The following is a 72,089-nucleotide window of genomic DNA, read 5'->3' on the forward strand; positions in this document are numbered from 1 at the left end:
TTGATGAGTTTATCCAAGTGCCAATTTTCAGGACCACAGTTCATCCCAAGTTTAGGGGGGCCATGTCACCCACTTCGGATACTTCAGTCTCGATCATTCTTGCTTAGTTGCATTGGTATACTCTTTCTTTTATTCTCTTGCATATTGAGGACATTGTGCCATTTAAGTTTGGAGGGAATGGTGCTTTGCAGTGTTAGTTTTAAATTCAAGATTTTGAGCATGACTTGTGTATTTGAGGGATATTTCTATGATTGATCCATATCTAGCTATGATTTTGATCTTTTGAGGACTATATTGCTTAAAATTTAAAAATTACTTGACTTGAGAGTCCAATACTCCTTGTACGCTTTGTGGAAGCCATTTAGGAGTAAATTTTTCGAAAGATTGATATCTTACTTGCACTGATGGTCCACATCATCTTGATTTTGTGATTGTTTTGAGATTCATTCTTGGATTCTACACTAGCACAGGCGTACACTAGCATTCATTTTTGGGGTACATGCTTTGTTGATTATTGAATTGGTTATATCCCAATTGGGCTAGTAGTGCATTGAAAACTTTCATTCTTGATAAAGGTGGATAACAATCCCTTTTTACTAAGTAGCCGGGATTCTAGCCTCATCAAGCACTGAACTTCTCGCGCCGAAAGGTGGAGGGCCCAAACTCTAAGTTAATAATTGAACTTGTTTAAAAAAAAAAAAAAAAAAAAAAAAAAAAAGGTGAGGACTTCTCCCAAAAAGTGAGAAGTGGGAAATGATTAGATGGTTGTTATCTTGATTTGTAGCCTAGTTGATTTGAGCTCTTAAGTCCGTAGGGGTATTTGAATGCCTAATGCCCTAAAGCCGTCTGGTTTAGGAGTCATTGACCTAACGCTTGACCTCATGAATCACTAGAAAGCTTAATAGATCAACACATTGCACTATGCTTCCATCTTTGATCCTAAAAAAAAAAAAATTCGAGTGAAAAGAATAAGCGCACCTAGAATAATAAAGCTTTAATAAAAAGGTCTACTTTTTGTCTTGATGATCGGGACTAGATTTGCGTGCTAGTTTGAGGGTAAGGATGTGATCATTTCTCTAGTTGGCTAAGATAGCAACATATTTGATGCCGGTCCACTCGAAAGGATTCTAGAGTAGTTTTGATTTGCATGATCATTTTCTTGATGTGTAGAGGACCATACTTGCTTGTTTGAGGTTGAAATTTTGAGAGATTGCTCGAAATGGTTGAAAATTTTCATACCTGAGGTAGTTTTCTCCCAATGTTTGTTTGCAATATTGGTACCTCTTTTAAAAGAATGAGCTTAATGTTTATGGGTATCATTTCTGGAAACCCTCACGAGACTTCACTCGTCCACTATGGGTAACCTAGGGGTTTAAAAGGCTTGTTGCATGTGCTAAGTGCAATCGTGTTCCCTACGAAAGTGGCGTTATCCGTTTATTGTTTTCTAGATTCATACTTGTATAGTTGTTCATTTCATTCCTTTACTTTCTAGTTCATTGCTAGGGACTAGCAATATTTAAGTTTGAGGGTGTGATGAGTGCTGAAAAGTGCATATTTAAACCCCTTAAGCTTAGGCATTCTAGTACCTTTATTTATCTTACTCTACCATTTTAGATTGATTTCATAATATTTCCATTTTCAGGCACTTATCCCAAAAATAAGCTAACTCAGCCAAATAAGAGCTTAATTGAAGCAATTCTGGGATTAAACAAAGAAAGGAGCAAAGTGGAGAAAGAAAGAAGCAAATAAAGCCAAAGGTGGGAAGTAACAAAGTTCGATTGATCCAACTTCAAGGTTCGATCGATCGAACACTGATCGATCTCAGTACTTCAAGATAGATCCAAACCTTAACCCAAAACAGAAAGTCCAAGTTCGATCGATCCAACACCATCTTTCGATCGATCGAACACTTTTGTCCTTATTCAAATGATTGATCTTATCCACAGCTGTACCACCCACTAACCACTTTTATCCTTTTTGCAAAAATATCTCCCAAAATATCTCGGATTTGTCTTTTCCCAAAAAGCTAAACCAGTTGGATTGATCCAGCCTCAGTTTGATAGATCTCAGCCAAGTTCGATCGATCCAAGTCTAAGGTTCGATCGATCGATCGAACTTCCTCCAGTGCGAAAAAATTAAAAAGCCAGCTTATTCAAGCCGTCCTCTATCCAATCATTAAAGAATATTCTTTGCACGACCCTAGCTCATTTTGTGTGTCACTTGACCTACCTATAAAAGGAATATGATGCACTTTTTGAGAGATATACAATTCTAGGGATTATTCTAAAAGGAGGCAAGCTTTAGGGGAGAAGAAAAGAGGAGGAGGTTAGAGACACCATTTAGAGTTCTTCATCAACAAGGAGCAGATTTCTTCCATGGAGTTAGCCCTTGAGGGTTGGAGCAACATCACCATGAGTGGCTAGACATCCTCTTGGGGCTAGAGTTAGCCCCAAGCATGCTTTCTTTATCTTAATCTTGTGTATTATTGAGGGATTAATGTTGTAATTAATGTTTTGACACTTTGATGTATATAGATCTTGATTGTTCAATGATTTATGTGGTTAAATGCTTTCAATTGATCATTTCATTCTATCCATATGTCTATGTATGTTAGAATAGATGTCTTGTCTCTAGATTTTGTGTTATTGATGCATGTCTATGTGTATTGATGCTATAGATTTAGAGATTGTCAAAACATAGTGCTTAATGGAATGCTCTTGTGATTTTCTTGATGTTTCATGCCTATTCCTTGATGGATTGTGCATCTCCCCAAGTTTATTTTCATGCTAGTAGTGTAGTGTTAAATGAGAGGACAATCCATGCTTTTTGTTTGATGATCTATGCTTTTGAATGCAAGTAGCATATGTCTCTAACCTTATGTTGTATTTGGATTGTGAGCTTAATGAAAGGATTAATGACTTGTTTTGATCTATTGTGCCTTTCACATGTTGTTTAGACAATATATACTTCATTGCTTATATATATTGTGCCTTTCACATGATGTTTAGACAATACATACTTGACTAGCCATCCTTGCTTGTTGAATCAACCAAACACACACACACACACCAATATTGCAACACACCATTTGCCCTCATTAGTCACTTGTCAATGGTATGGAAATGTATTGCTTGGTGGTGATCTCTAAACCTCAAGACTCTTCTCTCTCTTATTTATTCTTAGTTGCATTCTTTTGTTATCACTTAGTTTAATTTAGTTGCTCTCTAGTCTAATCAACCAACCAATCAATTGTTTGATCACTTGACCTACTAGCCCTAATAACGATTCCACAACCTTGTTCGACCCTCACAATCCCTTGGGATGATCCCTACTCGCCCTAGCTATATTTATAGTGAAAAGTAGTAATGGCTTTTATAAATGTAAAACTCTTAGCCCTCGCCTAAAATTCACACTCTCAAACTTGATGGTAGTGTGATAGACCGATCATTAACAACCGTCATCGTCATCGATTAGCAATAGATTCAGATGAGGATATGGGAACTCATGACTAGGATAGCAACTGGAAGCATGTTAGTGACAAGTTGAGACTTGCTCCTGTACAGGAATGCATTGCTACCTCTCTTGTTAATGATCCATTTTTTGAAGGGGTACCCAGCAGTTCATAGCCTATACAGGTATTCTATTCATGTTTTTTTTTTTTAAAAAATTATTATTATTATATATTTTTTTTCGCGAGTTATCACCCCCTTTTTTTTTAATAGACAAAAGGCAACGAGGGATTTCTTAGGGAAGATGTCATCATTGTTGCTAACCCGACATGTAGCGAAGAATCTATTTATAGATCATCTGGTTTAGCGTTAGCAACTGCGATAGGAAAATGTATAGAGATTCCACTATAAGGAAGTAGAGCCATTCAACACTCGGATGCTTTGGGGGTTGCTGAAGTGACTGGTTAGGTTATTGAGGCGGTTGAAAATAATGGTATAGATAGTATGGCCATCCCTGACTTACCTGTAAGAGAACAGGGTCCACCCTTGCACCGTGTTGCCCCCTCAGAAATGTCAATTTTCATGCAGAAGAGATTGTTCTTGATGTTCATCGCTAGGCTGCTTTATCCTTTATTGGTTTCATACAGAGTATTATACGTGATACTCCTGCTGAAAAAATGTTGTCTCGAGCCTCTAAGCTTTAAACACTTTATGAGGGACTCACAAAACTCCCTGGAGATTATTCGAGTTTGAAGAAGCGAATTGACTCGTATACGAATAATGCGGCCAATTATGTTGCTACATCTTCTTCCAATGCTTGTATGATGACTTTAGACTCTCAATCACAACGAGTAGCCACTATTGATACACAGCTTACCAACGCTAGGGCTATAGAGGACGTTGGTGCTAGGCGTATTCAATCACTTCGGTCTAGTTTGGGTGAAGCCGATGTCAAAGAGGCTAGGTTAGTGAAAGAGCTGTAACAAGCAAAGGAAGAAACTCAGGGACTTAAGGTCCTCGTAACAACAGCGGATGCACAATTATCTCAGAAGAAGGAAGCCGTCACTAAACTTTGGGAAGATCAAAAATCAGTGGAAGAAGCTAACGTCATCTCTAATCGTGATCTTGAAGTAGTGAAGTAACTAGAAGATAGATATTACGACAAGAACGTAATGAAATCGTAGCTATGGAATTTTAATGTTGATCATCATCCTTTTTTTTTTTTTTTGAAGTAGCCCCAAAAGTTGTAACTTTGAATCCCAGCAATAAAAAATGATTTATTATCTTCCCTATTTTTTTAATAGAGATGTTGTCATTATTTATCTGTTTAGCCGTTTATAGTTTAAACTAATGCGGGCCAGGGGTTGAACAATTTTTTTTTTTTTTTTAGGGATGACTGAACTTGGAACAAACCTCCAAGCTGCCTACGTACCCTTAATAGGGATCAAGTCAAATACGTAGTTCGAGAGAAAACAACTACATTTTTAAATTTTTTTTTTTAAGGGGGCCGTACACAGTTTTAGCTTATGCGGGCTAGGAGCATGCATCTTTCTTATGGATAATATCGCTTCAAGAACTTGGCGTTGATTGGATCAACCCTTATGCCATCTTCATCGATGATTTTGTAAGCACTATTAGTGTAAACTTCTTGCATCACGTATGGTCCATCCCACTTAGAGTTGAATTTCTTACCCACTCGACGGGGCATGATTATGGGTCTTCGTACGGTGAGTACTAGGTCACTAACTTGAAAAGATCAAGGACTAACCCTCTTGTTGAAGGCACTTGAGAGCCAAGCTTGACACTCTAATCTTTGTTGAGCTTTAAGTCTTTCTATCATCTAATGTCTCCAACTCTTGAAGACGAAGTTGTGCATTCTCTTCATTTGTCAGTCCTTCTTGGATGGCAATTCTTAGTGAAGGGATTTGTTGCTCGAGTGGTAGGACCGCTTCGACACCATATACAAGCGAATAAGGCGTTGTTTGAGTGGGGGTATGATATGTTATTCGGTATGCCCAAAGAGCTTCCCCAATTCTTTCATGCCAGTCCTTTTTAGACTTGGAAACTACTTTCTTCAACAGATTGCAAAGAGTCTTGTTGAAATCTTTCGCTAGGCCATTTGCTGGCGCGTTATACATAGAAGACTTGTGCTATTTAAAACCAAACTTTTCACATAAGTCACTCATCAACTTGTTTTTGAAAGGTAACCCATTATCAGTAATGCTATGACGGGGCACGCAATATCGAAAGATGATATTGGTTTTAATGAAGTCCACCACAGTTTCTTTATTTTGTTGCTTGATCGGGATTGCTTCGGCTGAGAAGTAATCTGTCATAGCGAGGATATATATGTGACCCTTGGAAGATTTCAAGAAGGGTCCGACCACGTATAATCCCCATGCATCAAATGGCCAAGACGCAACCGTAGAATGTAAAAGTTCAGGTGGTTGGTGGATGAAATTGGCATGGAATTGACAAGCCTGACACCTTTTTGCATAATCCATGCAGTCTTTAACCATAGTTGGCCAGTAGTATCCCATTCTTTTTACTCAGAAGTGGAGCTTAGGACCTGACTGATGAACCCTGCAGACCCCCGAGTGTGCTTCAACCATTGCTTGAGTTGCTTCATTTTCTCTAAGACAACGAAGAAAAAGACCTTCATATGAGCGTCGAAACAATGTATCTTTGTAAAAGATAAATCAATGTGCTCTTTGGCGTACCTCGGTTCTATGTCGAGGACCTACAAGAAGCTTCACGTGTTCCAAGTAGTCTATAATGGGTCGTCTCCAGTCTTCAGTTTCCATGATCCGAACAGAGATTACATTTGTTTCTTCCAACTAGCCCTCGAGCAACTGCAGCAATACCCACTGTTGGCATATTGGGATGGTAATTGCCTCGGCTTCTCCCAATGCCATTGTTATGGCCAAGTTAGCCAAAGCATCTACTAAGCGATTTTCTTCCCTTGGGATATGTTCTAAGACAATGTTGTCAAATCTACTAAGTAGATTGGAAGCGTACTGAAAATATGGAATCAAGTTATCTTTCTTGACTTCATATTCCCTAAGAAGTTGGTTGATGACTTACCATAAACTTCAATGCTTGAAATCTTCATTTCATTTGCCATTTGGAGACAAATTATCAAGGCTTGATACTCGGCCATATTATTTGAGCAATTTTCAGGAAACAAAAAAGCATATGGCAAAATTTATCTTTGTAGAGAAACGAACACCAAGCCTGCCCCTGCTCCATCAGACCGCGCCGCACCATCAAAGAACATCATCCATGGCAAAAGGACATCAACAAAGAAAACCTCCTCATCAGGAAAGTCTTCAGAAATTTCCTAATCGGCTGGTATTGGATGATCAGCCAAGAAGTCAGCAAGGGCTTATCCTTTGACTGTTTTTCTCGGGACATACAAGATTTCAAATTCGTTGAACAAAATCGACCACCTTGCTAGTCACCCAGAGAGAACAGGTCTTGACATGACATACTTAAGAGGGTCAACTTTTGCAATCACATGTATAGTATGAGCCAAAAAATAGTGTCTCAATTTCTGGGAAGCAAATACTAACGCGAGACAAGTCTTCTCAATTGAAGGATATTTGAGCTCTGTTGCAGTTAGCCTCTGATTCAAATAGTATAAAGCTTTTTCCTTATTCTCTTCATTATTTTATGCGAAGAGAGCCCCAAGCCATTTCTTTTGAGCAGCAATGTATAGTATAAGCGGTTTTCCAAGCGTGGGAGCTCCTAACACCGGGGCATTAAGCAGGTATCTCTTAATGTTGTCTAAAGCATTCTGACAAGCTTGGTCCCATATAAAAGGGGCATCTTTCTTCATAAGTTGGCTAAATGGCTGGCACCGCCCGGCCAAATTCGAAATGAACCGACAAATGAAAGCGAGTTGTCCTTGGAGGCTTCGCAGTTCATGCAAGTTTTGGGGTGGTGGCATTTTCTAAATGGCCTCAATCTTGGATGGGTCGACTTCAATGCCACGATGTCGGACAATATACCCAAGGAACTTTCCCGATGTGACGCCAAATGTGCATTTGAGAGGATTGATTTTAAGTTGGAACTTCTTTAATCGATTGAAAACTGTGCAAAGATCTTGAAAATGAGTTCTTCTTTCTTTACTTTTGCCAACTAAGTCGTCCACATAGTATTCTATATTTTTATGCAACATATCATCAAAGATCTTTTGCATGGCTCGTTAATAGGTAGCACCAGCATTATTAAGTTCGAATGGCATCACTTTATAGCAATATATCCCATTTGGAGTACAGAAAACAGTTAACTCTTCGTCTTTGGAAGACATTCTTATCTGGTTATATCCGGAGAAACAATCCATAAAAGAAAGAGCCTCATGTCCCGTTGTCACGTCTACCGTGAGTTCAGCAACAGGTAGAGGGAAGTCGTCTTTTGGACATGCAGAATTCAAGTCACGAAAGTCCACACATACTCGTATTTGCCCATTTTTCTTTTTAACTGGGACAATACTTGAAATCCTCGGGTATTTAACCTCTCGAATGAAGCCTGCATCAATAAGTTTGTTGACTTCTTCCTCAATCTTTGGGATAAGCTCTGGCCTGAAAAAGCGTTGGGATTGCTTAATTGGACGTGCACCATGCTTAACTGCCAGGCTGTGGACTGCGACCCTAGGTTCGAGACCTGGCATTTCTTTGTATGTCCAGGAAAATATATCTCTATACTCGGATAAACAACTCAACATAACCTTTCTCCTCTAGAGGGCTTAAGAGTGCGCTGATGAAAACTGGTTTAGGTTCATCAACTGATCCTAAGTTAATCTCCTTAAGTTAGTCAATAGTAGCTTGCCCCCCATCTTCAAGTGTTGGAGGTGCTTGATTGAAGTCTTCTTCTTGAGAGTCTGATTCTGAGTCATCTTCCTCCACTGTGATATGGTAAGAAGTAGCATAAGTCATTTTTTCTTCACCATCTTTTATACCAGTGTAATTGTCTGGATCTTCTAGAACTAGGATTTTTTCATCAGTTTGTTTAATCGGCTCATCAACTTCAGTGATGGACATTGTGTAAATAGCTTGAACTTGATCATTATTGAAATATCCAGTGGGGAAGAAATCTTCTAATGTGACAGGCTTGCGAGGGCCATTGTTGGAGCACTTATCTGGTTGATTTCTTCCATAATTACCTGTTTTTCTTTAGTCATTCTTGTTGGGTGACGTTGGAGCGTTTTCTTTCCCTGCCCTCTGTTGAAGTAGGTTTGTTGCTCCAAGGTGTTCCTTTGTTTGTGTGGCTTCTTTCTCGTCACAAGAGTCCATCATTCTTTTACTTGTTCAGGCAACTCTGTCTGAGGCATTTAGATAATCGCAGGCTCCAATAAACCAAAGTGAATGATTTGAGGGCATTCTAACTGCATAACTGGGGTCATTTGCCCAGAAAGTCTGGAATAAGTTGGATTGGGACATTTGGATGTGGTGGTGGTATGATTTGTCTCAGCCACTTCATCACCTTTTAAAAGAATTGTTCTTTATTTAGCCAAAGTCATTACTAGCTCCTTGAATATAAAGCACTTCTCAATCAGATGGCTAACAATACGGTGGTACTTGCAGTATTTTGGGTCATTCACTCGCCCCATCTCTTCAGGGCATTTGCATTCTGGGAGTTCAATCATTTTCTTTTTGAGTAGAAATTCTAGTATTCCTAGCACATCAGAGTCCGGAAATGGGTACTCTTTCTTCTCTAACTCCTTGAGTGTCAAGCACGGCTTCTCCGGCCAGGGCTTATCCTTTTCTTGGAATTTGTTTTGCTTATCACTTCCTTTGTTCTTCTCCTTCGTGGAGATTTTCAATGGTACTGCCGTGATGGTCAGTCTCTTTGTTGCCTTTCTTTGTCGACGTCTCGTCTTTCCTTACTTCCTTCTTATCCTTGCGCTGCTCCAAGGTAGAAGGATTGTTTCCCCCATGAGTATTGATGCTGATCTCCATGTCATGAGCACGTGTGGCTAACTCTTCAAAGGTACGTGGTTTGATGCCTTGAAGAATATAGAGAAGTCCTCAATGCATACCTTGAATGCACATCTCAACAGCAGAAATTTCTGAGAGTCGGTCCTTGCAGTCCAGGCTGAGTGCACTCCACCTGTTGATGTAGTTTATAACAGGTTCGTCCTTCCATTGCCTGGTGTTGGTAAGTTCTATCATGCTCACGGTACGACGGGTACTGTAAAAGCGATTTAAAAATTCAGGCTCCATCTGGTCCCAACCATCTATCGACTCAGCCTCTAAGTCAGTGTACTAATCAAAAGCATTTCCCTGAAGAGAACGAATGAATTGTTTCACCAAAAGATCACCATCAGTTCCGGCGCTGTTACAAGTTTCAACAAAATGAGTGATGTGCTGCTTAGGATTGCCCTTTCCATCAAATTGTTATAACTTGGGAGGTTGGTATCTGACTGGCATTCTCATGTTGTCGATTCGCTTTGTGTAAGGTTTCGAATACATGAGAGAACTGTGAGTTACCCCGCTATATTGTGACCTGCTCGTGTTACTAATCATGTCTTGAAGTTGTTGGACAGACAACGAAGCGATGGAGGGGGTAAAATTGGTTTGGTTTGCCCCCTGTTCGGATGTGGTTGCATGGTGAGTCTTGTTCGCCATGGTTACTTGTGGCATGAAACAAGGAGGGTGCGTGGGTCTTTGACTTGACTCGGCAGGCTTTTCTACTTCAAGCTTATTCATTAATAAAGCAATCTGCAAGTTTTTGTCTTCCACAGTCTTGGTGAGTTTCTCAATAGCACGGGCTATAGTCACCAGTTGTTCTTCTATTGATGCAGTGTCGGCCATCATGACTTGTATGTAAGTCGAATGTGAAGGATTCAAAGAATCAGCATACCTTGGTAAAGTCACACCTCTTGGAGATACCGGGGATGAGGCTGATTGTGAGCCCGTGCTTGAACTGGAACCCGGAATGGATCGAGATAAATGCGGCGACATACTTCTCGGAGAGAAGCCTTCGATACCAGCAAGGTCTTCCTCAGGGCTTATGGTATTGATCTTCATGGCTCTCAATGATTCAAGGGTGATGAACGGCTGAGCCTTTGTATTCGCAGGCTTAGTGGAGTTGACACGTATTGTGCTTGGCTTCTGCACCAAAGAAGTGGCTGCCATTACTTTGTTGCGGGTCGTTGGTCCCGTAGAGGTGCTGCTATCACTTGATGGAGCGGCAGTGTTCTTGGTGGCCTTCGAGGTAAGAGCCTTGTTGGTCGTTGCAACCGCAACATTCTTACCAGCATTCTTCGAGCCATGAGTGATTTGAATCTTCTTGGAGGCCATTGATGCAAGTAAAAGAAGGTGTTAATGAAGTGATTAAGGAGATAGAGATGAGAGGCACAGCTGTCCCACCGGGTGTGCCAAAAATTTGTACACACAAATTTTGATTCCGGAAATTCAGGAACGAAAATAAATGCGATGAACAATAATTTTATCAAATAATATCAGAAAATAAATTAGTACAGTCCTCTGTTTGACGATTCTATTATAGTATAGAATCTCCCTCTGATTGAATCTCCTTGGAACGTCGGCGCGAAGGCTTCAGAAGCTTGATCTTGGGCTGGTTGTTGAACTGTATTTGAGTTCTTCAAAATTGAAGAAAACTCAAATGGATTTCTGAACGAGGGTAGGTGAGGCTTGATCTCGAATGGTGGATTTGAAAGTCTTTGAAGGAAAATGGCACTTGTGTGCTTATTGTTCTTCAGAATCTTTGAATGTTAAAGGGTTTTAATGAAGAACGGCATAGGTGTGGCATGCTTGTTCTTCTTCTTCTTTAGAAACTTTGGAGTTTTTTGTTGAGTCAAAGCTTCGGCAAAGCTTTAATGTTCTGTTTGTCTCTTTCTCTGTGTGTTCTGTGTCTCTGTAGGTGTCTTTTTCTCTTGTAAAGTGGCTTTGTATTTATAGGCCAAGGAATGGGTCGTTAAATTTAGAAACTCCCCAATATCGTGCGATTTTTTCATAAATAAGGGATTTGTTTCCTTTTATATGGAAATCAATTCAAATTCAAATTCAAATTCAAACTAATTTGAATTTTACTGCATTTTTCTTTAAAGGTTTGAACCTTTAAGATTTTGACACGTGTCCATTTATGGGACCCGTAATAATGGAATTTAATTAATCAAGAATATTTGACTTCTTGACTAATCCGACGGTGATTAAACCATTGCAAATTTTATGCGCCTACAGCTGTTTTTCAAAAAAAACATTATGGGAGCAAGTCATTGCTTGCGGTCTGCTCTTGATTTAAGTCCAGGAGTTGAACACTAAGTCGGCTTAGTTGCTATGTTTCTAAAATATCGAAGTAATAGCTCTTGGTCACCATAAGTCGACTTAGTTTGTGAGCAAGTCAGCTCAATTACAGAACAAGTAACTTAATTAATGATTGAGTCAACTTAGTAGCTGTTTTTCAAAAAAAACATTATGGGAGCAAGTCATTGCTTGCGATCTGCTCTTGATTTGAGGCTAGAACATCTGCAAACCTTATTTTCATTTAAATAATTGTCTTTTACTTTTTATATATCCATTTATTTTAAGTTTACAATGTAAATAAGGAAGTACCCCCTACTTGGATTCAATAAAAAATACAAGAAAATTTAATTCCCACTAAATCAAAATGTAAAAATCCAATTCTAGTGCAAAGTAGGAAGCCCGACAGTTTTGGTAAAATTGATTTTTCATGTAAGCCAATGTTTAATGGATAATAAAATCCCATAAAATCACATTAGGCTATTTAAAGTGTAAGAAGTAATTACCGAGAAAATTTATCTTGAAAATATGTTTTTTTCAAAAATCCATTTTTCATACTTAGCAAAAAAAAAAAAAAAAAAAACAGTTTATCATGAGATGTATAAAAAGGGTCCTAATGACTTTTACCAAGTCATGGCAATGAATGCTTTATAGATGAGCTGTGACGACCCTGAATTTTACAAACCCAGTGTGTCTTGTAATGACCCGAAACGGATCCAAAATGCGGAAGCAAAACATAAACAAGTCTTTAGAGATGTACGTCATCCCTAAGACACAAGAACAACCTTCCGAGGAGTCCCGTGACTCAGCGAAAGCATGACCTGAGTTAGGATTTCAAAACCCTCCAAGGAATGGACCAAGGGTAAAATGGTCATTTCAAACCGAAGTGGGTGCCACCGTGCACACCATTGGAAAAAAAACAAAAAATTAACAAAGATGAACTCAATAATCACTTGATTCGCAGTCCGGACAACTAAGATATCAAGTCATGAAGTCGAAGAAAGGGAAACCACATCCCAGTTCGAACTAAATCCTGACACTAGCTTACTAAAACTTGAATATCTTGAGCTACAAGTGGATTACGATATTGTAATTGGTACCATTGGAAAGATTATTTCGACACGGTCAATTTAGACTTAAGAACGGACCAATTCGGAGTTAAAACAAAGGAGATACGACAATTTGAAGTTGGAGGTGCAGTGCTGAAACAAGACACACACACACACATACACACACAGACAGACGAGGGCTCGTCCAAGGGCGACGAATGCTCGTGGTTGAGCATGCCAGGGCAGTGCCCACTGCCCTAACTATGAGCGGGGTATATTACAATCTGGAGTTGGCTTGTGGTCTAAGTATGAATCGCTGTGGGAAATACAGGTTTTCTATGCTCTCTTTCTCTTCCTTTTTTTTTAATTTGTTTTTTTTTAGTCTTCTATTTTTTTTTTTTTTTTTTTTTTTTTTTTTTTTACTTCAATTGTTGATTATCAAGCAGAATTGTGCATGCCAGCCTTGTTTCAATTGTTGCCCTTTTGCTTCAGCTGTTACAGCTCCCATATAATGTTGGCTCTCATGAGTTAGGGGGAGCAACTTCTGTTTTAGGTGTGTATATTTTGCACATTTCTTGAACTGCAAAGTATTTGATTTACAAACTTTTCAGCAATAAGTGCACAACATGAACATTCCTGCATTTGCATATCAGCATGTTCATCCAACTAAACTAGAGAAAGAAAATGTACTGGTAGGTATAAAAAATTAAACTAGGTATATGCATATACATATGTGTAAGAATTAAACTTTCTCCAATTAAATTAGTCAAAATATATTTTACCTTAAAAAAATAATAATAAATAGAAAAACAATAAAAGACAGATACATTATGTACATCTTTTAAATAATATTTCAAACATTTTCAAAGAGAAGATATATGCAATACCTGCCAATATTATAATATCACACTACTTTAAAATTTTCGAACAGCAATTCAAAAAATCAAACTTCTATAACTTATAGATTATACAAGAAAGTTACTTTTGCTTGCTTTATTCTTCCTTTATCATTTCCTCCATAACTTCAATTCAGTTTGCCACATTTGCAGTCCAAAACCTAAATATTTCTTTTTGTTGTATGTGGGTTTCATGTGAGTAAGAGGCAAAGTGTGAAACAATTACCTACTCCCTACCGGCAATGAAGTATGTGTGTATATATATATGTGCATTACACTTCATGCTCTTGTATTTTTGTGAAAATAATGAGGTGTTTGGACTACTTAGGTGAGGTAGAGAACGCTTCTTAATCTGAGTTCAGATCCTTTGAGAACTTCAAAACATCCCTCCTTCAATGGGTTTGTCAACCCTGTAGACTGGCAACAACACAAGACCATGTATGGTGGTAGGTGACCAGTAATATTTCTACACGATGCAGCTGAAAAAATGTGACCAGAAATGAATCTTAACTTTAGTATTATTTTGCACAAATGATTGTTATGTTATGGTACCCAAAGTGAGAGACAAAACATAAACATATAATTAAGCTGCAAAAGAACAATAGCAAACATAAAGCACAAGGTAAACTGAATATCTTCTCTTTAATTTTTGTTTAAGGAAATATATGCCCAACTGAATGAGCATATATGACAGTGAACTTCACTTATAATAAGAAAGATTACAAAAGCAGAACATTAAATCCAAAACCCAAGGGATGCAAAACATGAAGAATTGAAATACTGATCCACGGCTTAAAAATACCGCTGATGCAAAATTTGACCTATCCAAACCCCAATGCATGAAAAATGCCCTTCAAAGACAAAAATTGCAAGAACCATACTTTAATACAATCAAAAGACCGTTTGGCCCTTGGTCACACTTCATGCATAGTATATGAGTGCTAGTGGATGTGCTCGTGCACACTATACGCCACCTGATTTGAAAATAAACCCTTAAAGGCTCGGATTTTCCTATTTTAGGCCAAAAATGCAATATATAAACTAAAATGTAAAACCTAAAACAAAATGGTGTTTGGCCCTTGGCCACACCTCATACATGGTAAATAAGTGCCAAATAATGAATTTCTAACACAATGCACACTTTGGTGCAAAAATGACATATTAAACCATAATTTTTCATATTAATCTCATTAAAGGCAAAATTCTACATTTTTCAATATACATGGATTTCAAATGAAGTTTGGCCATTGACCACGTATCATATACATGAAATAAGTGTCAAAAAGTGTGCTTAGGCACACATTACAAGTTTCAAGGAAAAAAATGACATTTTTGACCTAACTATGTATTACTACTTTAAAAATAAAAATCAAACATGCTAACACTTACATGTGAACAAGAATGCACTTAAAAGAACTTTAATCCATCGAAATGACCTAAGGATGTTGTGCATCCAAAACCAAGGCATCCATACCTGAAAACAACTCAATAACTTTGGGGTGAGTAAACAAGTTACTCGTAAGGAATGAGCATGCATAGACCTAACTTTTACAAGATTTTCACATTAACATGAAACAATTCAAAAGGATCATGCTACCTAACGTCTATGTCATAAGTAAGACTCAGGGATCATCCTAAGATACTTTAAAGCATTTCTAGCATAAACTACAATATTTATGCAATTAAACAATATAGAAGCATACTATACAACGTAACAAGATATAGATTTTTAAAATTATTAACTTGAAATTTAAGATACGAAATCAACTAAAGTGGTTCATGCCACCTAGCGTCTATGTTCCAAATGAGTCTAAGGAATCGTCCTAGATTACATTAAAACAATAAAAGACAAACCACAATATCGATGTAATTCAACCAAAATTGGAACTTCCAATACAACGCATAAAGCATGATTTCTCAAAGTTAACATCTTGAAACTTAAAATGGGAAATCAAATGAGGAACAACAAATTATGACATCATCTAGTTATCAACTTGAAATAAAATGCAAAATCAAACAAGGTGGATACTCGGACATCACGCCAGATTAGACCGACAACGTGGTTACTTTAGGGTTACTACCCCACGGGTAACCTCTTTATGTGCGCACTAGACTATAGGGAGACAATCCCACATACTAAAACCATGCCCTAGCCGTAGTCATACAACAACGTCCTAAGTTTTCAAAATCAACAAATTGTGCAACAACATATATAACATCATGTATATACAAGGTAATCAACTATCTACCATGCACAATCGAATTTGAAAACACTTATAATACGTGCTCTAAGTCCACAACTACTATGGCATGACAAATGTCGAATCTTCAGTGTGCGATTCGTTACACGCTATAGCAATATCACTCAATATTGAAAACATAAACTTATGAATCTAATACAAGTCCAAAATCATGATTTAAACATACAACCAACGTCAAATACATGGTTAATTCATTAATGCAATAGAAATGAAAATTAATTAAATAAACTAATTAATTTCTCTAGGTTTCAAATCTCAACCAAATAATATCTAATTAAATATGTGAAACAACATAGCATGATTATTACATATATCAAATCAAAAGTGCAAAATGAGTAAGATATCGTCATGTAGAATTTAATTAATTTAAATTAATTAAATCTCTAAATTTCAAAAGTTATTCAAATGATCCCAAATTAATATATAACAAGGATTAAGTCATAACCATGTCATATATCAAGTCTAAAATGGAATACAAGCAAGTACAATTAAGTAGAATTTTAATCAAATTAAATTAATTAAATCTCTATCATCCCAAATTAATATATAACAAAGATCAAGTCATGGCCATGCCATATATCAAGTCTAAAGTGAATTATATGCAAGCTACAATTAATTATTAATTTCTCAAATTAATATAAGACATGTATACAACTTATATTTCACTACAAAAGCAAGTAAATCCCTTATATAATAAACTTAGAACACCTCCTACCTCACTAGAGAAGTGTTTCTCTAGAATCCAAGGCAAGCAAGCTCAAAATGGTAAACTCTTCTAGGGTTATGTAAAAGAAGGTGAGGCAAAACTTTTGTGTTCCAGTCTTTATGGTCAAAGGTGAGTGGAAGGGGACTAAAATGAAGCTTTAAGCTCTAAGCCAAGCTTTGATTCAATGGTGGTTAGGTTAGGGTTTGAGAGGAAAGAGATAAAATAAAATTAAAACGAAAACCCTAAACTAATTTTGGTGGAATCCTCTACTCACTATATGCTCTTACACTACCTCTCACACATACTAATACAAGACTAAATTTGGAGCCTACACTTGTCATTCATCTAAGCATCCATTGTAAGCTTAATCCTAAGCCTACATTTGTCAAACATCCAAGCTAACAAGTACACCTATCCTAGGTCAACAAGTAGGTAAATCTCCACCCTCCACATGTCATCATCCAAGGCATCAAAGTGTCTCAACACAAATGTCAACAAGTGGACTAATGATAGTGTGACACTTGTCACACTTTTTGAAAATTACAAAAAGGTCCTTTTTAAAAATATTTTCCAAATTAAATTGCAAAATGGTCCCTAAGATGAAAAATAATTAATTTATTTAATTACACTAAAATCTCAAAAATCAAGAATGTTTTCGAAGAAACTATGCATCAATGCCCTTTATGTAAAAGTAAGCAACTAGCATGCTTTTCTACAAAAGTAAAAATACACATAGCATGGAATTTAAATATCGTGGATGCATACAAAACTGGAATCAAATCCGAACACGAAAAGTGAGGTTGTGCCAACAAAGTGATAAACGGGAAAAAGACGAAAAATGAATAGTGTCCAAAAATGAAAATGTGAAAATGACTCGATCCTTAAAGGAAGTTGTCAATCCAAAGGGAAAGAGTTCCGAAAACCATTTTCGAGCACTCAAAATGACACCAAAAGACGAGAAATCAAACTCAGAAAGGAATAGATCAACGAAAAAAAAAATTTATCCGTAAAATTTGAGGAAAAATGAAAGGAAGGAAAATGACCAGGTCATTACATGAGCAATTTAAGTTCTAAGCCTTAACCTTTACTTTCTAGAGACCAAAGTGAATTATGTGATTGATGTGCATGGTCCTAGTATTCTAGCCTAGTGTTGAGTTATTTCAAAACTTCCGTAAACTTGAACTAACTCATTCTTTAACAAAGACTTCATATGTCAATTATATATGAATGAAGATCATAGTCTATGCTAATGTATATAGGAACATATGAATGATGTAATGATATGCATGATTCTATAGAGATGAGCTTCAAATACTTTGAGAATGAATTATAAACACTCACCAACCTATCTACCCATTTCTTCATGCTTTGTCCATGATCGTGTAGGCATTGAGGTAATCTTGCTTTTTTCTTTTCTTAGAGTTGCTTTCTTGCAGTTCAAGCTATTTTTCCTTGCAACTTCAAGTCTTCTTTGTATCCATTTATTTCCTTAATGTGATCTTGAATAATGGAATAATTGGAATGATCTTTAGTGCTTCATTGAGGTCATTATTTGAATGTGCATAATTTATATAACGTTCAATGTAAACACTAGCCTTTAAAAACCATTAATGGTTTGTGATCATCAAAACACCTAGATTGTCTTTGGATGGAATCGTTAAGGTCAACAATTAGTTACATTTATATATGAAAATTCAAGATCCGACAATATAACGCATGGTCAGTAGCAATACCAAAAGTGGAATAGGTGATATAACAAATATTTAAAACTTTAATTACTCAAAAAAGTTACTAATCAATTATTTGAAAAAGTGAATTTATTTTGATAATTTTTATACGCCATCCAAGTGAGGAGAGAGAAGAAATAATTAAAAGGACATTTTTGTCTTATAAATTTAATTTAAAATGTCCCATAATGGTGGGAGATATTTAATTAAGGGAAAATGATATTTGGGTCGATAATTTTGGTAGATTTGTTAGATCGAAGAATACGTGGCCAACCATGTCATGACCATCTCCCACGCGGCGATCAAAATCATTGTCGGTTTGAAGTTAAAGAAGATCCTTACTCTTTAGCCGCTGTCGTGGAACTCTCGCAGTGAGCTTTTTCGACGACGTCATGGTGATGGGAACATATTCAATCTCTGTCATGGATGATCCGAAGAGGATCGATGCACTTATAGCGTTACTGGACTGACATGTAGAAAGGTTCGTCGCCGGACTGACTTGCAGTGGTGGCGGCCACTGAATCGTAGGAGCTGGAACTGAAAGTGAGGTAAGTTAGTCACCGAGTCAACTTGGACTCGGCGTAAGTGAACTTCTTCCCCACAACCATCCTGATAAGAAGGGTCCAGATATGACGTTGTCGGCAACTAATGAGAAGGGTCCAGATCTGACGCTAGAGTTGCTGGAGATTGAACCGACGAATCAGTTGGTGTTGGACTTGTCGGAGAAAGAATTGGCGAAGATGACGGTGGAGAGAGATGACCGATCCTCTGGTCTGTTGCTTGCATCGAAAGGGAGGTATTGGGCGAGGAAGACGAATAGGATAACCATAAGACCAGGCATTAGCCTTAGCGCCGTTGTAGCCTTTTTGGGTGAAAACCTTCGGCGCGGTGTACACTGGAATTCCGCAAGCTGTGTGGAAGAGCCCAATTTTGAGCTAATTTGGCAGGGCGGAGATGCTGAAGTCGGAGATCTCGATGGTGGTGAGATGGTGAGTTAACGGGAGCAAACGAGTCGAGCGCGTGGTGGGCATGTGCGCACGCGATCCAAAGGAAGAAGACGCGTTGAGGCGCGTGTGTTTACACGTGTTGCAAATGGTACCGATAAGTACGGGTTATGTAAGATCTTGTGAATGAAGATGGATGGGTTTTGGCAAAGGAATTGATGGGAGGTACACGCGTGATCGGTCGGCGGCGAAGAGGACTCGAGCTTCGACGTGACAACAAATTGGGTGTCACGGTCGGAGAGTTCACCTTCGATTGGGTCTGTTCTGAAGCTCGCCGGAAATGTGTGTACGGAGTTCATGCGGCGGCAGATGTCTCATTCCTTAAAGATAATGTCCGGTCGCTACCAACTTTGATGTCTTAACCACCTCAGGAGGCTTAGAGAGCTTGTCACCTCTTCATCTCTCTCTCTTTTTCTCTCTACTCTCTCTTCCAAACTTGACAAACAGATTGCCACATAACAAGCCACCACGTAGATTGTCTAAGAAATAGGCCTAAGTTGTCTGCTTGAGTATCACGACCCTTAATTAAGTAGCGTGAAATTCTGGGAAGGAAAAATTTTAAATCTCGCTACTTAATTTTGCATATTTTAAAAAATGCTAACTTCTTAAATTATTAGGTTTGACTACCAACTTTCTAAAACTAATTGCAAAAGTATACAAAAACAGTTTTTATATTTTATTATGGTCCAAAATGCCCCTTTCTACATTACACTTTCTCTCCTCTATTTCTCTCTCCCACCTACAGAACCATTTTATATTTACTGTTATATATAAATGTTTTGTGGGGCCCATAATATTTAAGTCATCCATGATAACATACTTGGCGTAAGGAGGAAACTCAATTTTTGTTTACAGTGAAAGCCTTATTATGGCTTGTTTGGGAAGCTACAATTTTGAGCTTATAAATAGGCCATGAGTATATACTGCTTGGTGCGACACACTTAAATGAAAAGCTTTCCATTTTCTCTTTTTTTCATTCTCTCTCTCTCTCTCTCTGAAAGTTTTACTTTTCATTTCTCACATAATATTACTCTATATATATATATATATACACACACACACACACATATATATATTATACGTTATCAGCACGAGCTCTATTAATTTCAGATTTGAAGAAGAAACTCTCTCTCCCTCTTTCTATCTCAACTATATATCTCTTTTATGATATTAGTTTTAATAGATTGTTGAGTTTATTTGCTTTATCGAAGAAAATTGTATATCTGACTCCAAAGGATAAGAAAATTTTAATTATTGATTATTGTTCATAAAATAAATTTGTTCACTTAAATGATATATGTGCTCACGCTATGGTCGGTTCTACCACCTTTATTATTTAATGATCTACTATTTATGGTCGGTTTTACCACCTTTATTATTTAATGATTTATGGCCGGTTTTACGCCTTTATTGTTTAATAATTTATTCAATACGGTTGATTTTACCGCCTTTGTTGTTTAATTATACTGGAATTATAATACTTCATATTATGTTATATAAAGCGAAGGCCATGATTTTCTTTCGGTATCATATTAGTGGGGAGCTAAAAACTAAATACCTCACTGAAAGAGATCCACTGTGTTTGTGAAAAAAAAAAAAAAAAAAAAAAAAAAAAAAATTGAAAGAAAGATATGATCATTTGTTTTCCTTCCAAAAGCTCGTGCTGATTAACAGCAACTGTGGTTGCAAGATTTTAAAAATTATGGCTGAATATAACTCTGCCCTATTTAAAATCAGCTCTACACTAAAATTGTGTGGTAATACCATCACTTATGAATTTTTGTTGAAAAAAAAAAAAAAAAACCTTCACTACATTTCACGCCTTGAATGTACTTTTATATCGAGAGCGTAGATTTGAAAAATATTCAGAGATGATATCATTTTTACTTGTGGCAGAGCAAAATAACGAGCTTTTGTTAAGAAACCACTAGTTCTGTCCAACTGGATCGACATCGATCCCTGAAATATATGTTGTTTCATCACGTGGACATGGACATAATAATAGGCACAATCGTGGTGGTAGAAATCGCTGCAATAATGAATATGGTTGTGGTAAAAATCATTCTTATTACCGTGAAGGATATCAATCCTCAAATTTTCGAAATTAGAGATCCACACCATATTCCCAAAGGAAATCGAGATGATACTGAAATGAAACAAGTAAAAGGAAAGGATGTGACTCAACCTTCCATGGCACATGATAATACTTGTTATCGAATGACAGGGCATTGACAAAACATTTGTCATACACCTAAGCATCTAGCTTGACTTTACTAAGCATTAATTTCATTGATAATTATGAGCCAGTTGACATCACAAATCTGGATGTATCAAATTTTTTTGAGAACCGTGATAGAAAGATAAACTACCTTATTGGTGATAGAAATGTCCCCACTAATTAATCTTTTTTTTTTTATTTCATATTCTTTCTACTAAGTTATCTTCAGTATATTTTTATTTTCCTGTTATAACAAAAGAAACAGATTTTTTTGAGAACCGTGATAGAAAGATAAACTACCTTATTGGTGATAGAAATGTCCCCACTAATTAATTTTTTTTTTTTATTTCATATTCTTTCTACTAAGTTATCTTCAGCATATTTTTATTTTCCTGTTATAACAAAAGAAACAGTTATAACAAAAGATAAAATTTGCTGATTCTCATGATGTAAATTTGCATCTCTTTTGAATTTCTTTGTATTTTGTGATTAAGGGATTAAATTTTTTTCATTAAAATATTCCATTAAATATAGAACACGTCAACTATCATGTGATATTACAATACGACGAGGTGAAATTGTATCCTGTGCACGGTGGCGGAGAATACGGATATTTCAAACTTCACCGATTTCAATGCCATGTGGCACCAGTCCAAAGGACAGTTACAGTCATTATTTTTCAATTAATAATATTTTTGTTTAATTAGAATAATCAAGGATTAAATTAGGTTACACAAGATGTTTAATACAAGGGTAGTTTCAAGAAATTGAGCTGGCGTGGCCTATTATTTTATTGTACCAAGAGTATGCATGTTGATCCTTCGTTTTGTGCTGGTGCACACTGTAAGATATAATTTAGTTGCTTAAGTAATATAAAATTATTGTATAAATGATATGAAATTTTATTGTTGCGTAGCTAAGCATAGAATGCGACACATGATAAGATGACACACGAAAGATAATCCGAATTCGTGATCTTCACAATTAAGTAGTATTAGATGAAAATTTCATTTTATCTTTTCTGGTTTTCTTTGTATTCTTTTCTAAGAAACAAATAGAAAATGACATGTTAATTGATTTAAACTCCAAAAATGATGTTAAGTTTCAAAGGCAATTTAACAAACCCTTTTGCTAGCTGATTTTTTTTTTTTTTTTGGAAGGTAAGTTAGTAGTATATATTAAATAAATATTACAAACCATTTGCCAAGGAGGCCCACGATTGCGTACTAGCCAGCAAAAGCAGTAAGGAGTTACAACCCAAGAATGAACAAAATGTAGAAAACAACAGGCCCAGGCCCAACAATATAGCACAAGCCATTCTTAGTCTAGGAGAACCCTAGACCAGTAGACCATACATGTATCAGCCATGTCAACCATCTGGTGAGAAAATATATGATCTGATGATGTATGGAGCAGTTGACTTAGAGGATAATAAACACACAACCTTATAAGCATCAACACCGATGATATATTTCTAGCCTTCATCAAAGCTAGTAATTCTGACCTTTCTCTGTTGCTATAGTCTTAGCAATATTAAAATCATTTTCTTATATATATATTATTCACTTGACAACAAAATCAAATCGATCCGGTTTCATTTTGCTATTGTTTTTACACACCTACCGCCTACCATTCTGTCATTAATACCTTTGAGATACCATCAGTCAGCTCAATGTTTTTACACACCTACCGCCTACCATTCTGTCAAATTAGCAATTGAATTAGTCAGCTCAATGTTTGGAAAGCCCGTCCCTCCATTGATTTTTGGCCCACACACCCACCTCCCAAGCAACTTTAAAAATGTATTAGTCAGCTCAACTCTAAAAATATATCTTTGTCTAGTCATGTATAACCAAATATTAAACCACTCCTTCACACACATGAATATATATATATATATATATATTGCACTTAACCATATATTCACAGACGAGCCATGCATGCTTTGACATAAGAAATATAATATTGTTTCTTTACAAACGGAGCTAGCTTGCATCTGAATAATGGAAACACAAACAAGCGCAATGTTTGAGCACGCCACAACTTTACATACAGTTCTCTCTCATGATGCAGACTAATAGTAGCTAGTAATAGACAACAAGTCTATGGTTTATGAGAAGAAATCCACACCATTAATTAGAAAGTACTTAGTTTTTTTGTCAAATAACATATCAAAGATAAAATTTATTGATTCCCATGACATTAAAATATTCCATGACATTAAAATTTGCTGATTCCCATGACATTAAAATTTACTAAGTTATCTTCAGCATATTTTTATTTTCTACTAAGTTATCTTTTTTAAATTTATTGTTATAACTGTTTCTTTTCTAAATTTATTGTTATTTCTTTTGTTATAACTGTTTCTTTTGTTATAACTATTTCTTTTCTAAATTTATTGTTATTCTTTTCTAAGTTTCTTTTGTTATAACTGTTTCTTTCTACTAAGTTATCTTCAGCATAGAAATGTCCACACCAATTAGTTTCTTTTCTACTAAGTTATCTTCAGCATATTTTTGTTATAACTGTTGGTTCCATCTTCCCAGGGTTGTTTAGTTTTGGTCTTCTTTAGGTGTCTTACGGATGCTCGAGGGGTTGCGTTCCTGTGGAAGAATATTTGGCATTCTAAGGCTCCTCTGGAAGTGGCTTTCTTTACTTGGACATTGTTGTTGGGGAATATTTTCACTTGGGATAATCTTAAGAGGAGGAGAAAGGTAATCGTCAATTGTTGTTGCATGTGTTTGAGAAATGAGTAAACAATCGATCATCTTCTTAGCTTGAGGCTATTAGGTTCTGATGTTGACATTGTTTGGTTCAGTGGGTTATGCCCAGGTCTTTCAGAGGTTTGGTTGAGGTTTGGAGAGGTTGTATAATGGGTGGCCAAGCTCATGACTTCTGGAGGGTGATGCCTTTATGCATCTGGTGGTGTTTATGGCTTGAAAGAAATGAGACCTCTATTGGCGCGCTGAAGTTCTCCATTTTTAGTACTCTTTTTTGTTGGGTTCTTTGGAGAATGTAAATCCATGGATGAGATAGTTGATTTTTTGGACTCTATGAGAGTTTAGAGGCCTTATTAGGCCTTGTGTATTTTTTGAGGGATGCGTTCCCCTTTTGAATGCACCTTAATACATTTTCACTTATCAAGAAGGGAAAAAAAAAAGAGTTGAAATTGTGTTTCTTAAATGAAAATTTGATTTACTTACCATTGAAATATAAATAGTAGTTTATTGGGATTCTAATGAAAACTATTTGATCAGGATAAGCAGAGGACTTCTACCATGGTAGCTTTTCAACCAAAGAAATGCTCGGGTACTACTGCCAAAAATAGTTCTGTTGCAGTTTCTAAGAAGAAAGAGATGCCATCTGATAGTTCAGAAGAAAGAAGTTCATCGGATGATGAAGATGTGGGTACCACTAGTGCAACTATAATTTTTCTATTGAATCATTCTCTATGTTGATGTTTTCTGTAGTATGTCTGCCTTGGGAAATAAATAATATCTTTTTATTATTGTAACTATGACAATGACTTTTTTCTGTGGAGAACTTAACTATAAAACTCTTGGATGCCGGGTGTATTTCACAAAAATCATGCATAGGTAACTTCTAAATCTAGAAAACTATTAACTTCTGCTCCAAAGAATGTTCCCTCGACTAAAGGACTTGAAACCACTGACAGCTTTGAGGATGTTGATTCTGATGAAGAGGAGTAATGCTTTATTGTTTTATTCTGTGATTTCCATTCCTTGCATATTTTGTGCTCCATTAAATGTATTAACTTTCTTTTACTAGCTATGCTATTCAAATTGTCTTATTACTTCTGGAATTCTGTGATTTATCTGAATTCTCTCTCCCTTTGGGAAAACTGCTGCAACGCCTACAAAGAAAGCCAATTCTAGTTGTTGAGTTAGAGAGAGAGAGAGAGAGAAACGAACAAACTGATTTTGGGAGTACTCTCACAAACAGAGAGCCCTAAACAATATGTAAAATTGTATTAGAAAGAGTTCAAAAGGGGTACGAATCCCCAAAAAAGTCAACCATTGGATTAGTTTCTTAAATTAAGTTAAATTTGTCTCTCTTAAAAAACTATTTGATTTACTTACCATTGAAATATATAAATGGTAGTTTATTAGGATTCTAATGAAAATTATTTTATCAGGATGAGCAGAGGACTTCTACCAAGGTAGCTTTTCAACCAAATAAATTTTCGGCTACTGCTGCAAAAACTAGTTCAGTTGCGGTTTCTAAGAAGAGAGAGATGTCATCTGATAATTCAGATGAAAGAAGTTCATCAGATGACGAAGATGTGGGTTTCACTACTGCAACTATAATTTTTCTATTGAATCATTCTCTATGTTGGTGTTTTCTGTAGTATGTTTGCTTTGGGAAATAAATACTATCTTTTTGTTTTTGTAACTATGATATGGCTTTTTTTCTGTTAACTTAATTTGAAACTCTGGAATGCCGGGTGTATTTCATGAAAATCATGCAAAGGTAACTTCTCAATCTGCCATCCTCCTTCTCAAAGCCTCCTCAAAATCTCCCTACCTCTCCCTCCGATCAAAGTCAGCAGTAACTGAAGACGCTCGGTTCTTCTCTATTCCAGGTTCCCGAACTCCTCCTTATTCCACATTTTTATGTCTTCCTTCAGACGTCACAACTTACCCACAAGGATAAAACTTGAAATGGCACGTACATCATAACCCTCCTATCAAGAACAAATCCTCTTAATGAAGCCTTCCGCTCGTAGCCACATATTCTCAAATCAAAAGGGATAGCTTCTTACTTATCAAAAAAAGAAGAATAAAGGGATAACTTCTTTTCCGTAATCCACCACAATCCAAAACAAATGGAATATGATCCGAAGTTGGTCTAGCCAGCGGCGCCTATACTGCATTCAGAAATTTCTCTTCCTAATCACCGGACAAAAAGAATCTATCTAGTTGAGAGTAAGTAGGAATCTCTCTACCACTGAACCAAGTGAAGGTCCCTTCTTCCATTGACAAGTCAATCAATTGAAAGTCGTTAATATACTCAGAAAACTGCTCCATAGCCAAGGTCCACCTACCCCTCATCGATATCTCTGAAGGGGGACGAATAATGTCAAAATCTCCTTCCACCCACCACTGAAGGGGATATCTCCTAGGGACAGAGCCAAGCTCCTTCCACAACAAATGATGCACGTCATCCTCAGTAGGACCATAAACACCCGAGAAAGTCCACCTCCTCCATAGCAAACATTCATGACGCCGAGAATCTTCTGATCCACACATCAAGCTTTGAGACCCGTCTCTTATCCCATATCACAAGAATGCCCCCGAAGATCCCATGGCTTCCAAAGCTACCCAATCCACAAATCTCCTACCCCAAAGGCCCCTAACAATCTTATCGGATGCCGAGGCAAGTTTCGTTTCTTGCAAAAATAAACAGAATGAACATCCCATTTACGAATCGCCAACTTCACCACTGTCCTCTTTTCCCGATCATTGAGGGCTTGGACATTCCACGAAATAGTGTAGAACTTCATGAACAAACACTTGAGTTCTCCTTTCCCCTTCTTTTCCCTCTCCCTCTCTCCCTCGAACCCCCACTCTTCCCCTCATAGTTGCATGCGGGATAAGGTTCCTCACCTCCCTCTCCCCTTTCTCCAAAGGAGTCTTACATTTGCCCCCCACTGCTAGTTTGCATTGATTTCATGAAATATTCCTATTGCCCGACAATTCTCACCCTCAAAGGTCACTCCAACAAGGTTACCTACATCCCAACATTATCCCTGACCCACACCTCCCTGTATTTCTTAACAGCCCCCACCTCCCCTCCCACAACATCAGAATGGTCATCATCCTCACCCCCTCAGGCTCCACTACTGCCAAAGGGATATACAATCCATCATCCTCACATCCATCCTAAGGCACATTCCCTAGCTCCCCACCCATCGATGTGTTTGACAACCCATCACAATCATCCAAGACAGATACAGATGAGTAGCTGCTAGCCAAATGGTGCCAAATTCCCCTTCAAAATCTTCACACACTCTTTCTGATTCCACAAACGAAGCATAGTTAAGCCCCTTCAAGACTTTATGCAGTCTCAGCTCTTTCACCAAAATAGCTGCTTTTTGTTTTATTATTATAATAATAATAATTATTTTTTGGATGGATAAGATTTCGTGAAAGGCAATCAAAAGGGGAGTGCTCCCAAAAGGAACAAAAGCCGTCCAGGACGACTCTATAGTTTTAAGCTATCGACAAAATCCAAAAGACAATCCATAGAATTACAATCCCACCCATTTACCCAAAAGAATAAAGAAGTAAGAATATTGTATTTAAGAGCCCAAATAGGAGACTCCTCTCCCTCAAGTATCTCCTATTTCTCTCGTGTCACAAACCCTACCAAATACAAAGGGGAGTAGCCCTCCAAGCATTTCTGACTCAGCTCTCCACTGTACACCCTTTCTAAGTGTCTAACAAGTCAACTGTGGATAATGTGAACACCCATGGAAGACCAAACACTATAAGAAAACATAGACCAAACATCCCTTGCCACCGAGCAAAGAATAAGAAGATGGTTGACAGATTCACCCTACACATATAGCACCTATTAACCACAATCTGACGTCTCTTTCTAAGGTTTTCAAGAGTAAGGATGCTTCCCAAGGTAGCTGTCCACGAGAAGAAAGCCACCTTCACTGGAGCTTTCGTCCTCCAAATAGCTTTTCAAGGGAAGGTGGGGCCAAGAAGCTCCAACATACTATAGAAGGACTTAACCTCGAACACCCCTCTCAAGGTACCCACCCACATCATTTCTTCCGTGCCCACCCCGACCGCTACCCCGCTATAGATCCCCGCTAACACACACTGTCAACCCGCAACCCTCCAAACTTGGGGACCTTTCTTCTGCAGCACATACCAGAGTCCCAGAACACATGGAACTGTCAGAAGTAAACCTAGTCGCTTCAGTTGAACAATCCTCAGTCATCTTCGAGCATCAATAGGCACCCCACCCCTATCCACTTCCACAAAACTCCTCAAGACCCCACAAGGACTAGAAGAAGAAAGAGTCGCAGAAAGAAGGCTCTGAGAGTTAGAAATAGAGGACATACCAGAGTTGTTGACATTTACGTTAGCCATAACCCATTTTTGTTTCTCCATCTTAGTCCATCTTCTATTGGTCACACGCCAACGGGTTCTGTGAGATGGTTATTTTAGTTGGCTCGTGCCTTTAATTTGTTTCTGGGATGAGAACTGCAGGAACTGCTAGCTTGCTTATAATAAAACCACTTCCTTGTCGGGCTCCAACAAAGTGCCCTTTAACTAATTAAACTTAACTTTCTTGGCTAAACAGGATGTAGAAGTATAAATGGTAGGTGATTCCAGATCTGGAAAGAAAGCTGAATCAATTGATCTTACATATTATCTTTTGAACCTTTTTTTTTTCTCCCCTCCTACGTGTATTGTTAGTATAAACTATAGGCCATAGAATTGGAAGAGAAGTTGTAATAATTTTAAATTTCTGATGCAGGCCCAAAGTTCTGGCTTTCTTTCAAAAACTCTTTTTGTTGACAACTTGGATTTCTTTGTTGAGAAAGAAGATTTGTACGTACTGCTTACAAGTTTGTCACATTTATCCAAGTTGGCCTTTATCTGATAGCTATCTAATCCTACAGGGTGAATTTATTTAAAGATATTGGAGAAATTGTCGACATCTGTTTTGCATATAAGGGGCCTTGTTTTATGTGCTGTAGCCTTGTAAAGTTTGTAACAGAAGAAGCAGCAAAAAAGGTTGTGTCCTTCTCCTTGTCATGCTCATTTGAGAATTGTGGTTGGAATGGTGGTGTTGGATCATTTAAACTGATCAGTTATAATGACTCTGTTGTATAATGTTCTACTTGTTTTGGGCTATCAAACACAGGATTCATGTAGCTGACCCCAATTGATTGGGAAAAGGCTTGGTTGTTGTTGTATAATGGACCCTTAAAAGTTGCTCGTATTTTGAGCTTTTCTTTGGCATTGTTGTTTATTGCCTTGGTTGGATTTTTAACTTGTCTAGGTTGAAAAATAAATATCTTTAAATTTGTGCTTGCGAAACTTCTGATTCTAAAGGTTTCATGCTTTAGATATTCCCATGGTTTCTATGCAGATATGTGTCGATCAATGAGAATACTTGGTGTAAAGGTAAAAGAATTATTCTTCTTATTAGTTGATGTACCATATCAGTGTCTGACATTGGTTTTGTTATATATTCTAGTTAAGTAAATTGATCCTCGGTGCTATTGGTATGATAGTGAAAACATGACTTGTATGTATATGGAATGTTATATTTTCTCCTGCTACCTTTAGTCTATATCTAATAAGGCTGGTCCTTTGGGAAGGATTTGAGGACAAGGAATATGATGGTTATTGTTGCAGTATCTTGTTCTTTAGCTCTGCTTTGAATTAAACAAATATATTTGTTGTTAGAGAATACCAGACTCGCGGTGAACTACCTAATTTTTATGTTTTTACTAGGCATATATTTTTTATTGCAGGCTCGCAAGGTTCACGGAAGAGAAATAAGTTGCCCTACAAGAATTGAATTTGCTAGGGAAGGTGCAGCATACATGGTATTTTTCAGGTATAACTTGGTGTTTTTTTTTAAAAAAAATCAAATGTGTCATGAATTACACTAATTCAGTTTCATGAATTTAGTTTGGGTTAATTACACTTACACCCCCTGAGGTTTGACCTATTGACAGAGAGATGAAACTTAACCCCTTTTTGAACAATCACATCCCCTCAAGTTTGCTAAAGTTAACAAAACACCCCTACCACATCTGACACAGGGTGAATTAACTTTCTTGCCCTTTGACTTATTAATTGTCATATTTAAATACTAAAATTACATTTTTAACCATCACACCCACCACCACCACTCACAGCCCCACCACTGCTTCACACCCCACCACACCCACAAACACATAAATCATCAAATTCAGCCTGTATATAGATATATTATATATACACATATGTAAAAATCCCATTAGAGAGAATCTCACACAAACACAAACGAATATTATATACACATATATATTTCTATATTAGAAATCATTTACTTGGATGCTTTTGTTTTTATATATCTATATATTGTTTGTATGATTGTTAAAGGATATATGTATATTTGCTGAAAAGGAAAGTTGAAGAATTAGGTGTTTTCTTTCTTCTTAAAATGTAAGAATTGAGTGTGTTTGTGATCACATATACGTACATACACACAAACACATACCAAATTCAATAACTTTCCTTTTAATCAAATCCTTTCTCTCTCTCTCTACAAAAAAACTAATTTCAATCACACATTAGTCACACGCATAGATAATTAATACACAAATATACATACACAATGAAGAGTTGTAAGTCATCAATTTAGAATCTCGAACGCCGGGAAAGCTCCGACCCAAATTTGAAGAAATAAAGGAGCAAAAAGAACAATGAGAGGAACAATTCCTTCATTGTCACCTCCGCCGCAGTCCGCAAACCATAAATCAATCCGATCTCCTTCACAAAATTTCACAAACCCTAGTTAATTGTTACTTTCACCACTGCAATCCACTTCCTTTTCGTACCGCCCATCTACAACCAACCTCCTCCTTACTCTCACAGCGGCTTATTGGGCCACCTATAGGCACGGATCAACCATGTTGGTAATGATAAGAGAGATGGTGATACGGTAATAACCGGTGGGTGGAGAGTGATGGTGGCAGTGGGTGCAGAGATACGGTGGTTGCGTATGATTGAATAGAGATGGTAACGATGGGTGGAGAGAGATGGTGGTGGTGGGTGGAGGCAGCAGCCGTTGTTGAGGAGAGATGGTGGCAGCCGGTGGAGAGAGAGAGGGGAAGAGAAGCAGTGGACGTCGCTAGGTAAATACGGATAGAGGACTTCAATTAATGGGGACAAATTTGTCATTTTTCAAATTGAGATATATATTTTTATTTTTATTATTAAAATGAATTAAAGATTGGAGGGCAAACTCGCCTTTTTCTGCATTTTAAAGACTTGTTTGGATGATATTTCTGACAGGGGGTGTGCATGTTAAAAAATGAGATAAGCTTCATCTAGCTGTTAATAGAGCAAACCTCAGGGGGTGTGAGTGTAATTAACCCATTTAGTTTTTTATCACCAAGAACTGTAGAAATGAGAAACTCATACCGATTTATGCACAAAAAGTGGTATCTACGTGTACAAAAGGTACCTTTATTCCCGTGGGTGTACAAGTTTTAAACTGTCAAAGGCGCCTCTTAGAGTGGCCTTCTTTGTGTGGACCGCAACTTGGGGTACGATTCTGACTTTGAACAATTTAAGGAAGAGAAGACATATCATTATTAATCGGTGCTGTCTTTGTATGATTAATGGAGAGTCCGTGGATCACCTTCTGCCACATTGTCCTGTGGCCCATGACTGTTGGAGTCTTATTTTTAGTCTGTTTAGTGTCCATTAGATTATGCCCCGGACTTCTAGGGAGTTGATGGACATCTAGAGGGGCCAATGGGTGGGGGCGCGTGCTTGAGATTTTTGGAGGGTGACCCCTCTCTCTGTTTGGTGGAGCCTTTGGAAAGAGCGGAATAGAAGATCTTTTGATGGGAATGAGTCCTCCATTGGGGCTTTGAAATTATCTATTATTTGTACTCTTTATTGTTGGGGATGGGAGAGACACTATTCATCTATTGAGGATATTGTGGACTTTTTGGGCTCTCTAAGTTCATAGTTTCCATTTTCTTTTGTTTACAGTTGTTGGGACGCGTTCCCCTTTTGAACGCTTTCTAATACATTTTACTTATAAAAATAAAATGAGAGAATTGTGTAAAGGCTTGAATGAGATGAATCACTCATTCACTGTTCTAGCATTTATAGGTAAAATGAGCACTTGCTCATATTACAAGAAAGGAAACTAAATCAAATATAAATCAAATCACATCATATTCTAAAGCATACTCTATGGCATATTCTATAACATAATCAAATCTCTGCTAATGTGGTAAGTCATTCCATAAATCGTGGCTATTATATATGCTAACATATGCATAATCAAATCTCTGTTATTATGGTAAGTCATTCCATAAATCGTGGCTATCATATATGCTAACAACTACCTTCTTCTAGATAAATGTCATACAAATGTTATATTATTTTGGAACAATAGTAGGGGGTAGCAATTCGTGTTCGTGGGTCATAATCATGTTGTGTCTGTCTAAGGGTAATTGTACTAAATAGGTCAACTCTCAACACTAACCAGTGTTGGTATTAAAGGTGCACCTAGGCTCTGGGCTCATCCTGGTGCAACATTTTTGCCTATGTGCGCTCATGTGCGCCTTTGACAACATTTGTGACATTAATATGGAATATGAATATGCTTTAATTGCAATTTAATTTTTCAATTGGGAGCCTCGTTTCACTCAAGCGCACGCCTTGCCTTTTGACTTGTACCTAGGCTCGAAATGACCTCTAGCGCCTAAGGCCTTTGATAACACTTCACTAACCCGACTTGTTTATTAAACGGGTTAACATATGTTAACCACATATTTACCAAAACTGAACATTAGATTATTTATAATCCTCAATCAAACAATGAATACTAGAAAAGAAATTAAGTTTCAATCCAACCAAATCACTAAATAATCATTATTCCATAGGATAATAAATTAAAAGGCATAAGTTTGTGTAGTTATTGCGGAACCTAAATATTTAAAGTAAGAAGAAAAACATCAAACATTCCATAATCAAGTAGCAGGAATACAAATGCTTAATTAATTTTAATCACTTGAAAATCATAAGGCGTAGTGTGAATCAGACCGAAAAAAAATGATCGCTAAGGAGCTAATATATTTTTTTGTTAGGATTTATGTTGAAATGACCTAATTGTCCATAGTTAAATAGGTATAAATATGTTATACAGGTTGAACCCCTCAACCCAAAACGGGTTAATCATGTCTACCCGTTTACGAGTTGAACCCGATTAAGGTCACCCTAACCCGCTTATCTTGTGTCGTGCTACAGATGATACATTAGTGTTTTATGATGTAGATTTGTCCTAACTTTGATACTTAAGTTATGTTTTGGTTTCAGGTAGACTCTGGCCTGAAAGTGAATGTGGGGAATAGTGCTCTAGTTCCTGTTCGGGAGGTGCAGGACATCGCTGCACTTGTTACGATCTAGGGTGTGAGGTTAGCTCTTTCCCCATCTCTTATTTGGGTTCTCCATCAAGGAGGGGTTAGGGGATAGGACCTTGAGGGGTGGGGGAAAAGACTTGTCGGGTGGAAGAAGCAGTATGTTTTAGTAGAATTATATGATAGGATGGGAGAAATATAAGATAAGAGAGATTCCAGAGAAATATTGCTTTGTTATATAACTCATCCATTGCTCTAGTATTTATACTAGAAGAGCACATGTGAATCTTACAATAAAGGAAACAGAAAAATGATTAACTTAATACAAGAGCCATGAATCAAGGCATGTTAAAGGGGACACAAAGCAGGCAGACCACTCAGTTAAGGGAGTAGCCTCCATGAATCAAGGTCCCTGATTCTAGGTCCATGATTCAAGGCATGATTGAGGGGACACATATAAATTAGCTCACATTCCCCCTCAAGATGTAGGGAAGATACCAACTAAGCTCAGCTTGACTATATCAAGACATGAAACAACTGTATCCTTTCCACAATAAGACTGCAATGCTACCTAACACACTGGCAGCCCATAAGGCAAAGGATGATGCTATTGAACACACCGGCAGCCACAATAAGGCAAAAAAAGAAGTTACCGAACACACCGGTAGCCACAAGGCAAAGATGCTACCACGTCTCCTCAGACCATGGATTAACAATGTCTCCTCAGACCATAAAAAAAACGACGACGTCTCCTCGGACCATGGATTCAAACTTGCATTGCCCTCTTTGCTGTAAACAAATTATATCTAAACAAGGAACAATTTCTAATGGAGACAGAAAACACACTGCCCAAAACAAAAAAACAACCCAAAATAGAGAGCTCCAACAAAATCAAACAACAAAAGAGAAATCTGAAAAATGACGCCAAACACGTGGTGATGGCTATCAGAATGGAATGGCAACGAAGATAGAGACCTTAAATCTACAAGAAAGGAATGTTGAAGGACCGTCGCCGGAGATGAAGCTTGTGCCGCCATCTCCGACGGTGGCTCTGATACCAAGTAGAATTATATTATAGGATGGGAGAATATACGATAAGAGAGATTCCAAAGAAATATGTAATTGTTTTGTTATATAACTCATCCATAGCTCTAGTATTTATACTAGAAGAGCACATGCAAATCTTACAATAAAAGAAACAAAAAAATGATTAACTTAATATAAAAGCCATGAATCAAGGCATGTTAAAGGGGACACAAAGTGGCCAGACCACTCAGTCAAGGGAGCAGCCTCTATGAATCAATGTCTATGATTCAAGGCATGATTGAGGGGACACATATATATCAACTCACAGTTTTGAAGGGCAGTTGGCCTTTTGAAGAGCACGATGTCGAGCCTTCCTACGTATTTTCTCTCTATTTTTCAGATTCCGCCCTCCATGGCTGGAAGGATAGAAAAGCTTCAGCGGAATTTCATTTGGCGTGATTTGGGGGATGGGCCCAAGTATCATCTTGTTTGGTGGTAGCAGGTGTGTAGGCCTATTCAGTTGAGTGCCTTCGGCATTAGGATTGTTGGTCCCTTTTATTAAGGCTCTCCTAGGAGCACCATCGGTTATGGAGAAGGGTAATTTCTTGCCGCTTTGGGGAGGGGAGAGGTGGTTGGTGTCCCTGTGTGGTTAGGTCAGCCGGTAGTGTTGGTGTTTGGAAGTTCATTCAGAAAGGTTAGGATGAATTTTCTAAGCATATCAAATTTTAAGTTCAAAACGGCAGGGACGCTCGATTTTTGAGGAATTGTGGTACGGGGATCGTTCGTTGGCTTGTTCCTTTCCTAGGCTCTTTAGGATTTCCGTTGATAGATACGCTTGGGTTGCTCACTTTTATTTGTTTGATAGCGGGAGGATTACTTGGGATGTACTCTTTCAGCGTCATTTCCATGATTGGGAGTTGGATGTCTATTTTTTGGCTTTGTTGTATAGACAGATTCTGAATGGTGGTGGCCCTAATTCCCTTGATTGGGTGCCCTCTCCTTAGAGGAGGTTTAATGTCTGTTCCATGTTCTACTGCCTCTCAGGCTTCTCAGGGGTTGATTTTCCTTCAAAGACAGTTTGGCACTCGAAGGCTCCCCTCAAAGTGGCTTTTTTTAGGACTGCAACTTGGAGTAAGATTTTGACACTTGATGACCTGAGAAGGAGAAAGTGGTTATGGTCAATTGGTGTTGCATGTGTAAGAGGGAGGAGAGTCAGTGGATCATCTTCTCTTGCATTGCTCTGTAGTTTTCAACTTGTTTTTGGTTTGTTGGCATGCAGTGGGTTATGCTTCAGTCTTCGGGAGGATTGATGCTTGGAGAGGGTGCAGTGTGGGTCACCACGCTTGTGTTTTTTGGAGGGTGGCACTCTTTAGCTTTTGGTGGTGCATTTGGAAGAAGCGGAATAGAAGATCTTTTGATGGGGAGGAATCTCTCATACATATGTTAAAATTCCGCATTATTAGTTTTCTTTTTTGTTGGGTTCCTTGGGTCCTTAGGATCCCTCTTCTTTGGCTTCAGTAGTTTCCCACCATTCTTATCTAAGAAGACGTTCTTCGTACGAACGGGGGACTGAAACAAGAATTCTGTGTAGTTCTTTGGATGTGGTCCTCTTTTGAACGCTTTCTAATACATTCTTGCTTATCCCCAAAAAAAAAAAAACACAGAGTTTAAAAGTTGGAAACATAGGCAACTAAATGAAAACCCTAACTTTTCAATTGGAATTGGATTTTATTGCTTTCTTTCAAAAGGTTAGATTTTTGTACTGACTGGTTGAATTATTTAATTTTCTGTAATGCTGCGTTCAGAAGAAAGTTTAGTTTTTGCAACAAATGGTTAAATTATTTTAATCAAATGAATTGTGTAATGTGTTGTGTTCTGGTCCTCTTGGTGGAAGTGGTAGTAATAATGCACGGTGGCCCATTTTCTTGTTTGGCTATTTTTTCTGTAGAATTTGTTTAGTGACCATCCATTCAATTTGTTTTCTTGTGGTTCGGTGTAGGCAAATTGATCGGCTCGGTTTCGTTCCAATTTTGTTGGAACCATGAGCATCCTTGATTGGTTTCAATATTTTCAAAATCGATCCAATCCAAACCTTGTGTACCCCATGTTTTGTAATAGTTTTTGATAGACTATATATAAATCATTAGTTTGGTATTTTAAATTATTATACTTCGTTTTCACACTCAAATAGAGCACATCCCTTGTTGAAGGTTTGTTGCCACACGATCGCTTATTGCTTTGTGGTTTGAAGTGTTGTTACGTTTGAATATGTTTCTGGAAGTACTAGTATTTGGCACGAGTTCAATTTGGACACATGTCAAAATTGTTTGCTTCTTAGAATAATGTTCTCTTGGTTCTCAAACTCTTTCTCTTGTTTTGCCGTCTGTCTCAGATTGAAATTTATACAAGTACGCAATTACTTATGATTGCAATAAATATGTTAACCTGTTTCTGTATATAGCATATGCCACCTTCCTTTAGGCATTTCTTCTAATGGGGACATCTTCAAGTGCAATATTTCCTCTATTTGTGGTATGGACCAGAAAATGTTGAGACGAATGTAGCAAGACAAGGAAACATTATTAGAAGTGGGTACATTTGTGAGATTTTTCTCTATAGAGGGCTGTTTCATCATGGATCCAGATCCCCCCTGTTGGAGGGAATCCTCTGATTCCTCCTTTTTAATTCATACCAAAACCTACATCCTTACCATATTAAACATTAATATAACAATTTGAACAATTAATTATCACAAAAACATGGTGGATGTTGTGTTGTCATCCATAGCTATTAATTTTTAAGATACCTAGATTGCTTTGGATCAAATTATTTTGAATCAGTCTCCTTAAACATTCTAGAGTAGTAATATTTATACCGAACACTTTCAATGGGTTGCTTAACCGAATAATTTTTTATTGGTTATTTGTGCTAAATATAAGTGAGTGGAGGGCTCCACTTCCTTATTTGTTACGTAATTGACCAATTAAAAGAGTAGGTCTAGCAATTTACTGAAACTATTCGGTGCAAGAATCATTTTCCTATGCAATATTTACAGTGGTTGTGGCTATAAGTAAAAACAGAGCTAGACTTGCCAATTATTACTAAGTACCAAACGGGCTCACAACCATATTAATTAATTATTTTTTTGTCAATTTTGTGATAATTAATTGTTCAAATTGTTAATATTTTAAGATGTAGAGGATGTTTGTTTTGGTATGAATTAAAAAAGGAGAGGAGAGAAAAGGAAAATTGATGTTTTTGACAAATTTTGCCAAGTCTTTGTAAAACAAATTTCAAATAAGGCATCTGTTAAATGATACCCTTTAATAAGGCTGTAGTTTTGAGGCACTGGAGGGATCACAGGATCTCCTCCAACATGAGGGGATCCAGATCCCTGTTTCGGTGTATAAATTGACATGTTAGCACCCTTAAATTATCTTATTGTGAATACATCTCATGATCAACTATTCCTCGATCAGGGCATGATTAGCTATTCCTTAATTGGTGGCAGAATCACTGTTTTCCATAAATTGTTGATTTCCTTATTTTATGTTCTTGAGAACATTATATATTCTCATTGTATTTATTCATCATTTGAATGATAATAATAAATAAACAGTCAATTCTTCTGTCTCTAAGATTTAGCTTACACCTTTGACAATTCTTCTCTCTGTATCATTTAGCTTACACTTTGACATCTCTCTTTGTTCACTGTATAGATTTATATCGTAGATTTATATTGTTTGCTTGGGCTTTGAACTACAACGTCGCCTCTTAATCAATGTTGTCGTAATTGCCATAATTTATATCATTTGCTTAGGCTTTGACCTACAATGTTGCCTCTATCTTGTATCTGGAAATTACGTTGTTGTCCTAGTGTAGTACCTTCCCAGGCCAGATATTTGGAAGTTACCTTGTTTTATTGTTAGATGTTTATGTTGCCTTGTTTGATTGTTACTTGTAACAAAAAAGTCATGATGCTTATTTTTTTCTCTTCTTTCTGTTTTATTTATTTTTTATTACGGGGCGGATTGTTCTTAAATTACATGAGAAGTGAATGTTGCTTTACAGGTGTTAAAGACAACCAAGTTGCCATGCGTGTCCTCGCCCTTTGGTAGAGTGCCCAACTCCCTGAGCGGGTGTGTCAGTGTTCAAATCCCTCCTCCTCCTAGTTTGCTAGGTTAAAAAATAAAATAAAAAAGAAGAAAAAAAGTGTACTTGCCCTTTCACAGCGTTGCTTAAATAGATTATAGTTCAATTTCTTTGTCCTTTTGTTTCATTGGTTATATTAACCATGGTGTTCATGCATTGGTGTTGTTTGGGAATGGTTAATGTTAGGGCTCTTTCTTTCGGGCTTTATACAGTAATCCAACTAAGTTCTTAACACAAAAAGCTGTTAGTGAATTCCCTATTAGGTCTATTTCATAGCACACATAGTTATCACTAGATATTAAATTTTTTTTTAAGAAAAGAAAAAAGTAAGAAAGAAAAGAAAAGGACTTAATGAGGTAACCGGAATTGTCACTGTGTGCACTTGGTAAATGGTATTTTAAAAATTTATAAATTTATCCTTAGATGTTAGTTTTACAACATAATGCCTATTAGAACTAATAAAGTCTTTTTTTTTTTCTTTTTTTTTTTTTTTTTTTTTTTTCGTACTTCCCTTTTGGTTTTTTATTTGCTTATTTCTAAGAGGGATGGATTTTGTGGCTTATAGATGGTGTCTAGAACAAACCCAGTCTTTCATGTATGAAAGGAGTGGTATTGTTGTAATGTTTGACATGGTTGTTATGTTAAGTTTTTTTTTTTCACAATGTCATCACTTTGAATCTTGCAGGCACTGGGATAGCATTTAATTGTCTCTCACATCCAAGGCAGTGATTAGGTAACTGCAACTTCACTTTTGCTGATTCCGTTATTTGAAATTATATTTCTAGTAACTGTTCAATACCGTAGCTTATTGTGTGCTGCCTTATCATTTAACAGTATCCATATGCACAAAGCGAGCTCACATATATTGATGACATATTGTACGTATTGTTTCCCGACTACTTGTCACTCTTTGTGGAGAGATTGTTGATGTATTCATGGCTCATACGAAATTCGATAATGTTTCAAATATATGACCAATTTCATTCGAAGTAGTTGCCTAATAATAAATTTTTAGATATGCATCGTTTGATTATATTTCCGGTGCATTGATGAATTGATTCACATGTTTCTAATTTTATTATTGCATATTTGTTCATTTAATGGTAAATTTCAAATTCATTGTGCTGTCTTTTTATTATTTTCATACAATCATGAGACTATAACAAGGTTCTAACCTTTCCCATGAACTAGAAATGTTCATTATTTCTATACATAATATAACTTATCGATGAACCTTTTGATGGATCGAACATTTCGACCACCTATTGTCAATAACCGATCAATTAGTTTTTGCAGGATGGAGAATATACGTGAGTAGTCTTTTGTTTTGTGGAATTGGTGTACAGATTTGTCTACTATGAATTTTGTATCAGAGGATTTTTTTTTTTTTTTTGAGTGGTGTTCATATACTGCTTATCTTCAACAAGGAGTGTTCTCTTTTTCTTTGTGTGTAACAAAACAATTTGACCATGAACTCTGTATAATTGATAAGAACAATTTGATCATAAAGTTATTTTTATTGGTACAAAAATTGATATTGTATAAAAATATGGAAGGAATTGCAATTCCAATTATTTTGTTTGGAATTTAAAAAATAATAATTAAATTTACGTAAATAATTGTATAGAAGTATGTTTACAAAAATATATAAGCAAAACCTAAATTGTGCCATAACTCATCAGCATCGTGCAAAATTCTCGCTCCACCTTAGAGATTGAATAATATCACTTAGGGATGGCAACGGGGCGGGTTTGGAGCGGGTTTTCCTAAATCCCGCCCTGCCCCTTTTAATTTTTGTCAAGTCTATGCCTGCCCCGAGACCCGTGACGGGTTGGATTTTCATGTCCAGTCCCGCCCCGTTGGGAAATATTATGCCCCCTTGCCCGCCCCGCTAACAAATTTTTTTCTCCCACTTTTTGGAACTTAAGCTCATGCTATTTAAATGTGGAAAGCCTGGGAATGGCACAACATAAATGAAATTATGTATCCCAACAAAAATAAAAAATTACATGCACATAACATCATAACATAATTCAGAAAACATAAAAAACAAAAATAAAAGTTTAATACAACCAAATCACAAGAAATTCTAAGTTCTAACTTCCACCATAACCAAAACAAAAGCAAATTTAATATCAAGTTTACATCCCAAATCAGGATTGTAAGAAATGCGTAACTGGGTAAGCCGCTAAAATAAGTTATATATATATATTAAATATAGTTATATGCTTAGTGGGGCGGGGCGGGGCGGGGCCCCTAAGATATGTATATTGAACCCTTACCCGCCCTGTGACCAGCGACGGATACAAAATTTGTATCCATGCCCGCCCCAACGGTATAAAAAGTGTTCTTATATCCATTATTAACGGGGCGGGATGAGGCGGGGCCCCGGCGGAGCGGTAAAAATTGACATCCCTAATATCGCTCCGCCTTATATATAGAGCCCGAATATGTTTATATCTATATATAAAGTAGGGCTGTAACTCGAGCGGGTTGAGCGGGATAAAGACTTAATTCGGGCTCAGCTCATGTACAAAATCTTTTGCCCAAGCCCAGTCCGACCCATAATTAATTTCTCCTGCCCAAGCCCACCCATGAGCTCATGCCTCTGTATTCAGAATGTAAAAAATGATAAATTTGTGCAGCTACAAGAACTCAGCATTCCTCCAAGAAAATCTCAAACACACTACCAACTAACCTATTATATACTTGTGAAATAACATAGTTTTAAAATAAATATACCCTTTTCGGGCTCGGGCTCGGGCTCGGCTGGGCTTCGGGCTTTATATAATATCAACCCAAGTTCAACCCAAATTTAATTCGGGCTCAGAATATCTAGCCCAAGCCTAGACCTAGAACAAAAAAACACTGCCTAAGCCCTGAAAATTTCGGGCTGGGCTCGGGTAAATTTGGGCTGGCCCAGCCCGAGTTGCAGCCCTAATATAAAGTCCGAAAATGTTTTTGTATAACAAACTTTTTAAAATTAAATTCCAAATGATCGCCATGTATTCTTTTATATGAAATTAATTAATATGCTGAGGTTATACATGGGTCAACTAATCTAATGATTTTTTTTTTTTTTTTTTCACGAGCAAAAGTTTCTCTCCAATTGAGATTTTCATTCCAACCAATCATCTCATCTATGTATAAGCCGGTTATATTTTTTTATTTTTTGTTACAAATCTGTGAATCTTGTATTGTCTGCATTTTTGAAATTAAATTTCTGGCCTAAATCTTGGTACAACAAATGTGTGTGTATCTTGCATCTTGTTTATGTAGTTGTATATTACTTTTATTTTAGTCTTTCATAAATTATGAAATAAAATATCCACGTTTTAACATCAAGTTTCTATTACGTCATGTGCCTCAATTTTAATGGTGTAGGTTTACATTTTGGAAAAGAAACAAAAAGACCGAGTAAAATGAGTGGAATCGAGGAAAAAAAAAAAAAAATGAATGGTAAATTCTTTCAACTTATTTTACTGGTCTTGTTTATCAATTGATTTTTTCATCTATTAAAAAGAATCTCATTTTGTTAGTATATAACTTTATTTTTACTTTAAATTTGAATAGATAATCTCAACATTTGTCACTTTATCAATTGAGTTGTTCTTTTTCTTGCATCGGTACTATATTGTTTATCAATTGATTTTTTCATCTATTAAAGAAAATCTCATTTTATTAGTATATAACTTTATTTTTACTTTAAATTTGAATAGATAATCTCAACGTTTCTTACTTTATCAATTAATTTATTCCTTTTTCTACACCGGTGCATTCAAATATTTAGTTTGGGCGCCTCATACGCTTGTCCTGGGTACCAACTTCATCTTCTTTTTGTCTAGTTTGTTTCAATTCTTTCATATGGTCAATTTGATCCATTTCAATCAGATTTCACAAGGGTGAGAGCTTGTGAACAAAATTTGACAGCCCAAAGGTCTCCATTGAATGGAAAAATAAAAATAAAATAAATAAATATCCCTCATAGAACTTTGTTTTGTTCCGTCCAAAAAAAAAACTTTTTCTTATTTTGGGTTTGATTTTCAGATGTTAAAAGTATATCTTGTCTTTTAAAGTTTGGAATCAAAATTTGGAATAGGATTTGAAGTTACTGTTTAAGTCACATAATTCGCTCAATGGCGCTCTATCGCTTCGCTCGCGAATTGGCGTTTTGAGAACGAATTCGTCAAAAATTCACGCTCTCATGTTTTTGAATTCGTGAATTCAATTTAAGAATTCACTGGTTTTTAAAGTTCAATTCGACGAATTATGTAAGGTAAAATCACGTATTTTGTTCAAGAATTCGACGACTTTTACAATAAATTCACGAATTTAGTGTGAATCTTGAGAAACTTCGATTTTACTCCCAACTTAAATAGACCAAATAAGATTAATTATGTCAAAAAGTAATCAATTTAATTTAATTAAGTATACTCTATGTAAAAATCAAATAATATAACAATATACTTAATATTTAATAATACTTATTTATTAGTAAAGAAATAAATGAAAGAATAACTTTTCATATTCTGATTATGATTTCTCAATTTTCTCTTTGCTATTAAGTGTTGAGTTCGTGATTTTTGAACTTCTTTCACTAGTAATTGACTCTTGATTCACTCTTATAGTCTTATTCTCATTCCATCATTTCATATTCTCTCTGTTATTTTATATATTTTTCATATGCTTTTGAACATTGCTATTTCAAAGATAATGATTGTCATGTTGAGAGTTTAAAGCAGGTTAACATTGTCTTTTTCTATTATGCCCTATTCACTGTCATATTTTTATTTTTATAAAGTAACTTGTATGATTGTCATGTTTGTTAATTTATACATTTTTATAAAACAGGTTATATTGGTTATAATGGACTCATATTTGATTCATTATTTTGTTTTTTTATTTGCATGAAATTTATTTAAAACATATATTTACTATTATAAATTAATATTATATATATTTATAATGCGGCGCTCTAGCGGCGCACGTGCTTTAAGATTTTTTGAGATATGCCGCTCTCGCGCTCCCGCTCCTGCTTTATGTGACTTAGGTTATTGTTACATGCCTTCTGTTATAGGCACGCGATGAGTTCACCGGGAACCAATGGAAAATTTTGATTCTAATAAGGGGAATGAGCAAAAATCATGAGCCAATAGCTAATGATTTGAAGGCAACTGTTTCACTTATTTGAAACAATGGTGAAAGAAATATTACCGAGTTGCCACAGCTAAGAAACCCTACACACTATTGTTTTAATGAAGACGAAGCTACATTGTTTCATGACAACGGAACGATTTAATTTTCAACGCAAGATAGACCTGTCTGTAAAACTCTTCTGCCACAGCCCCGCAGTGGGTCATAGACGTCAAACCTGTAATGGTACGAATGAAAGAAGACCTGCAAACACTATGCTTTTAATGAAGAACGCTACATTGTTTCATGGGACAACCAAAATTTACGATTCAATTTGTAAATTTGCAAATTGTCAATGTAAAAGTCGAAATTCTACTTTTACGTTCTTATGTATCCAATGGTCAAAATTCTTGTTACACGCAAATCAATGCAAAAATGCAAAAAACAAAAAATGGAAAACATCACACGGAAGCTGCTGCTACCGTCACGGCCTCTGCCGCTCTTATACATCAAGCTTGTAATAGAACGCGTGAAAGAAGCACTGTCAACTTGTAATGGAATGCGTGAAAGAAGAACAACATTAAGCAAGATATGCTGGGGAGCCGGTTTGAAGGGATTTTTGTTTCCTAATTGGTGGTATCATTTGCACATGATATCTATCACTTAAAATACCTATATGATTTCTGTGTTTTTTTTTTTTTTTTGGTTTTCTCTAAGACTATACTTTTCTTATTTCTAATTTTCAGTGTGTTTGATTTGCTAACTATGTGTTAATATTTATATATATATAGGTTGTCTCTAAAATATGTGAAATTTTTAGGTTTACTTTTTTTTGTTTTAATTTATATATATTTTTTCCAATACAAAAGACCAAGACAATGGAGACCACAATTGTTTTATTTTTTTATTTTTTATTGTTATTATTATTTTTTTTGGTAAAGAATAGGTATGAAAATTTATTATTGGGTTATAAAATTATCATGCAACCTAGAAGGAGCTACTAACGATTTTCTCTGAGTCCAACATCTAGGTCCACACCTAATTGTTACGGCTACCTGGAGAATTTGATGCATCCACTGTTTAATAAATTGCTGGATCAACTCTCATTTGGCGTCACTTCCATCAACCCCTACTTCTATGACAAATTACAAAATCCAATGTCTTAGGGGCGTTCTTATGAATCCAATGGCCAAGACCCTCTCACAAAAAAAAATGTCCCGTTAACTCGTACATATTCCACTAGAATTTTTAATTCCCTATGTTTTCGGCGATTTTGAGGTTCTTTTCAAATTAGGAAAAAGAACAAAATAACAACAATAATATTAAATAAAAAAAATGGATTTCCCATTTAGTTTTTAAAATAACAATGGCATCCTTTATAATTTTGGTCCATGCAACACTGACCTCTTTGTCATAAACTAAGTCATAAACTAAGTCACATTGAGTGAGAAGGAGAACACCATAGTCCAAAAGATTTGAAAGCAAGAGTGTCTCAAGAGCATTTGCATACTTAAAAGAGAGAAGGCAGTTGCTCAATACCCTGCGTAGCTCGAGCTCAAGAGCTTTAAGTATGTCAATTGTTTGGTCCTTGACTTAATGAGTAATTAATGTATTTATTGTGATACCCCTCGATTTTAAGACTTGGGTTGATTAGGCCCAAGCCCAAGTCCAAACTCAAGGGACACCAAACAATTAATATATAAACAAGCAAAAAAAAATAAAAATAAAAAAAATAAGAATTAAATATTAAAGCTAAAGGAATTCTAAATATTAAAAACCTCCAAAATTATAGATTAATATAATTCAAACTTTTCAATATCCATACAACTCGGGAATCCATCTAGTGGACCCCTAAATAAAAATTCCAACTGAAAATAAACAACTGAAGATAAAATCCAAATCTAAAATACGGAATGAAATCCTACATCGTCGGTAGAGTGAATGACCGTCTCTGCTCAGCCCGAACACGCCCTAAGACAGGAACCATCCAGTACCTGAAAAATGATAGTGGGTCAGGCCCACAAATAAGTTCTATTCTAACTGCAATCCATACAGTAACCCGATACGCAGATACATCCTAGATATCTTACAATATCTATCTAGTCCATATATATATATATATATATATATATATATATATATATATATATATATCCACACTACGGGACATTCACTGGATTACAAAGGGGGTCTCAACCTGAATAAAAGACAAAATGCAAAACGCACCTGAGTGGGCATGAGTACCTAAGCCTAACATGGTACACATCAACCTATCATAGCCAGCTACGCATCCACTGCATATATGCGCCCTAACCATCGATTTCGAGACTCGAGCTCATATCGTGGTACCATAATCATATATTTAAAGTCCGTCCAAAACCAGAGTATGTCATTCAATTCTTTGTTGATCTGACATAAGATTCATAATCCAGTTAGTCACCCAACTTATTCAGTTGATCTGACTTAACTACAAACAACAATTAATCTAGGTAGTCATTCAACTTATTCAGTTGATCTAACCTAAATATAAGTAGAATTCAATTTTTACAATCAACTCCATTATTCTTACAGGGTAGGTCTTAGCGTTTTGAGTTAAACTATCCCTAGTATGCCACCGTCCCATACCGGTGCATACAATCCATGACATACATATAATTAAAAGAATTTAATTTAATAATTCAGCAATTAAAATCCAACACATAATTCCATGTAATTGACAGAATATAGTTTAATAATTCCTCAATTAAAATCCAGGTTAACTTCCATGTAATTGACAGAATATATTTTCTTAATTCATCAATTAAAATCCAGGAGAAGCATAGCAAAATCTAATATGTGTAAGACCCTATTATGCATCCAAAACAACTTTAAAAATCATACTTCAGTCATCTAAGTTGCTAAAATAAGTTTAAGCAACTAAATACTTTATATCCGTCAACAGTGTGCGACATTGTTTAAACTTTCACACTGTGAAAGCCATTAGCATATAGAGATAAATTATGCCTCATAGGGTTTTAATACACTCTGATTTAATATTTAGAACCCTCATTAATATTTCAGACAGTTCAGAACCCAAATTGTCCAAACAGTGCCCAAAACCATTCCAGAATGCGTCAAAATAAGGGAGTCTGCTCTCAAAACCACATAGCAGGCTCAATTGCTTATGGAGCCGGCTCTCTAGCCCTTGGAGCCGGCTCCTAACCACCTAGAGCCGGCTCCGAACAAGAAGGAGCCGGCTCCCACTTTCATGGAGCCGGTTCTCCCCTTTCTAAGAGCGCTGAACCTTTTTCTAGCCTTCTGCTTCGTCTCCTGCTTTGTCTCCGACCACTTCCAACTCTTCTTATCCTTTTTAATACTAAACCTAAGAGTCTAATTTATACCCAGTAGCATCCCAATGATTTGTTTACAGCAGTAAGAATTACTAACAACAATTAGAATAGCCACCGATTTAGTATACGTAAAATCGGACAACGAACTCCAACTTGCAATAACAGTTACAGATTAAATTAAAACACATACAGTCAATTAATTTAACATAAACTAAGCATGCAAGATTCAGTTAATGTTTAATTAAAACCCTAGAGACCATCTAGGTATGTACAGAACACAGGCCAAGGGGAGAGAGAAAGAATAAAACTTGCCTGTGTGGTTTTGGAATCAAAACCTTGTCGCCGTCTTCCTAAGCTTTTCGACGACGTCCAGTTACTATCAACTCAACCTCCTACTGCTCAACCTTCCCTCCTCCTAGGTTTGACCTTTAAGCCACAGCCGAAATCCTCACCGAACTTGCTCTGTTTTCTCACAAGTCTCTATTATGTCTCTGCCTTCACTGTGCCGTGAATAGGGACGTATGACATATATATTTATAGGCACTTACAAAACCTAAGTCCAATTAAAACCCTATACTGAAATCCTAATTAAACCCTAGTCGGCCAAAACGTGATATAAAAAACTAAAACCTTATTTTTACCTTAATAATTAAAACAACTAATTAACTATCACACAAGCGTATTATACATAAAACAAACAATTAAAACAAACCCAATTAACTCATTTAAATAACCAAATAAACCATTTAAACAATTAACCAATTTAATCCATTTAAAGCAAATAAAAATACAATTAAATAAATAATTAATCAAACAATTAAAATAAACAGGCAAATAAAACTATAAAAATGCATTAAGATAATTATTAAAATGCCGAGACTATCCTTTTAAAATTAGGGGTATTACATTCTTCCCTCCTAACAAAATGAATTACGTCCTCGGAATTCGCTTTTACCTTCTTCCAATATTTCAGGGAATTGCGAGCGAATGATATCCTCCCGTTCCCAAGTAGACTCAGCCTCATTGTGGTGACTCCACTGAACACGCACTGTAATGACCCGAGTTTTTCAACCCGATACGTCAGCAGTGACCCGAATGTTGACCCGGTAACGGATCTGAAATGCAGAAGCAAAAGACAAACCAAAGTCTTTAGAGATATAAACCATCTCTAAGATACCAATGTGACCTTCCCTGAAGTCACGGAACTCAAGTTATACGAAAGAGCAAACGAGAATCAAAACGGGCAAAATCCATTAACCAAGGGGCAAAATGGTCAATTCACAAATAAAAAGAGAAACTTGACTCTAAACAAGTCAAACAAAGTGAATACAACCTAACCTAGTTATAGACACTAAAATTTTAGTGGGCTTCGATTTTGACAAATAGACCCGTTAAATTTGGGCCTAATGTTTAATTAAGTTATTTAATTGGCCCAAGTTTGGTCCACTTAATTATTTAATTAGCCCAACCCAGATGGTTAAATATAAAGGTAATTATTCCTAATAAAATATATTTGGAATAATTATTATAATATAACCGGCCCGGCCCAGTTATAGTTCTTTCCTTATCAGGAGATGACACGTGTCATCATCCTATTAATCCAAGAAGCCAATAAATAGAGGCTTGGAGGAAGAAAAAGGGGAGAGGATTCAGAATTCAGAAGTCTACAAATTCAGACACAAATTCAGAATTCAGAAGTTCAGAGACTCAGAAATCCAGAGACTCGAAACCCAAAAGCGAAGAACATCAAGCACATTCAATAACGTGCCGTTCTTCATCAAATTCCACAGTGATTCAAGAACAAACTCGTGCAGCCCTTGGATCCAACCAACCAAAAACAAGGAGATCGAATCAAAGGACCATTCTTTTTTTGTAAAAGATATTACAAAGGACTGTACTCCACATTCATAAATTAATAAAATTCTATTTTGCTCCATATTTTGTTTCTATTGCAGACTTACAAAATTTGTGTGTACAAATTTGTGGCACGCCCGGTGGGACTACCTTTGCCTCACATCTCTTTCTCCTACCATCAAGTTTCTTCTCTATCAAATTCTATGGCTCCCCCTAAGATTCAGACAGACAAGAAAGCCCAAAAGAACATCGCTATTGCAAAGGTCGACGTTAAAGCCACCATGAAAAGTGGCACGAAAACCAAATTAAGCGATGGAACTACCTTGATGGGCCCTGTGACACGTAGCAAGTCCCAGGCGATGGCGTCATTCAAACTTCAGTAAGATGTGGTGAAAACTAATCCTGCAACACCGGCGAACATGAAAACTCAACATGTCATTGTTCCAGAGGAGGCTCCACCACCAGATTCACTTCGTTCTATCTATGATGCTCACTCTAGTGTTCACCCCCAGAGTCACCACGTCAGACTTCGGAGTAATCAATCACTTCAAGGAACGTGGATTCTCAAGGCCTATCATACTCAGATGTAGTTGCTGCTATGATGACTGGAGCTGCTACGGTGGAGGAACAACTAGCAACTATGGCTCATTCCATTGAGAACCTCACAAAGACTATTGAAGAAAAGGACTTGCAAATCGCTACACTAATGAATAAATTGGAAGTTCAGACCTTCGGTGAAACACCAATGCCATCCGGGAATCGTGCAACTTTCACACCACCACCGTCTGGGAAACCTACATCTTCCACAGCAATACTAACGGAGAATCCTAATTCTACAGCACAAGGTACTCACAGGGAGAATCCCAAACAGACGCTGGTGACAGAACAAGCGACCAGTCAAAACCAGACGCCGGGGATAGAACAGGCGACTGGTCAAACCAATCATACCTCTTCTTTAGTCTCTTCATTATCTGTCGAACAATTGCAAGATATGATAACGAATACAATCCGAACTCAATATGGTGGTGTCTCACAGAGCACTCTCATGTACTCAAAGCCCTATACAAGGAGAATCGATAGTATGAGAATGCATATAGGATACCAACCTCCGAAGATTCAGCAATTTGATGGAAAAGGTAACCCCAAGCAACACATTGCCCATTTTGTCGAGACTTGTAACAATGCCGGAACAGAGGGGGACTTACTAGTCAAATAGTTTATCCGGTCCCTTAAAGGAAACGCGTTCGAGTGGTACACTGACCTAAAGGCAGAATCAATTGATAGTTGGGACCAGATGGAACGAGAATTCTTAAACAGGTTCTATAGCACTCGTCGTACTATTAGTATGATAGAGTTGACTAACACGAAGCAATGGAAGGATGAGCCTGTAATCGACTACATTAATCGATGGAGAGCCCTCAGTCTTGACTGCAAGGACCGTTTGTCAGAAGTATCTGCTGTGGAGATGTGTATGCAGGGAATGCATTGGGGCCTGCTCTACATTCTGCAAGGCATAAAACCTCGCACATTTGAGGAATTGGCTATGCGTGCCCATGACATGGAGATCAGTATGAAATCCCATGACGGCAAAAGTCCCGTGACTATAGAACCACGCAAAGATAAGAAGGACTGGAAGAAGGGCGACAAGTCATCAAAAAATGCGGCTAAAGATTCAATGGCTATCTCAACCACCCCAATCAAGATATCTGTTAAAGATGACAAGAAGGATGATAAAAAGCCTCGCCAGTTTCAAGAGAGGGAGAGACAGCGTCCTGTGCTAAAGGAGTTAGAGAAGAAAGAATACCCCTTCCCCGATTCTGATGTTCCTGGCATCTTAGAATGTTTACTTGAAAGTAAAGTTATAGAATTCCCTGAATGCAAACGTCCTCCAGAGATGGGACGTATCAACGATCCAAAATACTGCAAATATCATCGCATTATCATTCATCCAATTGAGAAGTGTTTTATCTTCAAGGAGGTGGTGATGAATCTGGCAAAACAAGGAAAAATCTTGTTGGATACAGACGAAGTTGTAACTTCAAATCATACTACTGCTACTTTGACAACCTCTGTCGTGGGGAGTGCTCATTCTCAACCTTTAACTTCGGAGGTATCTTGCACAACTATCCAGTTTGGTTCATTGGAACCAATCCCAATCTATATTGGCCAAGGGAGTGTACGTGACATTTCAACATTTGGAAGGGTTTTTCCTCAGGATGATGAAGAAGGATGGACTCTGGTGACAAGAAAGAAACCACGGAAGCAACAAGCTGATATTTTTCAAACTAATTATTCTGACAGAGGGCAAAGGAAAAAGAAACCCCAATATCACCATAAACAGTCTGGCCATAACAGAAAATGGGTCAAGAAGACACAGTCAACTAAACACACCTCTATAAGCAAAAAGAGTCAGAAGCCTATTACTTTGCAAGAGTTCTTTCCAAAAGGATACCTAAATGACGAAGTTGTAACAACTTACATGGTTTCAACTAAGAAAACAAGCCTTAATGATGAGAAGAACGAGGATCAAGATGAAGTCCAGACTGTAGAGAACCATAATACAGCCATCATTGAAAAATCTGATGATGATGAAGTGGTCAGAGGTACGTTTGAGTCATGTTGTACACCAATTGTTTTCACAGACGAGGATCTTCAGTTGGGTTCGAAGCCGCACAATTGTCCTCTCTTCGTCTCTGGTTACATAAAAAAACGAAGAGTTACTCGTATTCTTGTTGATGGTGGCTCGGCGGTGAATCTAATGCCAAAATTTACGATGAAAAATCTTGGCATCACAATTGACGAGTTATCGCGTAGCCGTCTTATTATTCAAGGTTTTAACCAAGGAGGACAGAGAGCTATCGGCATGATTCGGGCAAAGCTAACTATTGGCGAGCTCCAAGCAGAAGCCTTATTCCATGTAATTGATGCAAAGACGTCCTACAATTTGTTGTTGGGAAGGCCTTGGATACATAGTAATGGCGTCATTCCATCAACTCTTCATCAGTGCTTCAAATTCTACAAAAATGGCGTACAAACGGTTGTGGCGGATCATAAGCCATTTATAGAGGCAGAATCTCATTTTGCCAATGCCAAGTTCTATATCGATCATGATACACCTTCGGAAGTGCCCATCCTAAGCCTTCCGTCTACACAAGAGATTCAATCTACAAAAGCAAAAGAAGCATTAAGTGATCCACTAGACGTTTCAGTGACAGACATTGTAAAGGTAGCTAAAACGCGAGGGGTCTCGATAAAAGCACATCGGACGAAACCTATTTTAAAGTATGTTCCAAAATCTCAGCCACAAGAAGGGTAGGGACCTGTTATCGAGATAATTGAAACTAAGGAATTTAAATTAAAGATGTCACAAACCAAGGAAAAAGAAGATATGCAAAAGCTTAAAGGAGAGTTAACTCTTCCTCTCCCTAAGATTCAAAAGTCTTCGCCTTCCAAGTCTCCGTTAAAAGGGTTCGTGTGGCCTTCTCAATCTATGGTTGATCATTTATCACTTCCAACACAAAGGACCGACGAAGGATTCGATCCTAAAGCATACCAACTCTTGGCTAAGTTGGGGTATGATTTTACAAATCCTGCAAGCCTTGGAACACTGAATGCTGAGGTCACCGGTGAGAAAGTGCACGGCCTCAATGAGACACAGAAGAAGTTGAAAGATCAAGGGCATAAAATCATTTCACCTAAGTCTGGTCTCAGTTTCGTAGCTTCTGAGCTACTTCGAATTCAAATCACAAAGAGGGATAAGAAGTCAAGCACCTCATATATTGGGTTTGAAGAAGTTGAGGATGAACAAGATCAACAGACTGGGCATCAAAAATCAGTCTTTGACTGTATAAGAGCTCCATGCGATCGAACATCTGTATTCAACAGGTTGTCAAGCCGAGAATCAAATGTTTCAAGTTCTCATATCAGCAATTTGCCTCGTAACTCTGTTTTTAACAGAATGAGCTTTCATGACCAAGGAAGAAAATCTGCACAACCTCAATCTCAAAAGTCAGTATTTTCTTGAATTGGTACTATCCATGATGCACCACTAAAAAACAGCAAGATTGTGAAGTCAGAAGAAGCTAACATCGACGTGGTGAATAATAGTGAGGTTCAGAGCCTAGTGCCTTCGCGAATGAAACGTAAGACAGAAATAGATGTCACCAATGATGTTACATTGAAAGCTCGAAGGCGAACCATTGTATTTACTAATCAATCAGCAGAAGTGGATAGAATAGAAGGCACTGGCGAATCGTCTTGTGTTACTTCATACCATATCACTGTTGAAGAGGAACCTAACTGTGAACAACCAGATGATATCGAGAAAGCTCCACCAATACTAGAAGACGGGGGGCAGGCTACTGTTGATCAACTCAAAGAAATCAACTTAGGAACTGACGATCAACCCAAACCAGTTTTTATTAGTGCATTCCTAAACCCTCAGAAAAAAATGATTACTTTCAATTATTGTCTGAGTACAAGGATGTCTTTGCTTGGACATATAAAGAGATGCCCGGTCTTGATCCTAAAATTGTAGTGCACAATCTCGCTGTCAAACGTGGGACACGTTCGATTAAGTAGTCTCAACGTTTCTTCCGTCCAGAGCTAGTTCCAAGGATAGAGGAAAAACTCAACAAATTGATTGAAGTAGGGTTTGTCCGTGAGGTCAAATATCCAACATGGATTTCGAGCATTGTTCCAGTGAAGAAGAAAAATGGACAGATTCAAATCTGTGTGGACTTTCGTGATTTGAATGAGGCATGCCCAAAAGATGATTTTCCTCTTCCCATCCCTGAGCTCACTGTAGATGCAAGCACTGGACATGAAGCTCTCTCTTTTATGGATTGTTACTCTGGGTACAATCAGATAAGAATGACTCCGAGGAACGAGGAGTTAACTGCCTTTCGCACTCCTAAAGGCATATATTGTTACAAAGTTATGCCCTTTGGACTAAAAAATGCGGGAGCAACATACCAGCGTGCTATGCAAAGGATCTTCGACGACATACTCCACAAGATTGTTGAATGTTATGTTGATGACTTGGTGGTTAAGACCAAAGAACGAAGAAATCATTTACAGGATTTACGTACTGTCTTTAATCGCCTTCGAAAATATCAACTTAAAATGAATCCCCTTAAATGTGCATTTGGTGTGACTTCAGGGAAATTCCTGGGATACGTCGTACGTCATCATGGTATTGAGATTGATCCTAATAAAATTGAGGCCATTCAAAAGATGCCGCCACCAAAGAATTTACGTGAACTTAGAAGTTTACAAGGTCAACTTGCGTTCATTCGTCGGTTCATCTCAAATTTAGCGGGTCGTTGTCAGCCTTTTAACCGACTCCTAAAAAAAGATGTTCCATTTAATTGGGACCAATTATGCCAAAATGCTTTTGATAACATCAAAAAGTACCTTCTCAATTCTCCGGTATTAGGAGCATCGGTACCTGGAAAGCCACTCATACTTTACATTGCTGCGCAAGAAGAATCGCTGGGTGCCTTACTTGCTCAGAATAATGAAGAACATAAAGAGAAGGCATTGTATTATTTAAGTCGCAGACTCACCCCGACGGAGCGAAATTATCCTCCAATTGAAAAAACATGCCTCGCACTTGTCTTCTCTTCTAAGAAATTGAGGCATTTTTTCTTGGCTCATACGATACATCTTGTTGCAAGGGCAGATCCTCTCAAATATGTCATGTCTAAGCCGGTCCTTTCCGGACGATTGGTGAGGTGGTCAATTTTGTTCAACGAATTTGAAATTATTTATGTGCCACGAAAAACAGTAAGAGGGCAAGTCTTAGCTGATTTCTTAGCTGACTATCCTATTCCAGCCGATTGGGAAATTTCTGAAGATTTTCCTGATGAAGAAGTCTTCCTTGTGGACATCCTCCCTCCATGGATGATGTTTTTCGATGGGGCAGCACGATCAGATGGGGCTGGAGCAGGTGTAGTTTTTGTTTCTCCAAAGAGACATGTCATTCCATACTCTTTTGCACTTGCTGAAAACTGCTCAAATAATGTAGCTGAGTATCAAGCCTTGATTATTGGCCTTCAAATGGCGAATGAGATGAACATCACGGACCTCGAAATATATGGAGACTCTAAGTTAGTGATCAACCAACTTCTTAAAGAATATGAGGTTAAGAAAGATGATCTAGTACCGTACCATCGTTACGCCTCTCATTTGTTGGAACGGTTTGATAGTGTCATACTAGAGCACATTCCAAGAAAAGAAAATCGGATAGCTGATGCTTTGGCAAATTTGGCTACAACATTGGCGTTAACTGATGAAAACCTGGTTGATGTTCTTGTATGTCAAAGATGGGTCTTACCACAAGTCTTGGAGGATAAATTTGAAGAAAGTAATGTGGTTTCTTGTTAGACACAAGAGGAAGAAGACTGGAGAATCCCTATCATTGATTATCTGGAACATGGAAAGCTTCCCGAAGACCTACGCCATAAGACTGAAATACGAAGGCGAGCACCTCGTTTCATCTATTACAACGATACATTGTATAGGCGTTCCTATGAGGGCCTTTTCCTTCGCTGCCTTGGAAATGATGAAGCAACGCATGCAATGAAGGAGGCACATTCTGGGATTTGTGGAGCTCATCAATCTGGTCCAAAGCTGCACTTTCGCGTCAAAAGAATGGGTTATTATTGGCCCACCATGGTCAAAGATTGCTTGGAGTATGCAAAAAGGTGTCAAGCCTATCAATTCTATCCCAACTTCATACACCAACCACCGGAACCATTACACCCTACTGTGATGTCATGGCCGTTCGATGCATGGGGATTAGATGTAGTTGGTCCTTTAGAAAAGTCTTCAAAAGGCCACTTGTATATCTTAGCTGCAACTGATTATTTTTCAAAATGGGCGGAAGCTGCACCCTATAAACATGTGAAAAAGGAAACAGTGGTTGACTTCATCAAGTCCAACATTATTTATCGATATGGTGTCCCTCGATACATCATCACTGATAACGGGACGAATTTTAAAAATAGTTGGGTAACTGACCTTTGTGAGAAATTTGGATTCAAACAACGTAAATCCTCCATGTACAATGCCCCTGTAAATGGTCTCGCAGAAGCATTCAATAAGACTCTATGTGAGCTATTGAAGAAAGTAGTCAACCAAACAAAGCGAGATTGGCATGAGCGAATGGAAGAAGCATTATGGGCATACCGCACTACGCATCGGACACCTACTCAAGCAACTCCATATTCTCTGGTCTATGGCGTAGAAGCAGTTCTTCCATTGGAACAACAAATCCCTTCATTAAGGATAGCCATACAAGAAGGTCTTACAAGTGAAGAAAATGTCATCTTACGTCTTCAAGAATTGGAAACATTGGATAGAAAGAGATTAGAAGCTCAACAACAGCTAGAGTGTTATCAAGCTCGACTTTCTAAAGCGTTCAATAAGAAAGTTCGACCTCGGTCATTTCAAGTTCGAGACTTAGTATTAGCTGTTCGTAGACCGATTGTCATAAATCGCAAGGGAAATAAGTTTGTATTCAAATGGGATGGACCGTATGTTGTTCGCGAAGTTTATACTAACGGCGCATATCTCATTATTGATGAAGACGGAGTAAGAATGGGGCCCATTAATGGCAAATTCTTGAAGTGCTACTACTCATGAAGGCAATGCTCCTGATCGTACGAGCTTAAACTGCACTATGCTCCTTGCCTACATGAGTTAAAACTGTGATTGCAAAATATATATATATATATATATATATATATATATATATATATATATTCTTTATAAACTCCTGGCCCGCAAGAGTATAAACTGTGAACGGTGAAACAAATAAATAATGATAACATCTTTGTAAATAAAATGGAGATAATAAATCATTTGTTTTATTGCTAAAATTCAAAGTTACAATTTTTTTTGGAAAAAAATGATGATCAATACTAAAATTCCATAGCGATAATTTCGTCACGTTCTTGCCATAATATCTCTTCCAGTTGCTTCACTACTTCAAAATCGCGATTCGAGATGACGTTAGCTTCTTCTATTGATTTTCGATCTTCCCAAAGTTTAGTAATGGCTTCCTTCTTCTGAGATAACTGTGCATCCGTTGTCGATATGAGGACTTTAAGCCCTTGAGTCTTTTCCCTGGCTTCTTGTAATTCTTTTACTAATTTAGCTTTTTTAAATTCAGCTTCACTCAAACTAGATTGAAGTGATTCTATACGCTTAGCACCATCATCTTCTATAGACCTAGCGTTGGTGACCTATGCATCAATACTGGCCAATCGTTGGGATTGAGAGTCTAAAGTCATCATACAGGCATATGAAGAAGATGTAGCAATATAATTGGCCGCATTATTGGTATATGAGTCAATTCGCCTCTTCAAAGCTGAATGGTCTCCAGGGAGTTTTGCGAGTCCTTCATAAAGTGTTTGAAGTTTAGGTACTCGAGACGGTATTTTATCGGTAGGAGTATCGCGTATGATATTCTTTATGAAATCAATAAAGAATAAAGCAGCACGACGATGAACATCAAGAACGATCTCTTCCGCATTGAAAATTGATATTTCAGAATGGGCAACACGATGCAAGGGTGGACCCTGTTCTCTTCAAATCAAATAAGGGATAACTACATGATCTTTACCAATATTTTCAACCACCTCCATAGCTTGACTAGTCACTTCAGCAACCCCCAAAACATCCGAGTGTTGACTAACTCTGCTTCTTTGTAGTGAAATCTCTGTACCTTTTCCTATCGCAGTGGCCAACTCTAAGGCAGACGGTCTATAAATAGATAGCAACAATGACGACATCTTCCCCAAGAAATCCCTTGCTGTCTTTTATCTATTAAAATAATAATAATAAATAATGGTAATTTGCAGTACAAAAAAAAAAATATATATATATATATATATATATATATATATATATATAAAATAACAGTTACCTGTATAGGTTGCGAACTGCTAGGTACCCTAGTAAAATATTGATCAAGAGAAGTGGCAACACATTCCTGTACTGAATCAAGTCTCACTTTGTCGGTGACATGCTTCCAGTTACGATCCTCATCATAAGCTTTCACATCCTCATCTAACTCCATTGACAACTGACGACGGCGACGGTTATTGATTAGTGGTGAGACATCTTCTGCTGTTTGGTGATGGCTACTAGATCCTCCAACAACGTCACAATCATTATGAGATTTGATGGTTAACTTTGGCACTGGCTTAGATGGGAGATTTGACTTCAGCCCCTTAATTAAAACCTTCCTGATTTTAGTTGGTTTCTCTGGTGGGGAAATCATGCGTTTAGATTGCTTTGAGGTAGTTTCTTTCTGTGTAAATGGATCAATATATACGCTGGACCACCATTTGGCATATGCTCTGGTAGCTGAGGATTTTTGGTGGCTTAAAGTTGAAGGAAGCAACGCATCACAACCAGAAGAATAATGAACGGATGAGTTCCAATGCTTTAAAAATTCCTCTAAGGTGCAAGTACGAAAGTCATTTTTTAATTTTCCAGGAATATCTTGATGGTACCCAAATTGTCGGCTAAATCTGTGTGGACTATACGGCTCAATGATAAGACGGTCATTTTGGCGCAATGTCAAATAACATGATCGAAGATTGATTAGGGTGTCAAAGTCAGCCTTTGTCATCTCGCCATTATCTACAATAAGTCGCTCTTTTGAAGATCTTTTAGCCATTCGAGTTAAGTTTATTCCTTTACATGATCTGAATAAATTTTGGGCTTCAAAATGGTCAAAGTATCTTGCTCCTCCTTCGCCTGCATATAATGTCATTCTAGGCCAATAGTTGGTATTAGGAATGGTGAAATTAGTTCTGAAATATTCACTCAACCATCCGAATACATAGTGAATAGGAAATATCGCAGAGTAGCTTCCAGGATCTGGTGAGGAAACAATCTCGTTCAAGCCTCTGTAAATACTGGCTAGAACCGGGATGGAAAGACAAATGTTGCAGCCATCTGCTAACATGCTTGCAACCTTGAAAGTCCCAGGACGAATTATGTTGTCAGGGTGTGCAGGTAAGACAAATTTGCAGAGCCAACATGCTAAAAAAGCAGCTAGATAAGTGGTGTCTCTCGATGTTTCATCTACACCAAGGTTGATAAATACTTCTTTCTCTTTGGTGGACATCGACCGGACAGGAGGGATCACACCAGACGGATTTTGAGTCCTCATAGGGCGGTGAACTTTATTTTTTGTTGATTTCTTTGAAGGTTTGGCATGTCTTGATGCACCTTTAAACCAGAAATTAATCCAGTCAGATATTTTCACATTCTGATCTCCTTTATACTTCTTGGAAAGTCTGTGGAAGGCCAAAAATAGGTGTTGACAACTCAAAGGGATAGAATTTTTGTTGTTGCCAGCTCTTGATAGTTCATCTACACAGGAATAACTTCATCATAAATTGTTCCTTGGTGAGGGAGACCACCTAGCATATATAGATCTCGAAGAGAAATTGATAGCTCGCCAATAGAACAATGAAGTGTATTAGTGGCTGGGCACCAACATTCAAGGAATGCTTTGAATACATCTTCATGACGATCATAGGAAAATAGGGAAGCGAATAAAGCACCATATAGTTGTTTTGATAGAAAGTCGTGGAAACGCGCCAAGACATCTTCTAACCACTCCCAATATAGTTCGGTGTATAGCAATTCAGCAGGAAGTTTATAGGGAATACTCCATGATATTTCCTTCAAGTGAACATTAAGACCCAATAGTGAAAACTGGTTTTCTTCAACAACTCTCTCATGAAGTGAAGAATTTAGTATCAAGGCTTTAGAGACAATAGATTCTTCATTAATCTGATCAGGACCAAAGTCGGTGAGTTCGCATGTGGCCGTGCATGTCTAATGAGATGAACAATGTTTATTGTTAGAATTAGGCACTTGAATAGCATTGCGACCAAAAAGTGAGTCATATACACTTAATGTCGTTCCTTGGACTCGTTGACTATTTTTGCTCTCTAAGATAGTTAGCTTTTGCTTTGCGAAACACTTGAACACCACCATGATAGATACCAAAGCTCAAATCGGTGTTGTCTACAAGGAGGATTCAATTTCTGCTACGGTTGACACAAATCAAGTTGTTATACCCAATCAAACCCTGCAAAGAAAAAAAGGGGGTTAGAAAAAAAATAATAATAATAATTTTGCTCCCGTATGCGTGAAAAAAAAAAAAAAAAAAAAAAAAAAAAAAAGTCGTGAAAAAAAGGAAAGAAAAAGAACAAAAAAAAAAAAAAAATACGAAAACGATGAAAAAAAAAAAAGAAAAGAAAAAAAAAAAGGAAAGAAAAAAAAGGAAAGAAAAAGAACGAAAAAAAAAAACGATGAAAAAAAAAAGGAAAAAAAAAACGATGACAAAAAAGGAGAAAAAAAAAAAAGCGATGAAAAAAAAAAAAAAAAAAAAACCATGAAAAGGAAAGAAAAAAAAAAACAATGAAAAAAAAAAAGAGTGAAAAAAAGTGTTGAAAAAAGAGAGCGTGAAAAAAAATGTGTTAAAAAAAAGAGTGGAGAAAATGTGTTGAAAAAAAAGGTTAAAGAAAAAAAAAAAAAAAAAAGAATGTTGAAAAAAAAGAGCGTGGAAAAGAAGTGTTAAAAAAAAAAAAAAAAAGCAAGAAGGCACAACAGTTGAGGTCATTGGTTGAATTTGGTTGGCTTTGAGGTCAGGACTTCGCATGGTTTTATGACTTTGTATGTATGGATGGCTTTATAGGTCAGGTCATGCTGGCATGTGGTGGATACACGAACCCAAAGATTAGGTGCCGTTGTATTGACAGAGCAGATACGAGACGAAAAAAAAAATTCTTAAGCTTTGGAATAGAAGAGAAAAAAATCGTACCATAATAGTACCTGATCAACATTGTCTCATGGCAGTAGAAGAATGGCTTCCAAGACTGGCTTCTGAATTAATGTCAAACCCATGCCACGAGTTGAATATATAGCCAATAAAAAATTTCTATTTGCAGTAGGATTGGCAGGTTCGTAAGTAGGAAAAAAAAATTAAGGAAATTATGATTTGATTGGACAAGAAAAACCAAGACTATCATAATTTGAAAAGGAAATTAAAGTTGTCTAATAAATTGGATACTTCAAGTCCCACTTGAAAAAGGAGACAAATCCTGTCAAAATTGGGACTCAAAGTGGGGGCAATTTGTAGACACTAAAATTTTAGTGGGCTTCGATTTTGACAAATAGACCTGTTAAATTTGGACCTAATGTTTAATTAAGTTATTTAATTGGCCCAAGTTTGGTCCACTTAATTATTTAATTAGCCCAGCCCAGATGGTTAAATATAAAGGTAATTATTCCTAATAAAATATATTTGGAATAATTATTATAATATAACCGGCCCGGCCGAGTTATAGTTTTTTCCTTATCAGGAGATGACACGTGTCATCATCCTATTAATATAAGAAGCCTATAAATAGAGGCTTGGAGGAAGAAAAATGGGAGAGGATTCAGAATTCAGAAGTCTACAAATTCAGACACAAATTCAGAATTCAGAAGTTCAGAGACTTAGAAATCCAGAGACTCGAAACCCAAAAGCGAAGAACATCAAGCACATTTAACAACGTGCCGTTCTTCATCAAATTCTACAGTGATTCAAGAACAAGCTCGTGCAGCCCTTGAATCCAACCAACCAAAAACAAGGAGATCGAATCAAAGGACCATTCTTTTTTTGTAAAAGAGATTACAAAGGACTGTACTCCACATTCATAAATTAATAAAATTCTATTTTACTCCATATTTTGTTTCTATTGCAGACTTACAAAATTTGTGTGTACACTAGTCATTTCACAACATTCCAAGAGGTTCCAAGAACATTGGACAAGAATCCCACAAAATGCCCTTTTCCGGTTCAAACCAAATCCCGACACTACTTTACTAAAATATAAATAACTCTCATTGTGATTGGAATTTAAGAATGGCATAGGTACCATTGGAAAGATGACTCAAAATTCTTGAGTTTAGGCTCAAGAATCACCCTATTTGGATTAGAAATGAAGAAGATATGATCGTTTGAAGTCGGAACAACAGTTCTGAAACAGAACTGAAGAAGCTAGAGTATGGAAATTATTTAGGTCGACCGAAATGGCATTTCAGTCAATCGAAATGACCAAAAACTCTCCTAAAATCCTAAAGGTGAAGAAAAATCACTTCGGTCGACCGAAATGAACAATCGGTTGACCGAAATGGACCTGAAACTCGAATTTGGCTACTGGAATGCACGATTTTATTGTTCAAATGAAACCAAAAAGGGAATCGGTCGACCGAACTAGCATTTCGGTCGACCGAAATGGCTCGAGAAAGTGCCTATGAACCTATTATGCACCAAAATGAAGAAGAAGCCTCTAAGCTTTATTTGAATCCCTCGTGGTATGATCAAATTTAATAATGTGCTATTGTGTGATGATGTGAACATACAAGCAAATGTAATATGACATTTTAAACATATTACAATGGCCTACGGCCTCATTATATCACATTTACAAGATTTGGCATGCCAAACCTCAAAGTTATAAAAATTACATTTCAAAGGCAAAACTTAGAATTTAAATGCATACATTTGAACTTCGAAGCCTGTGGCCCTTGGCCTCTTGTCATACATATCAATTAGGTTCCAAATAGTGTATCCAAGTACACTTTACATGTTATAAAACAAAAAATGACATAATTGCACCTAATTAAGTATTAAAACGTTAAAAGTGAAACTTAAATATGCTAGCACTTGCATGTGAACAAGAATGCTTTAAAAGAAATTTCGAATCTCTAAACCACCCAAGGCAAGTGCAATCTCCAAATCTTGAATACTGTACCTGAACAAATCCCCCAGTAACTTCGGGGTGAGTAAACAAGTTTATTCGTAAAGAATGAGCATGCATCAACTCGATTTCTTTATAGATTTTTTTAACAACATGAAACAATTCAAAAGAGGTAATGCTACCTAACGTCTACGTCAAAGGTGAGACTCAGGGAGCATCCTAAGCTACCTTAAATCATTTCTAGCATAAACACATCCTTTATGCAATTTTAACAACATAGGTGCATACTATACAAAACATCAAGACATAGATTCTTAAAGTTATCAACTTGAAATCTAAAAGTGTGCAAATAACTAAATATAGCAATTTAGTATGAATGTACTTAACAACATCAAATCGCCAATAGCCAAAACCACAAGTCACAATTAAATATGATTGTCAACTTGGAATTGAATGCGAAATCAAATAGTGGAAGACTTGGACATCACGTCTCGGACTAAACCAAGAATAAAATGGTTATTCCGGGCATTAACCCGCTGGGAAGACCACCCTAGTGTGCACTATCTCAATTGGGGAGAACTCATACCTCCCGCACTAGAGCTAAACTCTAGTCATGTCACTTGTAACAATAATGTCCCAAGACTCTAAAATAAACCAAATAAGTTCACAACTTATACATAATTTATATAATGCACGAAATCACCTTTCATGCACAAATAGGTTGAAACCACACAATTCATGCCTTAGAGTTTCAATCTAAAATGACAAACATAATGTCAATTACAAAGTGTGCAAATCATTACACAAGGCAATAATATATTCCATAAAGAAAACATGTTCTTATGAATATAAGTATAAAATGCTTAAAACATAACCAAGTGACTACACAACAAGTCTAAATCCATGATTTAAATATAGAAACAACTTCTACAACATAATTAAAATTCATGGAACAATGAGATAGAATTTAATTAAATCACGATAATTAAATCTCTAATTTCTAAAACAGCTCTAAATGGCCCCAAATTTATATATGCTAGTAAAAAAGTCCTAGACATCATAATATCAAGTTAAAAGCTTAATTAAGCCAATGGAACCACCAAATAGATTTTAATTAATCCTTTTAATTAAAATCTCTAGATTTTCATATTCATCCAAATGCTTTCAAATTAAATTATGTTAAAGAACATGCCAAGACTTAATTTAAAAACATATCACAAGTTAATTGCATGCAAGGTATGCCCATGAGAATTAAACTTTCACACAAGATAATTATTAAATAAAAAGTGCAATTTTTATTTAAATAATTCGAATTTAATATATGTTAACAAACATACCGAGGCCAAACTTTGTAGCATGCCACAATTTAACTCTAAGTAATACATCATCATGAGAATTAAATCATAACCATAGAAAATAATTAAATTAAATTCTAGATTCTTTAACAAAAGCAAGCATACAAGTTGTATAAGCATCAAAAACATGCAACACAACAAGAATATGAAATTATAACACCCCCTACCTCCATTTGAGATGAAATCTCAAATCCCTACCAAAACGAAACCGCTCCGAATCCGACGAAACTTCTAGGTTTTGTCGGGGACAACTTGATGAACATAACCCCCAAGGAAGCCCCATCAAAATCACAACTTGACTTCAAATCTGAACTCAAGAAATAGCCAAAAACAAATTCTAATAAGGGGGAAAGGTAGAGCACGGCAAGGCGAATATAAAACGCTAAGGCACTACACCTTTTTACTAAAGGGAAGTGGCCGGAAAATGAAGAAGAAGGGTGGCAGCCCCTTGGCTGTCATGGCTGCCGGCCAAGAGAGAGGAGAGAGAGAGAAGAATCTGATTTTTCTTCTTAAGACCTCCTATTTATAAAAAAAACCTTAAAAGTGTCCCTAAAGGGCCTCGCCGGGTCCAGAAAAGTGAAATTTGAGCAGACGCGCTCAAACGACAAAACTTCATGAACAAAAAAGAAGTAAAATGAGAAAATATGAACAATGGAAGAAACGGCGTCGAAAATTGAGTCCCGACCAGAAATATATGTACCAAACAAGTTCGACGCAAACTGGTTTCAGAAACCCTGAAACTGGAGAAAAACAACCAGAAGAAAATTCCATCAGTACACGGCTCAACGAAAAGTGAAAATGAATCCCGTACGAGGATTCAGGCTCAAAATAAGGCATTTAGCAATAACTTTCATTAATTGCACAATGGCCCCTCCAAAAAGTGAAAACTACACAACTGGCCCAGGATGAAAATATCTTCTGAAAATATTTTCTTAAAAACCCCTGGAATGAAATATCTTGAAAAGATATTTACGAAAAATACCCCAAGAAATGGAAATGTTTCTGAAGAACTGTGCATCCATGCCCCTATGAACACCGGGAGCAACCAAAGTACCTTTCTGCAAAAGTAAAGATACATATTTCGTGGAAACCACTTAAAATGAAGATATGTGAAGTTAAAAACCAACTCCGAACACAAGAAGTGATGTTATGCCAACAAAGTGACAAACGGGAAAAAGACAAAATAGGGAAAGGGACGAAAAAGTGAATAGTGTCCGAAAAATAAAAATATGAAAATGACTCGATCCTCAAAGAAAGTTGTCAATCCAAAGAAAAGAGTCTCGAAAATCATCCCCGAGCACTCAAGATGACACTAAGTGATGAGAAACTGAACTCAGAAAGGAAAAGATCAACAGAAAAAAATATATATCCGTGAAAATCTGAGAAAAAGGAAGGGAGGAAAATGACCGGTCATTACACACATTAAAGGGATAACCTTATTACGAAGAATTTGATCCTTATAGTCAACAATACTACATGGTGGCTCCAAATAGGTTGCATCCGGCTGCAACTCAATCTCTCCAACATCGATATACTGATACCGATCCTCATCTCGTAGAAATTTCCGCAATATGGAACACATTGTGCACATGATCCAAATTATCCGGAAGTGCCAACCGATAAGCGACAGCTCCAACTTGATTCGTAATCATAGATAGATTGACAAACCGCGGTGGCAACTTCCCTTTCTTCCCAAAGCGTATGACATATTTCATAGGCTACACTTTGAGTAGAACCTGATCCCCAACCTGAAACTCCAACGCCCAAGTACGATGATCTGCATAACTTTTCTGCCTACTCTGGGCATTGCGCATGTGATCCCGAATAAGATCAATCTTCTCAGAAGTATCTTTAATGAATTCAGGACCCCAGAATCTGCTCTTGCCAACCTCCATTCAACAAACAGACAATCGATACGGTCGGCCGTATAATGCCTCAAATGGTGCCATACCAATAGTCTTCTGAAAACTATTACTATATGTAAACTCCACCAGTGGTAAATAATTCTCCTGTGGCCCTTGAAATCAAGAACACACGAATAAAGCATATCCTCCATGATCTGATTAATCCTCTCAGTCTGTCCATCAGTCTGAGGATGATAAGCAGTGCTAAGATGTAACTCTGTACCCAAAGCCTGCTGAAAACTCTTCTAAAATCCTGACACAAAGCTCGAATCCCTGTCCGATATAATAGACAACGGAATGCCATGTAACTTCACAATTTTTATAATGCAAAGTCTCGCCAACTGCTCCGAAGTAAAGTCAGTGCGAATAGGCTATAAATGAGCTGATTTAGTTAATCTATCCACGATGACCCAAATGGAATTGTGATCCTTAAAAGAATTAGGCAATCCTTCCACAAAATCCATAGAAATGTTCTCCTATTTCCACTCCGGTATCGGCAGTGGCTGTAGAGCCCATGGCGGCCTCTGATGATCAATCATGACCATCTGACAAGTACTACATTGAGAGACAAAAATAACAATGTTCTTTTTCATACCTGCCTACCAAAACTGCCGCTTCATATCCTGATACATCTTGTCTCCTTCTGGATGAACGGAAAACTCAAAATGATGAGTCTCAGTCATCACATTATTCCTCAAATCATCAGCAGAAGGTACCACCAAACGTTTTTTATACCTCAAACCTCCATCAACCCCAACATAGTAAAATGGGACCTCCCTAGAAGTTATCTCTACAATTTTGTCAATGCACTGCTAATCCGTGAGTTGCGCCTTCAACACTTTATGAATAATAGAAGGTGTAATTACAATGCAAGCCATGAAAGCATTAGACAACTTATCCACCATCTTCAAAGCATTCCACTCAGTGGTGAATAAAGCAGAAAGACTAGCAGTGGGTCTGTGACTGAGTGTATCTGCCACAACTTTTGTTTTCCCTGGATAGTACTGTATAGAGAAATGATAGTCTTTCGCAAACTCTAACCATCTGCGCTGTCTAATATTCAACTCCCGCTGAGTGAACAAATACTGTAAACTCTTGTGATCACTAAATAACCTGAAGGATTCTCCTAACAGATAATGCCTCCAAATACGTAAGGCAAATACCACAGCTGCCAACTCCAAATCATGTGTTGGATAATTAAGCTCATGAGGCTAAAGCTTACGAGATCCACATGAAATCGATCGCTCCTCCTGCATCAAAACACATCCAAGACTTGCAAAGAAGCATCTGTATAAACAAGATACTTAATCCCGCTTTGTGGAGTAGACAGAACCGGTGCAGAAGTCAACTTGCGCTTTAGCTCGTCAAAAGCTTTCTGATAATGTTCATCCCACACAAACCGTACACCCTTCTTAGTCAAATGAGTGAGTGGTTGTAATACCCCGTATTTTATTTAAGAGTTTAGTTTATTTAAATTCATTTATGTGTGGATTTCTTTACCTATTATTGTGCATGCTACATTGTTATATTAAGTTCATTTAATGGTGCATGTAAATTAATTGTATATGTTAAAATAGTAAATTTATTCATTTAATTGTGCATGTATTATTATTAATAATTTTATTTGTTGATTATGTTTAATTAAGCAATATTAGTTAATTAAAGTATTATATTTATGTTATAAAGTATTATGATGATATAATGTATTCTTATGTAATAATAATAATAATAATTATAATAGTTTATTAATAATAATAATAATATAATAATATTAATTATAATAGTTTATTAATAATAATAATAATAGTTATAATAATAATAATAGTATTAAATCATAAGTCATGATGAAATTAGAGATTAGGATAGGATTTCATTAATGTTTATGGGTAAGACTTGAAGCTATATGGTTGGAAATGTGGTTAATTAAATGCAAAATTAGATATTTGTAATATTTATATTATATAAATTGTATATAAATTAGCTAGCCTACCTTAGAAGGGATGGAAGGGAGTTAGAAAAAGTTATAATTTTTAGTGAGCCATTGTAAAAGTGTGGAAAGGAAGAGAGAGAAAGAAAGGAGCTTGGACCGGTGTAGGAGAAATTTACCCGACTACGCGCAACCGGCGGATTTATTTTAAATCCAAAAAGGCAAGTTATTATCTATTTTTCCCCTTTGAATCCATAAATTAATTGTTTAAATTATTTAAATTATTATGGAGCCTTGAGAGCATGTTAGGAGTTAATAAATTATTATTTTTAGTTTATTTAATTAATAAAATTTTAATTATTTAGGATGGTAGATATTTAATTATTATTCTATACGATTAAATCTAGCTAAAAATAATTATTTAAGGCTTTAGGGATTTTTCTAGAATTTTCTAGATTTTTCCGGGGCTTTTCTGCAATTTTCGGCGACCTTCCGGCGAGTTTTCCGGTCGCCGGCAATGGGGGAGATGACCGGAGTGATCCGGTGTGTTGCGGCGTACTGCAGGTTGGTGTGCGCGCACATCCTGGCCCTTGGGAGTGTTAGATTGATCCGGTGCATCGCGGTCCATGTTAGCGCGATACACCCGGATCAATAACCGTTGGATTAGGTGTAAGGTGATAGATGGATCCGGTGTAGCGCGCCTGCAACAAAGCCCATGCAACCAACGAATCAGGATCCGCCACGTCTGCAGGAGCCTTCAACGCGCGCGTGGGAGCGCGAGCGCGCGCGTGGAACTCTCCAAACGCGCATGGAAGCGCGTGCAAGCGCGTGGGAGAGTGGGGAAGGTTGGGCTGCGCGTGGGGAAGCTTAGGGCGGCGCGTGAGGGGCCCTGTCGGCTGTTGGAAATTACCAGAATACCCCTAGGGCCTGTTTTGTAAATTTCAGAACCTTAAACTTGGATTTTTAGGTACTTTGTTGGAATTTACGGGTTTAACGGGCCACGAAATTATTATTTTAATACCGTTAATTATTCTTATGGCCAATTAGTCTTTTCTAAGCATTTATTTGCTCGTTTACAGTACGGATGTTAATGTGTTTTATTTAACAACATTGTTAAATATAGATGGTGTTATTATGTTATTAAATGGTATTAATCATTGCTTTGAAATTAAACAATGCCATGGTTTTCGTCATATAAATTATCCATGTTATATTATGGGATGTTTATACTGTTAATCATATATAAACCATGATTATTATGCTGTGTGCATTTCAGAGAATAAATGGACTGTTTAAATTATGTCGCATTTATATTATATGGATGTGTTGCCCTATAGAACCATGTGAGCTGGCTAATAAGTTTCAACTCATTTATACCTTATGCATTCGTTGCTATAGACAGATGTGTGGCTGTCGGGGTATGTGGTTTCATATTATTGGCATGTGTTGCCTAATTGACATGCTCAGTATGTTTAGTAATATTATTGGCATGTGTTGCCTAATTTATATGCTCAGTATATTCATCAGTACTTTGAGAGGTGTTATCACTGTGTAGTTCGTTATAGTCTGTGTTGTCAGTACCATGTACCATGTATAATAGCTGATTTCCCGGGTAGGGAAAGGCGACACTTAACCACCTAGTGTGAGTCTAGGTGATCACCGTCTATTCTGGTTGAGGTCATGTTATACATTGGATAGTTCCATTAGGAGGTATACAGATATAGTACTCATCCGGATATAAATGATTAATTTATTTGATTCTCTGATTTGGGTCATAGTAGAAAGGACTTACTCGTGGGGTTGACCCACCATTGTTGTTATTTCAGGATACGGTCAGTACCCGTTCAAAGGTTGAGGTTAGCAGTGTGGGACCACCATCCGAACTCATCTACTCTTACGATCCAGTCAGGGTAGAAGTTTTATGTATTACTTAAGTTTCAGTTTTTTTTTACTTTTGACGTTGAACTCTCAGGTTTATATTTAGGGATCCTCGACATAGGATTTTCAAGTTGTAATGGAGTACTGTATTAAATAAAGGATGGATGGATGTTATATTATCTAGTGTTCCTTTCCTGTCTAAATTCTTTTATTATCATCATTTTGTATTCCATGCTTGTATATTGCCAATTGTTTTTGATATCCCTCGTTTTTCGTGTATAAGCCTGATCAACTTATGCGTGGAAAATGTTGGGGGTGTCACAGTTGGTATCAGAGCATTCCAGGTTCGAGTGTCTTAGGGATCTGTGATTACTATACTTCCGCGTTGTGTATTCTGATAATTAGAGCCTAAGTATTAGGGTTCTTTGTATTCTTTTAGTCGGTCCATTATAATGTACTGACGTTAGATTTTTCTGAATTCAAAAGAAGGATGTCTCGGCATGGGACAAGGAATGCGAACCGTCATCGTAGTACTTCCCCAACTCAAAATGAGAATCAGGAATTTTCCCCTCAAGTTGCTGATATTATTGCACGAGCTGTAGCAGCAGGAGTAGCATCTGCTCTACGAAACCAGTAACCTCCTCCGATAGTACCTGTTCCTGAACCAGTAGCACAGCCAATGTCATGGGACAAAATTCGTCACTCGTTCATCCGGGGAAGTCCACCAACATTTGCAGGGTCCACAGATGTCCTGTTAGCATATCAGTGGAAATAAGAAAGCGAGCGTCATCTTCGGATGGTAATCTGTACCGAAGTGCAGAAACAGATGCTAGCTACGTTTATGCTGATAGGCAATGCATTGCAGTGGTGGGAGTCTATTACTACTGTCGAAGAGAGGACCAGATTGACTTATGCTGAATTTCAGACTCGCTTTGACGACAAGTATTTTCCTATGTCAGTAAGATCAGCGATGAAGACTGAATTTCTGGATCTGCAACAGGAGGATATGACTGTGGCTGAGTATGAACAGAAGTTCATTAATTTGTCATTATTTGCACCAGAGGAGGTCAATACGGAAGAAAAGAAGAGAGACCGCTTTGTGAAAGGGTTGATATGGCTGATTAAAGTGGTGATCATAGGTAGTCCTGCATATACTACTTATATCCAGGTGGTTAATGCCGCTTTACAGCACTGCCAGATGAGGAGTGATTACCGGAAGTCCAAGGGAGATAAGCGGGCTAACCGAGACTACCAGACAGTGGAGAAAGGAAGCAGCAGTGGTACCAAGTCCAATGATCGGGGCAGATTTCAAGGACATCAACCTTGGAAGAAAAACAAAGAAAACCCAGATGTGCAGAGGGATGGAGTCCCTAATCAGGGTAGACAAGGTGGGGTACCTCAGATCGGACAGGAACAATTTTCGGGAAGTCAACAGAGGAGGCAGGCAGGTCCTTTTACAGGACGTTGTTATCACTGTAGAGAGATTGGGCATCCGGCCAAGATGTGTCCCAAAGCTAAGCAAGGACAGTATGGGCAGCAGAGACCTAACCAGCAATTACCTCTACCGGCCCCACCGATGCCACTTGGGTAAGTTCAGAATTTTCGGGCACTTCCAGCACCACCATTTCCTCCGGGACAACCTCCACAGCAGTTGCATCATGGCAGAGTTTATAACTTCATGCCACATAATGCGCAGGCTCCTCAGGCTATTGAGGGTATGTTTTTTATACATGGTAGAACTGCTCGTATACTGTTTGACACTGGTGCATCACATTCTTTTGTGTCTAGATCTTTTGTTATCTTATCTGGTATGACGACTCAGTTATGTGACCAACCTCTCAATATTTATACACTATTGGGAGTTGGCCCAACTTTACGAGAGTGTAGCGGTGATATCCTTATAGATATGGGCCGGCTTCGATTTCTTGCAAATTTGTTAGTGTTAGATATGCATTCGTATGATGTTATACTTGGGATGGACTGGTTATCTCAGTACCATGCTCAGGTTAACTGTTACGAAAAGTCTATTGTATTTGC

This window comes from Cornus florida, unplaced genomic scaffold (assembly GCF_030987335.1).
Source record: "Cornus florida cultivar Cherokee Brave unplaced genomic scaffold, ASM3098733v1 CherokeeBrave_3.0.0_Hap2_Chr08, whole genome shotgun sequence".
Taxonomy (NCBI): Eukaryota; Viridiplantae; Streptophyta; class Magnoliopsida; order Cornales; family Cornaceae; genus Cornus; species Cornus florida.